Source organism: Pinus tabuliformis, chromosome 3_1 (assembly GCF_031772625.1).
Source record: "Pinus tabuliformis cultivar Carrire ecotype Pingquan chromosome 3_1, CPIR1, whole genome shotgun sequence".
Lineage (NCBI taxonomy): Eukaryota > Viridiplantae > Streptophyta > Pinopsida > Pinales > Pinaceae > Pinus > Pinus tabuliformis.
In genome coordinates, this window is record NC_142301.1 from 45,492,698 (window position 1) to 45,564,786 (window position 72,089).

The 72,089-nt window shown below is 38.3% G+C and overlaps 1 protein-coding gene across 1 annotated transcript; it reads left to right on the forward strand.

Moving 5' to 3' along the window:
- Positions 1-4,434: 4,434 nt before the first annotated feature.
- Positions 4,435-41,529, forward strand: LOC149185689 (uncharacterized). Its single transcript, XM_089409106.1, has 5 exons — positions 4,435-4,638; positions 6,827-8,497; positions 38,869-38,944; positions 39,315-39,439; positions 41,227-41,529. Exons 1-5 carry the CDS (start codon positions 4,435-4,437, stop codon positions 41,527-41,529), a joined length of 2,379 nt encoding a protein of 792 aa, XP_089265232.1.
- Positions 41,530-72,089: the final 30,560 nt, after the last annotated feature.

Genomic DNA, 72,089 nt, shown 5'->3' on the forward strand with positions numbered 1-72,089 from the left:
TTGTAGGTGTCCTGTTTGCCTGCTGCTGCGACATCTGAATGCGGTGTTTTCATAGTCAAGGGGCTGAAGCCACTGTGTGCTGTTAAAATTTAGTGAGATATGATCAGGCAGCCCCTGACTCATATCCACTTCAACGCAAATTCTGGCGAAGGAGAAGATTCCTCTGCAAACTCTGTCCTCATCCATTTTTATGAATTTCCCTAAGGTATTCCCAATGGCGGCTAGAACTGAATGATGCCAGAAATGTAATGGGAGATTATGAAGCCTGACCCAAACAGGCATTGTTGTGATTTTCATAGTGTTTGCATCAAAATCAGCGAACCAAGGGGTAACAAAAAGACCAGCATTACCCCAAAACCAGGGCCCCTCAGTAATGATACTGTCCCTTTCTTCTTCTGTATGGAAGCTAACAATGAAGAAGCCTTTTGAACATAGATGTATATCGCAGTCTGGAGTCCAATTGGAATATATCCACTGATGTAACGCATCAGATTTAGGCCAGAAGCCATTGAATCTACATATTATAGCAGTTTTGGTGAGGACAGAGTGTAGATCTGTGACCTCTGGCATTGTAACTTGGAGCATTGGGGATTCCAGCTTTTGATCTACTATATATGGGCTTGGTAGCTCTGTTAGTATCACTGGTTTGTTCTGCAATTTTTCTTTTCCCTTGACTGCATCACGAAATGAAGCTGGCGTCTTTGAACCGGATCCTTTGCATCCACCGCGCAGCCTTAGATTAAGAACTATGGTTGTATCTTGAGAGATCCCATATTCCTGTATAGAATGATGGTCCTGTAGGCTACGACCGGCACAAATCAGGTTTTGATGATTTGATGGTATTCCAAATTGATGTTGTATTTCTTTTTTAATCTCTTGTATGTTTGAGCCCATACGGAGTCTCATGCAACGGTGTCCGCCCCCAGTAGATTTTATGAAGATTTGAATCCTGTTTTCATCTTGGTAATGTGGATCTGGCTCTTTGTGGGGGAGCTTCTGTGGTTTGCATGTGTTCTGTGTAATATCCATTGCTCCCCTGTTTTTATGCAGCTCATTTGTGGTATTCCCCGTCTCAACTCCCCGCTCAGGAGAATCCTCTGTGATCTGTCCCCTAACTATTTTACTGGGTTTTCCCTGTCCAGATGATAGCCAGGATGTCAATGCAGAGCACCGCTCTATTTCGGTACCATGATCTGCCAGGTTCCTGGTGCCTTCCTCTCGCTTGTAACCTCCAGGGCGCGCGACATTGAAAAGGGCAAATGCCACCGAGGGCCGCTCTGAGCATATGTTGGCATACAAAGGATTTTGTGTCCACGCCTCCATTGCCAAAATCAATGAGCAGGTCTGAGTTTCATGGTAATCCTGCAAAGGATCTGTGTCCACCCCCGGGCCCGATATACCTCCGGGAAGTCCCAGCGTTACCCCCTTCTGCATACCTTGGGCAGGCAAAAGCCCCTTCTCAGACCCGGAGTCACTACTGGGCGTAAAATCCGCTTGTGCCGCTACCTGTACGTAAAACAAAATGTGGAGGGGAACCCATTGCAGCCGTCGAGCCCCCATACCCGTTTGATTCGACAAAATACAGGGCGACCATAGCATTTCAGTTGGCCTGTAAGGGCATACCGCCGAGAGCCCATGTGCTAGAAATAAGCCTGAGAGTCCAGGCATGTACGATGCATTCGAATAATAAAAACGCCACCATTGCCGCCCTGCATCGTGGCCGCCATGACTGCCCTTCAAGCCGGCGTCAGGATGGGGCACAACGGCCGCACCCAGGAATGCCTTCTTGCTCAGAGTGAACCCTAGCTCCATTGTTTCTTCGTTTTCAACAGACTTCGCACTTATTCCCATTCTGCAACGTATTGTTCTGACAACTTCAGACGGTTATTGCTTCTGTTAGGCGATTGTTGTTCCAGATGTTTCAACCATTGCAAAATGAGGATTTACCTGCTTTAGTCAGTTGCTGTTTCTGGTGGCAGCAACTGAACAGTTGCTGTTTCTGGTGTTCCAGCAACTATGAGTTATAATTCTGCAGACTTTAAACAGTTTCATCAATTGTTAGCGACTTAGTCAACTTCCAAAGATTAATTATAAAGATAACATGAATATGTGTTGAATAATTAAACTTATAGTAATGAGGAGAGTTACTTCATACCTTTGGAATAATTAGGTCAAAATGTTATCAAGGCTTTCAACTTATGGGCTAAAGAGAGTAATATAATAACAAAATACAAGGTCAAAAGTAGACAATATGGAGTCCTAACATCCCCCCCAGCTGAAATGGTTGCATGTCCTCATGCAACGTTTATTCTGAATCGGAGTCGGAATACTGGGATGAAGAGTGTAAGTTGCTGATACAGTAGCTAAAGAAGGTGTTGTCCATCTTATTTCTGAACCCACAAACATTCTGTATTTGTTGCCATACTGCCACCTCCTCCTTTTTGGTCAGCTTGTAATGAGCCTTATATTGCTGACCAGGTATCCACAAGAGCGGAAAATGAAAACAATACCCAATCCACTTTTCAGCACACTGTTCCATACATCTGACATAATGGGGTATTCGTGACATTGCTACTGGAAGATTGAGGGGATTGTAAGGATGATATTCCTGTCTCTCTTTCGGACAATGCTCCCAAAATAAATTGTTTGCTTTGATGGCCAGATCTCCCTTTGTTTTCACATAATGCTGGCAGTCCTGTAAGACTGCTGTTTGTAGTTGCCTCATATGATCAAGCATGCCAGGTTTAGTCAGATTCTGTTGATGTTGTGCAATAAAGAGGGCTGCATTCCGTGGTTCACTTCGAATCCAGAGGAGGAAATTCTGCTCATTATGTGTTGCAGACATAAAATCATTTTTCCAGGTGAGTTGGTTGGCAAGGAAAGAGATGAAAGCCCTTATTTGGATATCACCAGCGATGGGGAGTATATTCATCACTCTATCTTCAGGCATAGCCTCATTGTGAAGATAGAGTTCACAGAGAAAATTTTGATCATTATTTGGTGCTTCTGTGAATGTTTCAATAAATTGATCAGGTCTAGCAACTTGATAAGGTCTTCCATCTTTGATTGCCTTTATTTGTAAGAACGCTAAGCGTTCTCTCAAAAATGCTGCATAGTTAAAAGAGGGTTTTCTTGTAGCCAGTACCCTCTGGACCAAGTCAAAGATATTGGACAGCCTTTCTTTTAATTTCCTGTTTTCTTTGCGTTGAGCTCGGAACTGTTCAAGTGCATCCCAGTTTTTGTATGCATAGCTGAACCAGGTTGACTTTTGCTGTTGGAATGCTTTCCCTTGTGAAAGCTCATATTCTGTTCTCCATGTATCCTTTAGTTCTTGAAAACTAAAGGTCTCAGTATGAGCATTGCTGACACTGGGAGATTCAGTCTGTGTAAAGGCATCAGTAAAGGATTTCTGTTTTGTAATGGTTGGGGTAGGCCGGGGTGGTTTTATATCCTCCTCTACGATTCTTGAGAGGCCTGCTGGTTCTTGTGTAGCAGCAGGTTGTTCTGTTTCTTCTTTTTCCATTCTTAGAGGGCCTGCTGGTTCTTGTGTAACAGCAGGTTTTTCTGTTTTGACTACAACAGGGGGAGTTTGTGAGCTGGTTCCAGTCATCGGAGCTTCAACTATCTTGTATCCCGCCTGAGTATAAAGCTCACCACACTCACTGCACATATATTCATTGTATTGGCTCTTTTCGGCTGCAGAGGCTACCCGTGCTAAGGTGTGCAGATTGAATTCATTTTGATAAGATTCCTTAACCATTATTATCTCCTGCTGATAATCCTTAATTTGAGACTTTAAAAACTCAATTTCTTCCTGCAGGGAGGCTAAAGTGGCCGGGGCTTGTGTATCTGCAGATTCAAGTGGAGGCAGGGGTTGTTGTTCATCATCAATTTGGTCATTGGCATCCCCAACAGGTGGTTCTTGTGTATCACCTGGGTCAGTGGCTGGTTCTTGTGTAACAACCACTTGCCCAATATCATCTTGGGTGTCTATTTTAGATTTTTCGGCAGCTGGTTCTTGTGTAATAGCTGCCTCTTTTGAAGAAAATAATGTCACAAAACTGTCAATGCTCTGCATTTCAGCCGCAGAGGGTGAGGGAGATGAATGCTCAGGGCTTGTTAGGATGCGGGATTTTAGGATGATGGGTGGGGAACTAGGGGTAATGGTTTCAGTTGCTACAGACGATCCTGTTCGTCGTCTTGGTAAGGAGACAGGAAAATCAGTGATTTTTCTCTTGCCACTACTTTCTTTTAAAATAGGAGAACTATCGGCAATAGCAGCTTCTTTAAGTGAAGCCCTGGTTCTTCTTCTTTTTGGTGGGGTTACAATTTCCTGCTGCTTTTTCCTTTTGCGAAAGATGATAGGTTTATTATCATCAGAATCATCAGTGGAGATATGGAGTACAGGGGTGGATGGTTGAGCTTCATTGGGGGATGGGGTCCTCTGCAAGGGTGTTTCTGCTGCTGATTGTTGATTTTCAGCCGCCTGTTGGGAAATTTCTTGGGACATTTGCTCTGATTGTTGGGGAATTTCCTGGGGTATTTGCTCTGGTTGTTGGGGAATTTCCTGGGGTATTTGCTCTGGTTGTTGGGGAATTTCCTGGGGTATTTGCTCTGGTTGTTGGGGAATTTCCTGGGGTATTTGCTCTGGAGGATTAATGGGGGGGGGGGGGGGGGTGGTTTAGAGCAAAGCCTCTATTTATCAAAAGTTGGGCTAAGCGATGGTGTTTCAGGGAAAGGAGCTGATGCTTTGCATTTACAGTATAACGTGACATATTTTTTAGACAACCCAATAGATAATAAGGCATATTTATTAACTGACCATGCCTCAAATGATTTAACAAAACGAAGTCGTGTTGGTAAATTACCTGATAACGACCTTCGCATGTCAAATATTGCTTAATGAACTCTGCAACCTTTGGCCATGGTGAAGGCAGTGACCGAAGTGCGACCCCTCTGCCTTTGGCTTCAACATGTTCGCCTGGTAGGAGAAAGTCTTGCTACGCATTCAGAATAAGATGTTTTCTACTAAACCAGCGCGTACCATTGGTTGGTAACCCGGAGACTTGGGCTATAACTTCTTCTGTCACCGGAATTTGCACTCCCTGGACGATGGAAAATCCTTCTCTTAAGTTGCATGCGAACTCTAGAACTTGCTGTGAGTTAAAATCCGACAGTCTTCTGAAATATTCTACCCATCCTGCTTGAAGAAAAATCTGATAGGCTTCCGGGTAGAGTTCCAGCAATGCTGTTGAACCAGGTTCATACGTAATTAGATTTCCTCCCATATTTGCTAATTCAGACACAAACAAAGTGTTATCACTGAAAATGCTGTTGTCAAAATTTTTTTAGTCTAGCTTAAAGTCAGGGTATTTTCGCAGCGCCAGAATTCTTTTTAGCAGTTTCGCAGCGCTACCTGTTTGAGTGGTTTCGTAGCGTGCTACGAAACTGGGGATTTGTTTGAGTTTTCAGTGAAGGTCCAAATCCTAGCATGCTTATTGTACAGAGTTCTACTTCCCTCCAGGAATGTTGATGAGAGCAGTGGCAGTATGTTCAAGGAGACACCTTATGATGATGTAGCTATTGTAGGATTGCCATCAAATACATTAAGGGAGTTATCTCTGAATTCTGGCTCATGGGTGATTGTGAAAGATGTACATACTAATGTGGGAGACTTGCAGGAGATTTTGTGTTGAATTCTCTAGACAAAGAATCTATTAAATTTTATAAGTCATAGAGTGTTTGACATTTGGGATTGTCTTTTCACAATCTGTAACTTCTTTCACAAAGCAGGGCGCCACAATGGATTGAAAGATTTGAAAAATATTTATGATAAAGTTCATGTTCACACCTTGTTCATGCTGCGGAGTACTTGGTAATTGCTTTGACAGACCTTGGGACCAGTTTCAAACTTGTAGAAATTGTCCATGAAGGAATTCAGAAATACTCTGAAGCTCTAAAAGCAGATAGCTGCTATGTTGTTGCTTAGTATAATTTGGGGTGGTTTATTAAGAAATGAGCATATCGAGCCTAAATCTGGCTGAGGCATTGACAATGGATGGAAGAAAGAAGCCTTTGATATTGGCTAGCACCAATGGAGTTATTAATTCCGCCTTGCTTTCTGGAGAACATGATGGCACCATGGATGGATCTAAGAAATACAGGGGTTTTTAAAATGACTGATATAAATGAAAATGTCTTGAGTATTATCGAGCACGTTGGTTCATTATTAATGCATATATTGAAGACATGAAAGTGCTCTTTTCAAATGCGGTGATTAATGCCAAGTGTCGAGTAGTTTTATATGCTACAAGGCCGCCATTATTAGTGGCACAAGAGCTGGTTTTAGGTTAACTGGTGTCGTTAAAAGGGTGAGTGCGCATTAAATAGAAATAAAAGAAGGATGGTGCAAATGGCAGAGTTCGAAATAGATGAATTTCCTTTGTCAAGGTGGATGGTATTATTTAGATATTGTCTTCTACAAACGTGGTAACGTGCCGGTTACATGCTCCAGCTGGCGACCAAGAAACTTCTCAAGCTGTAAGCAAGGCTTCATCAGAATTTGAGCTCAAAGTTTACATGCTAGGTGATGCCATGTCCTTTTTGAAGAACATTTCCTTGGATAATATCGCTGAAGATGTTGGTGATTTCCAGCCACAGAAGTTTTGGAGTTTAAAGAATTACCAAAGCACAAGTTAAATTCAGAGGGAGATTGTAAATATTCCAAGAACCATGGCTCTCAGAAGACTTGCGCTACATTAGATTACATTTATCACACTTTTGATAAGTATGCTATTAGTTCTGCACTCTGTAGCGGAAGTGTTAGGGGGGCGATGTGTATTTTGTGGATCAGGGTGCTCACATTGCATTAGATAATGGAATTGTGCGAGTCACCATATCAAAACTAGTGGGGATAATTACAGGCATACGTTATGGAGGGCTTGACAATTTGCTCGAAATTCTCAACAAAGAAACGAACAGAGGATACTGGGATCTCAATTGGAACGAGCCAGGAGGGAAGGATACGTTTGATGTGCCAAGTGCGATATTTTTTAAAGTGGTCAAGGCTAACAAGGATAAGGTTGAAGTCTCTTTCCTCAGGCCATACAATTCTTCAAGCAGTTGGAAGATGGTGCCATTAAATATAGACAAAAGGTTTGTTTTGCTTCGAGGGAGCAGTGGGTTTTACACCTATGCGATATATGAGCGTCCAACGGGGTGGCCAGATTTCAATCTCAATCAAACTCGTGTTACATACAAATTGAGGAAAGACAGATTTCACTACATGGCAATTGCTGATAACGAGCAAAGATTGATGCCATCCCCGGATGATCGGATGCCAAACAGATGCAACATACTTACATATCCTGAAGCAGTTTTTCTCTCAAATCCTGGGAACCCTAGCCTTCAAGGCGAGGTAGATGATAAGTACCAGTACTCATGTGACAATAGGGAGAACAGAGTCCATGGATGGATCAACTTTGATCCCATGGTTGGGTTCTGGGTCATCACTCCTAACGATGAATTTCGTAATGGAGGTCCAATAAAACAAAACTTGACATCCCATGTTGGGCCAACATCGCTTGCAATGTTTAATAGTGCTCATTATGCGGGTGAAGAGCTATGTCCTAAGTTTCGTTCTGGAGAAGCGTGGAAAAAGGTTTTTGGCCCAGTCTTCATTTATCTTAATTCTTCACCAAGAGATGGCCCTACTATATGGGAGATAGGTTTACCAGATCGCACTGCTGCAGAATTTTTCATTCCAGATCCCAAGCCTTGCCACATCAACAAACTATTTCTCAATCATCCTGAAAGGTTCCGGCAATATGGCCTTTGGGAAAGATATTCTGAAATCTTCAAAGACAACGATTTGATATATACAGTTGGGACTAGTGACTGGAGAAGAGATTGGTGCTTTGCACACACATGCAGGTTTGAAAATGATGGAAGCTTTCGTCCCGCAACATGGCAAATAAAATTCCAGCTAAGAGGTGTGGAACAAAACAGTCTTTATAAGCTTCGATTAGCAATTGCATCATCAACCAATGCAGCCATTCAGGTTCGATTCAATGATGCAAATATATATAAACCACATTTTGATACCATGCAATTTGGGAAAGATAATGCCATTGCTCGTCATGGCAACCATGGTTTGTACCATCTGTTTAACATTGATGTTTCTGGAAACTGGATCTGTCAACTTATTTGTCTTGTACCCATCCAAATAGCCCGGGCTGAAAACAATGGATTACATCCTTTGCTTGATGGGTTTCAGATACCTCCCCATCACACTTATGCAGATAGCATATCTCTAGCAAACTTGATCTGTTTTGGCTTATATGACGCTGTGTTGAGTCAGTGGGATGGTAAAATCATGGTGGTCTCATCAATTGTAGTTGGTTCATCTATTGGAGGTTCATGTTATAGGGAATGTGATTCTGAATCTCAGCATAGCATAGGTGAAACTGAAGATTGGCAACATCAGCTATTCAATTTTGTGAGAAGTTTAAAGGAAGACTGTGGTTTATTTAAATCACACAGCAGTTTCGTAGCGCGCTACGAAACTGCTGTAGGTGATGATTTTAAAGTGCAGAGCAGCTAGTGTGATACTGTGAGCGGGAGTTGAGGAAGAGAAGCACCTGTCTATTAATATCACTTACAGCACATCTGAAACATGGCAGCATTCCATGTCTGGGGTTATTAAAAGATTTGGGAACAGGCTGCTATACTTTGGGAGAATGTGGGAAACAAAGACCGTGAAAACAGAGCATTCTTCTTGATCAATTAATAAGCATACACGTAACTAGAATCCAAAGCTAGTTCGTTCTGTGTACTCTCCTTCAAAGATACTTCAACCTAAACAGCTAAAGGACATGTGTCAAGAGCTAGAAAAGCATCATGCGACAAGGAGCAAAGATTTAGGATTTTGATTAAATGAAAACCATTTGTGATTTCAGTTTAGATATGTTGTAATTAATAAATTAGTTAGGCACTAGATAGGGATAGTGAATAGCCACCTTCGAGGCTCCCCTCATGCTGGAGGAGGAAGCTCGAGGTGGATAAGTTTGTTTGCCTATAAAGGGATCAGAGGAGAATGTAGAAGGGGTTGTTGGATATTATATACAAGAAAGAGAGTTTTATTGGAGCCAAGGTAAGACTTGTTACAGCAATAGTAAACAGTGGTTGTTTCTTCTCAAGATTCTCAATGGATCATTTTGTTCAAATGTGATGTTGGTGTATTCTCTTAATGTTCTTTTACAGCTTTGTTATAACACAATCACTCAGAATTCATATTATATGCTCTGACTTCCTGTGTGTTTGGCAAGCTGTGGTGTTGGTGAAGCATGTTTGAACATCTGATGCAAAGAGCCTTGACTTCCATGAGATGACTGTGATTTTGTTTATTAAATGTGAGAGACTCCATAGCCCAATGAAGACCAATTTGATGTGTGTCCAACCAGCTATATTTTCATAAGTGTGTGAAGAGTTAGCCCTCTGTTGTTGTGATTAATTCTCTATCAAAAAGCCTGTGAGAGAGCCCTCTCTGATTAGGAAGGCTAATTCCTAATCTAAAGTCTGGTCTGAAACAGTTACATGAAATCTTGCTTGGTTGCAGCCCTCAGTAGTGATTTTGTGATAACACAAAGTACAGAGCCGAGTAGCCGAGATCGAGACAGAGTAAACCGTTGCAAATGAGGTTATGACACGGTACAGTACAATCGAGGTGAGTTAGATACTACCGGGAGAATTAGGGGCGGCGGTGGTTGACGTGTTATGTTATCATAACAATATTTTGGTAATCCCCCCAAATCTACGGCCGAATGATCTGATTGGTAGTACAATGATTCCGGTAGTCGTATCAACGTCTCCACATTAACTATAATTTAATACCCACACTTAAACATGCGTACCTTTATATTTACCTTTAGTTGCTTGCGCCATAAAGTCTTATCTTGTCTTTTGCTGGATCAATAATAATTAAAAAGGGTCTAAACTTATAAAAAATACGGGCGGTTTTTATTATTGGCAGGAAGTAGTAATGGAGAAATGTAATTATCGGGGTGCATGGCTGGTTCCTTTGATGATGAATGATATGTTCCATTAGAATAATGGTTCATTTTTCGGGAACACAAATGAGGAGGTTGGTAAAAGAATGAAAAAGATTGGTGTTAAGCATTAGAATATAGTGTTTCGGCAACGGGGAATGGTGTTGCAACGGAAAGTGGTGTTGCAGCAACGGGAAAATGGTGTTGCAACGGAAAGTGGTGTTGCAGCAACGGGAAAATGGTGTTGCAACGGGAAGTGGTGTTGCAGCAACGGGAAGTGGTGTTGCAACGGGAAGTGGTGTTGCAGCAACGGGAAGTGGTGTTGCAGCAACAGGAAAATGGTGTTGCAGCAACGGGAAGTGGTGTTGCAGCAACAGGAAAATGGTGTTGCAGCAACGAGAAGTGGTGTTGCAGCAACGGGAAAATGGGAGAGAAACGATTTATGATCTGAAAGATGTTCCCAGGCTGCAAAGTGATTCTTTCGGAATTTTTGTCTTCAGCCATCCTCCGAAACTAAAATCTGCAAAAGAATTAATTGTAACATGGAAACACTTGACAAAGATTATTAGTTCAAACAAGAATCTATTCTAAAAATAAATACATAAACAGGAAATTAAGTGCATTGAGGGGTAGCAGATTCCCGCAAAAAGGTATAGTGTATCTCTGTCATGCAAGTGGCTTTGAAATCCTCCTTAGAAACAGGCCGTTGATATAAACGGAGTCGATACCCATTCACTAATAATGGTGTTCTGCTATCATCAATCGTTAGGAGTCTAACTGTTCCATTTGGAAAAACAACATCTACTTCATAAGGTCCTAGCCACCTTGTTCTTAATTTCCCTTGAAAGTTTTCAAAACGGGAGTCGTATAGTAAGGCCCAATTACCTTTTTGGAACTGCTTGTGCTTAATAATTTTGTCATGCCACCTAGTTCTTTGCTGTTGTATCATGCTTGTCTGATGGATGGAATCCAATCTTTTTTCATCCAATTCCTGCAGCTGCTGCAACCTGGCTGTTTGTGCATCTGTCAAATCAAGGTTAACAGCTAAAGCAGTCCTTAAGGTTTTAATCTCAAATTCCACAGGAAAAACAACATTTTTACCATAGACCAATTCATAGGGTGAAAAACCAGTAGTATTTCTCCAAGTGGTTCTATAAGCCCATAATGCCTCAGGCAACCTTTGAAACCAATCCCTCCTATTCTCCTTGACTGTCTTTGTTAAAATGGATTCTATGACTTTGTTTGTACTTTCTACTTGCCCATTTTCTTGGGGGTGATAAGGTGTGGTCATCTTATGCTTAATGTGATATTTCTAGAGCATATCTTTGAAGCCATGAGAATTAAAAGGAGGTCCTCCATCTGTGACTAGCTCTCTAGGCAAACCAAACCTAACAAAGATTTCTTCAAATAAAAAATTTAACGCAGATTCTTCATTAGCTTTGATAAGTGCCTTAGCTTCTACCCACTTAGTCATATAATCTGTGCAAACCAGTATATAAACTCTTTGATTGGATGGAGGATTGATGGGACCTATAAAATCTAGCGCCCATCTTTCAAAAGGTTCAAGTATTACCTGGGGATTAAGAGGCATTTCATCCCTATGATTAGGCTGGCCCATTTTCTGACAGCTATCACAAGCCTTGACATATTTCCTTGCATCCTTAAAAAGTGAGGGCCAATAGTAAGCCATTCTGAGAACTTTATGTGCTGTCCTTTTGTCTGCAAAATGCCCTCCACAAGGGCCATCGTGGCAAGCCTTTAGTATATCATAAACTTCATCTTCTCTGATGCATCTTCGAATTTCCTGATCAAGTCCTGTATGAAAGAGACACCCACTTATCCAGCTGTACCTAGCACTTTGTTGAACGATCTTCCTTTTCTCTCTGTGCGATAGATGTGATGGTAGTTTTCCTACAACTAAATAATTGGAAATGTCTGCATACCAAGGTGAGTGAGCAGATACTGCAAATAAATATTCATCAGGAAAAGAATCATCTACTGGAATGTTTTCATCAGTCTTTAATCGAGAAAGAAAATCAGCAACTACATTTTCTTTACCTGGCTGATCTACAATTGTGATATCAAATTCTTGTAATAATAATAACCATCTGGTAACTCGAGCATTTGTAACTGATTTGTTCATTAAATATTTAATGGCCGAGTGATCAGTGTGCACAAAAGTAGTATAGCCGGTAATGTAATGTCGAAACTTGTTAATAGCATAAATGACTGCTAAGAATTCTTTCTCGGTGACTGTATAATTAAGTTCAGCAGGGGTCATATTTTTACTAATAAAATAGATTGCATAGGGAAGATTGTTCTCTTCTTGACCCAAGACAGCTCCTATTGCAGTGTCTGAGGCATCAGAGGATATATGAAAGGGGAGTGCCCAATCAGGTCCTCTTAAAATGGGAGCTGTAGACAATTGATGTTTGAGTTCATTAAATGCTTTTTGACAATCATCAGTCCACTTAAATTCATCATTTTTCATAAGTAACACAAACAAGGGAGAAGCTATTTTAGAAAAATCTTTGATAAATCTTCTATAATATCCAGCATGTCCTAAAAAACTTCTTACATCAGTTTGTGTTTTTGGGATAGGCAAAGTCTGAATTACTTGCACCTTAGCTGGATCAACTTGAATTCCTAGGAATGAAATGAAGTGTCCTAAAACAATACCTTGATTCATCATCATATGACATTTTTCAGTACTTAAGGCAAGATGTGCTTCTATACACCTTTTAAGTACTTTTTCAAGATTTTGTAAGGCATCTTCAAAAGTCACACCATAAGGAGTAAAGTCATCCATAAATATCTCTAAGGAATCATTAAGCATATCAGAAAAAATTCCTATCACTGCCCTTTGAAATGTTGCTGGGGCATTACATAGTCCAAATGGAAGAACTTTATAGGCAAAAGTTCCCCAGGGGCTAGTAAAAGTGGTCTTGTCTTGATCTTGGGGTGCAATCTTGATCTGATTATAACCACTAAACCCATCCAAAAAGGAAAAGAATCTCTTACCTGCCAAATTATCTAGCACCTGATCAATAAATGGTAAGGGAAAATGATCTTTCTGAGTAGCCTTATTCAGAGCTCTATAATCCACACATACTCTCCATTTTCCATTTTTCTTAGGTACTATCACTAATGGTGAAACCCATTCACTATCAGATATAGGATATATGAATCCTGCATTCAACAGTTTTTGAAGTTCCTCTTTCACAATTTCCCTTAGATTGGGATTCATTCGTCGTTGGGGTTGGCAGACTGGGCGGGATCCTTCTTTAATATAAATTCGGTGAGTACATAACTCAGAAGAAATTCCCTTCATATCTGTGTAATCCCATGCAAATGCTTGTTTATTTTCGTGGAGTAACTTCATTAACTGTTGTGTTTCAGCATCTGTTAAGTTAGGGTTTATATTTAATGTTTTGCCAGGCTCGATTTCGACTGCTATACTTTTGGAGGGAGTGTCAGCTAATGTGCGAGACAAGTTTTCAGTTTTAAGATTCTGCTGTGATTCAGATTCCAAGATTGCAGTCAAGTGGTCATGTAATTCAGAGTTAACCGAAGAAGGTTCAGAAATAAAACTACTAATTAATTCATCTTCGGTCGAATTTTTAAAAGTTAGGGCTTGTCCGACAGTCAAAATGGGTTGAATTTCATCATCCTCATAATCTAACCATACTGAATTATCATTGTTAATCATAGGTGTGGCATGAGGGTACAAAGTAAGCTGCTTGGTTTCAGATCCATTAGAGATTGTCATTGATCCTGACCTACAGCTGATGAAGGCATCTGCTGTAGCCAGCCAAGGCCTTCCTAAAATCAATGGATGACCCCCCAACTTATTTTTGGTCTGTAATACGACAAAATCAACTGGGTAGTTCCAAGATTCTACTGAAATTATCAGGTCTTCAATGACTCCTTCTGGTTTAATTGTGGAGCGGTCAGCCAGCTCTAGAATGGTTGGGGTTTCCCTAATAAATTTTTTTAACTGCAATAACTGTGCTGTTTCAAGTGTCATGATGTTTATTGCAGCACCGAGGTCTACCAGAACTCTAGAGACAAAGGTTTTACCAACCTGGACTGTAACTGTAGGGTGACCAGGGTCACCATATTTTACAGGGGGGTTTTTTTCTGACATGAGAGCAGCTAGATCACCCATCACATGAACTGTGAGGGGGTCTTTAGCTTTTCTTCCAGGTTTCTTAATACAAATATCTTTAACAGTTCTAGCATAAATCGGTACATCTCTTAATGCTTGTAAAAGTGGAATTTTAACATACAAATTCTGCAATTCTCCTAACAAATTAAAAGCAGGTGGCTCAAGAGTTTTGGTAAGAGCCAAACGTTCAGGGAATGGTGGCTCTGCTGCTTCAGCAGTCTTTTTAGAAGATGTTTCAACTGTTTCGGCATTATTATTAGAGGATGATCCAACTGTTTCAGCATTAGATGATTTTTCTTTTCTGATTTCTTCTTTATCTGAATCAGAAGTGATGTCATCAATAATGGGTTCAAGTATTCTTCCTGAGCGTAAATGAATGTCATTGCATTGCAGAGGGGAAACTAGTTGGTTTTGAACATCAATTACTTGCAGAGCTTTATTATTATTCAGGTTGGGGTTAGGTTGTACAGGCAGCTGAGGTCTTATTGTCTGATTATTAGGTGGGGCATTTGATGGTAAGGAGAGAGTTTGCTGATATTGAGGTAATTGGTTTGGAAATGGGATCTGTGGAGCTGTCCAACTTGGGTTCCATTGATAGGGTTGCTGAAAAGCCCAGGGATTCCACATTGTGGGATCAACAAAAGGAGGATTCGGTTGCTGCATGGGTGGGAAATTCATCTGATTGAAGGGTGGGTACTGCATTTGATTGAAGGTTGAGTAATTTAGTTGAAAAGGAGGATGATTATTCCAACGATTAAATGGCATGTTAGAATTCATACCTTGTCCTCGTGGTTGCCATTGTCTTCTTTGTGTGAGGAGGTACACTGCTTCGGCTTCCTCTTCAGTTGGTTGCAGTGCTGCTTTTATTCCTGGCAGAGAAGGGCATTGTTGGGTCTCATGGTCCTTTTCACAGATAGTGCAAATTGGTACCTTGTCCAGGGGACATTCCCTTAGTGGGTGTTTCTCCCTGCATTTAGAGCAGAAAATAGCCAGAGCGGCTTCTGCTTCTGCCTGCTTCTTTTTAACCTGCAAGGTATCAATTTGTGAAGCAAAAGAGCTTAACATTTCAGTTTTAAATTCTTCAAGTAAGTTACCTATTTCGGCCCGTGTTGCTCCTCCACTTGCTGATTTCTGGACTCTTGAATACGTACTGTCCTTGCTCCTTGGTCTGCTTGCTGCTCCTCTTGAACATCTTTTACAGAGATCAATAATCTCATCATAGGATTCCTTAGATATGTCTCCTTTCCCAAGCATGTTTAACATATCTAAACAATCATCTCGTACCCCTCTTAGCAGTATTGATTTGAGAATATCCTTACTCATCTCAGGATGATCAGATCGCTGTAAGTTATATTGTAATCTTTCCACGAAGTCTTCTAGACTTTCGTCCTCTTTCTGAGTCATCTTGAATAATTCCTCCTTTCTTTCTCTTGTTCGACAATAGTCTTGGTATTTAGCCAAAAATTTCTCCTTCATCTGATCCCATGTTGTAATCACATGAGCTCCTAGGCTCATGAACCATCTTAATGCATTCCCTTTTAATGTAGCTGGAAACAATTTTAATTTCTGAGCAGAATTAATATAGTCATAGCTTCTACACAGTATATCAAATTCAAAGAGAAATTCATCAGGATCTTCTATGGATAACCCATGGAAGTTGGGTAATGCTGAAAGAGGGATATTCTTCATAGGAGTTGCACCTCTGGGGAGGTCTCCAATGGGGAATTCCAAAGTGGAGAGAGAATTTTCTCCCCTTCCCTCTATTCTGCGTCCTCCACCGAAAATTCCTTCATTGTTATCCTCCATTGGTTGTTTCCCTGATGCGCTTGCTCGGTCTTCAGAGTTTTCTGTTGGGATTTCAATGTCTTACACTGGTTCCTCCACCTTAACTTCCTCTATTGGTTCTTCTCTTGGTTGTTCGTCTTCTTCCACCAGTTCCTCAGTGTATTCTGATGGTTCTAGAACCCTCTCTGGCCCCACTACTTCCTCTGTCTGAAAATCTGTCTGAGAAGAGTGTTGGATCTGTGGCCTCCGAGAGCTTAGCCTCTGGGATGTCTCAGCTTTTGAAATAATATCGTCAATAAAAGTTTTTCTTCCTCCTCCTTTGCCTTTACCACCTGAATGGTTAACCTTCTTGCGTCCTCTCATGCATCCTACCTTTCTAAAAGAAAGAAAAACATGTTAATACCTTTAAAATTTTCAGTCGCCTTCCCCGGCAACGGCGCCAAAATGTTGGCTGCTCGAATTGTTTATTTATTAAACAGTCGAGTACCACATTAAATTGTCAACCCGGGAAAGTCCTTTTGTTTCAAAGGTGACCTCGTACTGTATGCACTTAATTCTAAAAGTATTAAAAGCTGTAGTATAAATAAATCTACTTTTTATCAAACCCTTACTCTGTGTTACAACAGTTATGATCTATTGCAGAAATGAAATGAAAACAATGAACTAAAGGTAACAAATCTGCTGAAAGAAATGATGGCTGTCTTGTAACAGAGGATCAGGACCCTATCCTCAGGGTAAGGATGTTCAACACCTGCCCCTGTGATCAATTTGCCAATGCACACTGCAATTTCTAATCACTGGTGACACACTCTTTTACAGTGCCAATTGATTAAGAAAACAGAGTATCAGCAAAGGGAAATATCAGAAGCAATGCCACACAGAAGTCACACACACACTCAACAGAAAAGAAATGGGTGAATCTTGTGAAGAAGGTGGGCCCTGTACCCTTCACAAGATTCCCCAGGACCCAGATACTAAGTAAAAATGCTCAGAACAATGCTTTATTCATCTGCCAAAATGTCAGGTTACAATAAAGGTTTAGACTTGCTCTGTAATACAGTACCCTTGTTACTACTCTCTCCCCCCCTAATGTAGATGTCTCCTCTTTATAGAGGAGACATCTATTATAATAGATTGTCGTTACCCGTCTAGTTGACCCTTTTGTACGAAAATAAGAAATGATGTTACAACAGTATGTAATTTTATCATATCGGATCCTTTTGCTGTTGCACAGCTGATAGATTTCGACCGTCCCTTTGAGATCCTCGTACAATCCTTGGCTGTTCCACCATTGTTGCTGATCTGGTAAATCTTAACTGTTCCCGTAAAGCTCTCGTGCTGCTCCTGGTGTTCCAATATCTGCGACTATGTTTTGCCAATTTTGGACAGTGGCTGATCATGCTATATCAGCCTCTGCAACGTATTGTTCTGACAGCTTCAGACGGTTACTGCTTCTGCTAGGCGATTGCTGTTCCAGATGTTTCAGCCATTGCAAAATGAGGATTTACCTGCTTTAGTCAGTTGCTGTTTCTGGTGGCAGCAACTGCACAGTTGCTGTTTCTGGTGTTCCAGCAACTGTGAGTTATAATTCTGCAGACTTTAAACAGTTTCATCAATTGTCAGCGACTTAGTCAACTTCCAAAGATTAATTATAAAGATAACATGAATATGTGTTGAATAATTAAACTTATAGTAATGAGGAGAGTTACTTCATACCTTTGGAATAATTAGGTCAAAATGTTATCAAGGCTTTCAACTTATGGGCTAAAGAGAATAATATAATAACAAAATACAAGGTCAAAAGTAGACAATATGGAGTCCTAACATATACAATGGTCTGTACTACACTAGAAATTGTACATGCAATGGGAGTATTGAGCAGGTCTATGTCAAAACTAGGGAAGTAGCATTGGACGACAGTGAAGCAGGTTTTCAAGTATTTAAGCGACACTAGTTATTATATTTTGTCGTATTGAGGAAGACTAAGAATGGACATAGTGTTCGACATACATGGCTTTGTTGATGCATAGTAGGATGGATACCTGGATCATACAAGATCTACAAGTGGGTATGTGTTTAACCTATTTCGAGGAGCAGTCAATTGGATGAGCAAGAGACAGTCTATATTGGCACTTTCAACTACAGAGGATGAATACATGGCAACTACTCATGCAAGCAAGGAAGAATTTTGGTTGCAGAGATTGTGTTCAAGTATGGGGTTGGTACAACGAGATATAAGGATATAATTTGATAGCCAAAGTGAAATTTTCTTGGAAAAGACCTTTTCTTATCATTCGAAGACAAAGCACATTGATGTTCAGTATCACTTATTTAAGGGATATGGTTGAAGACAAAAGGGTGTTTCTTGTAAAGGTGGGCACTTTGAAGAATGTTGCAGATGCATTGACAAAGTATGTGAGCACTGAGAAGTTTTCTTGGTGTAGAGAAATAATGGGCGTTGTAGCTCGAGACTAGTGACTTGTGCACTCCTGTGACCCCTTGTGTGGAAATAAAACAACAAGTGGGAGAATGTTGGGTATGTGTTAGATTCCTTCCACGACTAACTACATGCATTTTCCGTTGTGTCCGACGTAGTGGGGAGGTTGTAGGGCTACCCCCTGCACAGGATCTGGGGAAGTGCCCTAATAATTTTTCTTTTATGTAGACCCAATAATAGTTGGGTGGACCCAAGGATGGGGGGAAGATCCAAGGTTGGTGGGCAGACCTACACATGCTTTTGTGCATAGTTTTCGTGCAGGGTTTTAGGCATGATGGATTTTCTCCCATGGTATTTTGTAGATTTGGTCAAGAGTACTACGAGTATGTTCTAATCCAGGGTTAATGGATTGGAGATTGTGAATGCGTCAACATGTATATAATATATTGTAACATTGAAAAGAATATAATGAAAAATCAATCTGGTTTTCTTGGTTTGGGTTCCAGGAGAAAATATTTGTGTACATTTTATGTTCTTGTCGTTGTATATTTTGTCTCGTTTAAGAATTTGTTTTTAGGTGACTTTTGTACAGGGTTAAAACCTACAGGCCAACCGCCAACCTTTTTGTTGTTGTTGTTTTATTTTGTTTTTGTTTTTTTATTTTTATTTTTTAATCATACAACTAGAGAGAGAGTTGTAAGATTTACAATTTCCTTTTTTTTAATCCTATCTATATATATATATATATATATATATATATATATATATATATTTCCCCTATAATATATTTTTCCTTTTTTTTAATTGTGTGTTTTTTTATTTTATTTTATTATATATATGATTTTGTTTTGGTTTTTCTATTCCATATATATATATATATATATATATATATATATATATAGATATAGATATATATCTATTCCTTTATTTATTTTTTAATGACCAAAGGCCTACCGATAAAATGGATAATCTCCAAAAAGTTATGTAGTGAAATGCTTCAATCACAATGTCAACGCAATGATAGCCAGAGGTTGGATTAGAATGACTCTATGCAGCGGTTGGGAGGCCAGAGGGTCAAACATATCTAATACTAATTTAATGAATGAGGTTCATATGCAACAAAATATTCAAAATATCTGGAATATAAGAATGTCCATCATGGGACGAATAATATATTTATATAAGACTATTGAATACAAGTGATATAAGATGAGATTCTTACAAATGAGGGTCTACTTATATACCTAGGAAGGTGACCCTTCACAAATGGTCATGTCCTTAGAGATATGCCTCTTCTATACTAATCATTATTTAATTAATCATTATTATGATTATATATTTATATTATATTTATATAAATTATATTCATAACATCATAACTCTTGTCCTTCATGTTGATGATATTGTTCTTTCAGCAAGGAACCATTACCATCTTGGTAAGCAACTCAAAATTTTGTGAGATTTCTCCTCCAAGATGGATATGAATGTAAATACTGACAAAATTAAAGTCATGATAAATCCAAAAATATCACCTATGATATTTTCATTTATGACAAGAAATCCTTGGAGTAAGTTCCTTCATACACAAATGAGGGTCTTCTTATATACCTAGGCAGGTGACCCTTCATGAATCGTCATGTCCTTAGAGATATGCCTCTTCTATACTAATCATTATTTAATTAATCATTATTATGATTATACACTTATATTATTTTTATATAAATTATATTCATAACGTCATCACTCTTGTCCTTCATGTTGATGATATTGTTCTTTTAGCAAGGAACCATTACCATCTTGGTAAGCAACTCAAAATTTTGTGAGATTTCCGCTCCAAGATGATAATGAATGTAAATACTCACAAAATTAAAGTCACGATAAATCCAAAAATATCACCTATGATACTTTCATTTATGACAACAAATCCTTGGAGTAAGTTCCTTCATGCACATATCTACGAATTAACATCCATCAAACTCTCAACTGGAATCATAGCATTGAAAAAAGGAGAAATGGAGGTTGGAAATCTTACTATGGGATTGAAAACAATTATAAGTCAACAAATATTTGGATTTGGGATAAAAGGAAGCTCCTCTTTGAGATGCTTGTCAATCCTATTATTATATATGTATATTGTGGGGTTTGGGGTTGAAGTGTATCCAAAGAGTAATGGAGGAACATTGAACAAATCCAAAAGTAGTTTATAACATACAACCGCAAGATTAAAGGAAATACTCCCTACCCTATCCTCCTGATTGAAGCAAGCATTTCCCCCATTGAAATCATGGCTATGAATAGGTATATTGTGTATAAGAAGAAGTTATACAACATGAATGCCAAGACGTATCATAAAATTTCTTATAGCTCTAGCCAAAATCCCCACCTTCGGCTCAAGTGAGGTGGCATAAGGATGCCCAGTCTTGGCTAGACCATTGGGGAAAAAAGGAGGAGACTATCTTGCAAAATTTAGATAATATTAAAAATATTATTACTTCCAAATATAAGGAGAAATTGTGAGAAAATAATGAGCTAGATGAAAAAGAATGAGACTATGATATTATAAGGAGGTGGTCAACCCCAATCTCGAAAACCAAAATTATTTCTTTGTCTTGACTAGTTTAAGAAGAAAATCAACATTGCCAAGATTAGAACTAATTCTCATGAGCTTCATAGTGAAATTGGGTGTTGATCAATTCCCAAAACACCATGGGATGAAAGAGTTTATCACTTGTGCAGTCCTAGGAGGGTTGAAGATGAAAAGAACTTTCTCTTAGATTGTCAATCTTATACTCACATTTGATCTAATTTTCCAAATATTCGTCGCACTATGAACCTTTTTGACCTTTTAACTCAACAAAACTATGGCGATCTCGGAGCACTTCTCTCACTTCTTTTTTAGTATAGAAATAAAATGTTAAAGAATTCTATTTAATCTCTCACCTTCTTAAGGTTAGGTCTTAGTGGATGTTAATCATCATACATACATCTGTGTTACTAAAAAATCATAAAACTAGCTAAATTATAAATTTAAATTATTATTCATTATTAATTATAAAAATAATTAATATGTTAGTTAAATATACAAACATTTGAAAAAGCATGGAACAAAATTCTTATCCATGGAGATTTACTCCCACTTTACCATGGAAATTCTTAATTTGTAAATAGGTTTTTTTACAATACCATGGGCCAATACTATGACTTATCAAAACCACAATTCACTTCACATGAGACTCATTCATATGACATTTTTTTAATTAATTGATTTAATTAAAAGAGGAAAAAATGATATAATTACTTTAGAGATAAATCTCAACCTTTGATCCATGTTAATTGCTAAACATATTTTAGAATATTTTGTAGAGATTAAATTTTTATCATCCACTTAATAACTATTAATAATTAAATTAAAATTTTAGAAATCTCATTAATGATTTTGAATATAAAAAATCATAAATTTATAAGTTGTAATTTAAGTAATAAAATATTGATTTGAAATGGCTTAGTTAAAAGAGTAAGCATGCTTTATTGGAATATCTTAGCTTAAGATTAAATCATAAGACTGATAAATGTGACTTAGAAAATTATATGCTTTATTGGAATATCTTAGCTTTAGATTAAATCATAAGACTGATAAATGCGACTTAGAAAATTATTGCATATATCGTAAGAATTATAATGACATCTAATCGATTTGATCACATCCCTAACATAGATTGCTTTATCCAATTATTAATCCGTTTAATCTCTCACACGCACATGAGACAAATAATCGATTTGATCACATCCCTAGTTTAGGTAGCTTTTTCCAATTACTAACGTATTTAATTTCATGTATATGTGAATGGGAAAGGATGTTTTCTTCACAAAATGTAAATTTTGGATGCAAATTTTAGGAAGTCATTAAGTTTATGGCTTTTTATGTTGAACAAAATAATAATATAACATTGTAAAGTAAAGGTATTTTGTATGTAATATCTTTTGACACTAAAAATAAGATATTTTGTATGCAATATCTTATAACTTTTATTTTATTCTTGATTTTTATAAGATATTGCATAAAAAATTGTTTTTATTTCATTTATTATGCTCATGTATATGAGGTTGGGATAAGGGAAATATGAGTTAAATATATTATGCTATATTATGTTTATTAGGGTAGGAATATTATAATATGTTTATTTAATATTGTTTTTTATTTTCATAGTATGTTTTATTTAATATTGTTTTTTATTTTCATAGTATGTTTTATCTATTATTTTTTCTTATTCTTATTCTAAAACATATTATGTTTTTCTCAATATTTCTTTTTATCCTCATTCTCATCTTTATATATATTATAATGTGTTTTCTTTTATATATAAAGTATAATAAATTAAATAAAAACATTTTTAATACAATATCTATGTTTTTCCTTTTCTAAAAAACTTTATAAAATATTGTATATAGAATAAATTTACTTTACAATGTTATATTATTATTATGTCTAACATTAAGAACCATAAACTTGATAACTTTGTAATATTGACATTCATATTCACATTTTGTAGAGAAAACAACTTGGCTCATTTACCTATTTTTTTGGCATTTGTACTTGCCTTCTTATCCACTTATCTTCTTATTGCACTTATTGTTGTTTCTTTAACATCCAATTATTCCTTTGCACATCATATTTTAGGATTGTAATTATCTTTTCACGATGTACTCGTTGTCACTTATTAATAACAACCAAATGTCATTCCTTGTTTTTTTTTCTTCTATAACATAGTGTATATGTTCTCAATAACAACCAAATCCCATCCATTGTTCTATTAATTTATAATGCATTATATTTAAACCTCTTTATATCACATTAATCTTATATATCTTCTAAAAATTCTCATCACATGTATCTTTAGTCTTCCATGTGAAATTGTGATTTTTATCACGAACCACCTCTTTCTCTATAAAAAATTATCTTATAGTCCCTGCCCAAAGGGAAACAATAACTATAGTAATCGGTTTGTATTTTTTCCAATATTTCTAAATGGAAATCAAAATACTTAATCTAAAGTTTCAGTTTCTTATTTCATCGATCAACTTTTGCTCCATATCATGTAACAACCCTAGTTAAAAAGTCATGTAAAAATATATAAGACCACGGTTGATGGGACATGTATTTCAAGCTGAATGATGGGCAATACATCCTAGTGGGTGTTCATTTCAGTTATTATGGCTAAAGGCAATGGCAAAGGCATTGGAAAGGCAAAATGACATTTTTGGCACATTTATTTATGAAAATAATGGAAATTAGAAGAAAAGGAAAGTGAAATGTCACAGGTTGCATGTGAGGAGGAAATTGAAAGAAAATAATGGAAATTGAAGAAAATAGAGGCCTCATTTGTAGAAAGGCTTCCGAGGAACGGTTGGAAAGATTTTGCTCAGTTTTGGAACTCTCTCATTATTCTCTCTCTCTCTCATACTCTTGGACACTTAGAGTTTTCTTGGACCACTTTGGCATTGGATCAAGAAAGGAAAAGAAGGCAAGAGGAAGGAAGGAGAAAGCAAGGAAGAGCAGGATCAAGTAGCTACAACAATATTCTTTGCAAGTATTGATTTGCATGTGTGATTTCCTTGCTATATTTGGTATGCAAGGTATTGCATGTGGTTCTTTTCTGTCATGGCATGGGTTTTTCCAAGTGTGATAGTGTTTTCAGCCTATCCTTGCCATTTTAGATAACCTTGATGAGATGGGTTCTCATACTTCAGTTGAGCAGTATTTCCAAATGGATTTGAAGCTGAGTGAGGTGGATCTCTGAAATGAAAAACACATGGCCTAGTGGTCCCTGAACCGGATTGTGGATTACAGTAAAGCCACTGGCCTAGTAACCCCTGAGCCAGACTGTGGGTTGTGGTAAAGCCAGGCTTGTGTACCTCGGTGGGTCTAGGAATACTTGTCGATGAATGGTGGGATATACGGCAAAGCTAAGAGGTGGATTGCTCTTAGTTGGGCCTTGTAGTCCCGGGATGATATGTACGGTAAATCTTGGAGAGTGGGTCTCGGTGTAGGGCCTAGTGATCCCTGGATCATACTGTGGATTACGGTAAAGCCTGAGAGACTAAGAGGCACTAAAATTCCTCACGGTGTAGTTGGAGAATTCCGGTAGCATCCACACATGTTTGGTTCTTTTTGGTTGGTTATGAGTCCCACATTTATGCTTGGAATTTGGCATAGGGGTGAATGGCAGAAGAGAGATTTGGCTTAGCCATTCTATGGTCGGGTGGAACATGGTAGTCCCATCCCGGGTTGGCTTTTTCATTCATTTGTAATAGGTTCCTTCCTTGATATCTTATGTGTGAATGCATTGGTTTATATGTGGATTTTATGGCTGATGTATCCTTGATATTTCTATTGCTATTATGTTGGTTATAAGCATGTATTATGACAGTGATGATGTACGGATCTCCTCATGTTTTGATTGGTAAATGAATGACAAATGTATCTATGACCTAATAGATGATAATGCAGCTAATAATATAAGGGATCAATGCTTCTTAATGATTCTCAAATAAGTATGAGACCCATATGCTTAAATTTGTTGTTTACACCTGTAGATTGCATTGATGTCAAATGTTTGATAGAATGTCAGTCCCTATTGGGGATGGTCAGGCCTAGCCCTGGAGTTAGTTTTTGGTTTATTAGTATTGTCATCATGTGTTTAATGGATTCCGGAAGTTATAGCAAGTTTTGGGCAGTGGTCGGAATTTTGGGCCCTAAAAGTGCCTTAAATCTCGCGAACTCTGGCACAGGTCTACTAGAAATAGTCCTTGGATGTAGGCATGCAAGCTTGTGGGAGCATCTAGAGCTATCTGGACGCTGGCATGCCCATAGCATGGGAGTGTCTAGAGGTTTAATAGCTTAAAAACTCAGTGGGACCCAAGGGCATGATACATGAGTGGTTGGGATGACTCCTAGGAATGTTGTTGTTGCTGTGGAAGGTATGTTTGATGTGTTTCTCTCGATTCCAATTCCTTAATGTCACCTAGGAGGTTGAATCACATCATATTAGCATCTCGTCACATGTTTACCCCAGTTGGCCAGTTACTTGGGTAGATGTGGGAGGAGGGTGTTACATAGTGGTATCAGAGCATGGTTCACCCCTCGGACTTGATGGGTTATGTGTTGGTCATGCATTCATGTCAGTTGCATATGTGTTTCTTATGTTGTAAGACCATGTGCCATGGTGTTGACCATGGTTGTAGTGATGTCGCCATGTGAATGTTGATGGTGTTTGTTGTGGGATGTGTTGTCATAAGTGTATGGTTGTATATGCATTTGTTATGCATCTCGGTGTCTATATGTTGTTATGCATGCATTGTCATGGTTATGGTTATGCATGTATGGTAGGTCAGAAATGCATTGTGAGGTCATTGTATGCAATTAGGTCATCATGATGCTATTGGTATGCTATGATGCTGATTTGATTGTTGAGAAAGAGCAAGAGATGTAGATCGTCAAAGATAGCTTGCAACACTAGACTTCGAGGTAAGAGCAGATCATCATATAGATTTGTATGTTGGGCACGTAGGTATGTGGTTAATGGTTGTTATAAGAATTAGGGTTACTTATATACTTATCATTTTATTGTTGTTATGGTTACATGTATTATAAATGCTAGTTGATTAGTGTAGTAATATGTACATGCGTCAGACAGTCATGAATGATAATAACTTGTGGTTGTATGCATTGCTATTGTTGTTTTAGGTCAGATAACTTGACGATTATGTTATATGTTGTTGATGAGTATGATATAGGTCAACTTGTTGTTTTTATATGCTAGTAACATAATGATTAGGGTTAATACATTAAGATCTTGATGTTATATGTATCATACTAACTTGGATTGGTCTATGCAAATGGTTAGGGTTATGACATTCAAGTAAGAGTTAATATGTTGTGATATTATGACATACTAATCTAGACTGATGGTGCATATGTTATTGCTATGCATGAATGAAAAATGTTTATGAGCTTATGATGCGAACATGTTAGTTATTTACTGTTATGGATATCATGATCTTATTTATGTTTGAGTTGATATGTTGTGAAGTTATATCGTGCTAATCTAGCTTGATTGTGCAGACAAGATAGCCTCCCTTGAGATACATTAAGGTATGAGTTTTCTTATTTCATCTATTTGGTGTTTGAATGTTTGACTATTTCGTTTATTTGGTCTTTGAGTGTTTGGTATATATTATGTCATCTATCTGTTGTCTGAATGTTTGATTTCTTTTAGGATATGAGTATTTGTCTATAATATTTCTTGTCGAAATGATCTTGTTTTAAGATGGTTGTACTAATACATATGTGTTGAGATAGCTGACATGTACTTGAGTGTACTAGGTGAGAATTGTAGAATTATGTTTGATGACTATGAGTTGACTATGGATGATGACATGATTGTTAGTCTTGGTAAAGGTTTATTTCAACTTAGTAAATATGATGCCTTGATTTGTGGAACATGTGACTGACATGTGTGAACAGTTGCAGGGAAACATGCTTGGTATTGGCGTGACAAGGTAACAATTGTTATGTTTATATAACTAACAGTTGGGTGATGTGACAATACATAGTAAGCCTTGATTGCAACAAGGTAAAATAGTAAAAGAAAGGAATTGGGAAAGAATTCCTTTGGCTATGTTTGGAAACCCTAATTCCAAATGAATGAGTGCTTTGCATACAAGAAGTATTCTTAACCTGGATTTCATCTGACATTATGTGGGTATGTGCTATATTCATGGACATGTATTTGATAGGTATAACAATTGGTTTCTAGTTATAGCTAGATCTGTCAAGGGAATTGGAGTCCCTTGAGACATGGCGTGGATGTGTTCAGTTGCAAGAAACGTGCTTGGCACAACAAGGTAAGGAAAATGATGTATTGTTATGTTTATTTATGCACAGACAGTTATATATTTATGGTAGTGTGATGCAGGGAGTTGCATGGAAAGAGAGGTTGCCATGAAACCTTGCAGAAGGCTCGAGTTGATCTTTCCTTGGGAACCATGGGATTGAGTCACAGTGTCTGTTGTTAGTCTTGTGATTTTGGTCCTTGGTGATTTGTTGAGCTTGATTGTGGTTTTGTTTATGATTGGTGCAAGGTCTTGCCACTTTGTTGTGGTGTCATGTTGTTATTGGTTTTCATGGTCTTCTTCTTGTTTGTTTCTTGCGATTTCCTTTTATGTTTTGAGTCTTGGGAATTGGTTTGGGAAAGAGGAAATTTAATGGAGCTCGGGAGAAGCTAAATGAAACCCATCAGGCAATGTAAGACTCAGATGAAGTCAGTGCATGTATAAGGGCAGTTGAAGGTAAGAGTATGACAACTAGTTGGACTGGTTGGGTCCATTGGTGTAAATGGACAGTGGCAGTACAGTCATGAGCAAGGTAATCAAGAAAGGTAAGGTGAATGGATTTGAGGTGTCATATGCCTTGGCTATGTTGGGAAGGATTGTTCTCAATGTTTCACGTGTGTTGCACGCATAAAGGGAGTTCTCTTAACCTTGACCTTATGATATCTAGTAATTATGTTGTGATAATGATTATGCTGATGTCTATATGTGTATACATGTATGTATGTATGTATGTATGTCATGTTTGATAGGGTCATCATGAATCATGATTATTAATGCTAATATTTATATGTATATATATCTATGTATGTATGTCGTTGTCTGACAGATTGTTTAATGTTAATATTTATATGTATATGTATGTATGTATGTATGTATGTTGTTTTCTGATAGGGTTGTTAGGAATCATTCTTGTGGAGGAATCAAGTGGAAGAGTAGTCATGACAAATATATGAGGTCAATATAATGTGGTTAGGAGTCGATATTATGTGATTATATTATGTTTATGTTATGGACGGGCTAATGATGAGGGATACATTAGTGGAATGAAAGAAGCATGATTTGTGGCATGCTAGGATAAGCATGGATGGCGAAGAGACATTGGAAGCAAGGTTTCTTGGTAGAGATAATGTGGTTTTGGATGTGTGGTATTACCGTTGTGCATATGTTGTACATGTTGCATATGTGATGTTGTGCGCATGCGGTGTTGTGTGTATATAGTGTGTGTGCATGTCGTTTATGCAATGTTATGTACATGGTGGTATAGATAGTGTTGTGTGAAAGTTGCATATGTAGTGCTGGGTATAGATGGTGCTATGTACATATTGGATATGCAGTGTTGTGTACATATTATACTGTGCGCATGATGGATATGTGGTTTTGTGTGCATATGGTGTTGTGCGCATGTTTGATATGCAGTGATTTATACATAGGGTGCTATGTACATGTTGTATATGTAGTGCTATGTACATATGGTGTTGTGTGCATGTTGTACATATGGTGCTATGTACATATGGTGTTGTGTGCATCATTATACAAGTGGTGTTGTGAGCATGTGGTGTCATGTACATCTTGTACATATGGTGTTGTGTGCAGGTGGGGCTGTGTACATGCCATGCATGTGATGTTGTGTACATGTGGTGTCATGTACATGTCATGCATGTGGTACTGTGTACATGTGGTATTGTGTACACATTGTATAGGCGGTATGGTGCACATGTGGCGTTGTGTACACGTTGTGCAGGTGGTGTCGTTTACATGTGATGTTGTACACATGTTGTGCAAGTGGTGTGGTCTATAGGTGGTACTCTATACATGTTGTACATATGGTACTGGTTTACATGTGGTATTGTATGCATGTCATACATGATGTGTTGCAGGCATGCGGTACCATGTATGTGCATTATGTAGTTGTGGTATCATGACATGTGTAGTCGTTGTGTTGTAATTTGTGTACGCATATGTATTGTGTTGTACATTGGGTGTAGGTGTATGTATTGTGTGGTGGTGTACATCAGATGTAGGTGTATGTATTATGTTATGTTTTACACTGGGTGTAGGTGTATGTGTTGTATGTCAGGTGTAGGTGCATGTATTACATGGTGTTGTATGTCGTGTGTGGTTGTATACGTGTGATGCACACTATGTGTATGTGCACATGGTTGAGGAGAAGGCGCTGGGTGTTTGTCGGGTGTGGCAATAGATCCGGTGTGCATATGGAATAAGAACAAAGGCAAAAGTAAGGATCGATGAAGGATAAGTATCGATATTTTATTTCAGTTTTATTATGCATGTGATTTATGATTTTGGTTTATGATGGTTACATGTGATTTATGATTTTGATCTATGATGGTTGTATTTTGAGCTAACTTGATGTGATATGTTTATACATGATGATTTGGTCAAAGATGCTAGTCTGACTTGCTGTGACAGGAAGTAAACAAGATTACAAGTGTACCTTATTGATGAGTTACCAATGAGGTATGATGTGAATTTATTTCAATTCATTTTAAATATAATGGAAGTTATGTGCTTGGTACAGGAAGCACGAAAATTCCTAGTTGGGTGGTTGAAATGGACTACAAGAATTAGTAGCAACAGTGAAAGGAATTCGAACAAGCAACAATATGCCAGTAAAGAATTCATGAGTAGGGCCATGGTGGGACACTAGTACCCAATAGTGTCCATTGATTTCAATGAGCATGCTATGACCAATATGATGGTTTTAAGGCAGGGATATGCCTTGTTTTTGTATCTTCCGATGTGAGGAATCCTTGCCAAGGGATGGACTTCCCAGGATGGGGGTGCCTGCTGAACTTGGAAGGTGTGTGACTACATGGAAGGGGGTGACAGATTGCCCGAGGGACTGTGTAGCAGAGAAGGGAAGGTCAGGGATGGAATTTTTTTGGTCATTAGCATTGCCATATGGAATCAAATGCACATTGGGAGTGTTCCCTAGAAAAATGAGTCGGTAACTATTCACTGAGAGGACAAGTGGTGCTGGATTGTAGTGCTGGACATTGGATGCAGGTTTGAACTTGCAGTGGATTCTGGACTTCATGGGAAGGAGGTGAATCCTGGTATTACTTTGAGGGTGAAGGTGTGAGCCTTTGGATTCCCTTGTTGCGGATGTAGGCATTGTATCCTTTTATTTTATGGTTGCGCAAATGTGTATATGTGTATATCATTGTAAATACTATATCGAGTTGGATTTATAAAGCTCCATAGACAATATGATTATTTTTTGGGTGAAGCAAATGTGTATATGTGTATATGTGGTTGTTATTATAAATACCGTAATGAGCTGTGTTATAAAGCTCTAGTAAATGGTATGTTTGTCATGTTTTAGAAGATGGTCATTGTAAATACTGTAACGAGCTATGTTATAAAGCTCCATGGGCAATATGTTTTGTTTTCAGCAGTCTTGTTGGTTATATGTGTCATTGAACACCGAGGACGGTGTTCCCCCAAGGGGGAAGGTTATGTAACAACCCTAGTTAAAAACTCATGTAAAAATATATAAGACCACGGTTGATGGGACACGTATTCCAAGCTGAATGGTGGGAAAGACATCCTAGTGGGTGTTCATTTTAGTTATTATGGCTAAAGGAAATTGGCAAAGGCAATGGAAAAGGCTTTGGAAAGGAAAAATTGCATTTTTGGCACATTTATTTATGAAAATAATGGAAATTAGGAGAAAAGGAAGGTGAAAGGTCACAAGTTTCATGTGAGGAGGAAATTGAAGGAAAATAATGGAAATTGAAGAAAATAGAGGCCTCATTGATAAAAAGGCTTTTGAGGATCAGTTGGCAAGCTTTTGATCAGTTTTGGAGCTCTCTCTCTCTCTCTCTCACACACATATTCTTGGACACTTAGATTTTTCTTGGAGCACTTTGGCATTGGATCAAGAAAGGAAAAGAAGGCAAGAAGAAGGAAGGAGCAAGCAAGGAAGAGTAGGATCAAACAGCTAGAGCAGGATCCTTTGTAGGTATTAATTTGCTTGTGTGATTCCCTTGCTAGATTTGGCATGCATGGTATTGCACGTGGTTATTTTCTATCATGGCATGGGTTTTTCCAGGTGTGACAGTGTTTTTAGCCTGGCCTTTCCATTTCTGGATAGCCTTGATGAAATGGGTTCTCATACTTCGGTTCAGCTGGATTACTGGATGGATTCAAAGCTGAGTGAGGTGGATCTCTGAAATGACAAACACATGTCCTAGTGGTCCTTGAACCAGATTATGGATCACGGTAAAGCCACTGGCCTAGTAATCGTTGAGCCAGACTGTGGGTTGCGGTAAATCCAGGATTGTGTGTGTCGGTGGGCCTATGAATCCTTGCCAGTGAATGATGAGATATACAATAAAGCCAAGAGGTGGATTGCCCTCCGTTGGGCCTCGTAGTCCAGGGATGGGATGTATGGTAAAGCCTAGAGAGTGGGTCTTAGTGTAGGGCCTAGTGATCCTTGGATCGAACAGTGGATTATGGTAAAGCCTGAGAAACTAGGAGGCACTAAAATTCCTCATGGTGTAGGTGGAGAACTCTGGTAGAATCCATGCTTGTTTGGTTCTTTTTGGTTGGTTATGAGTCCCACATTCATGCTTGGAATATGGCATGGAGGTGAACAACTAAAGAGAGATTTGGCTCAACCATTCTATGGTAAGGTGGAACGTGGTAGTCCCATCCTGGGTTGGCTTTTGCATTCATTAATAAGAGGTTCCTTCCTTGATATATTATGTGTAAATGTATTGGTTTATATGTGGATTTTATCGCTGATGTATCCTTGATATTTTTGTTGCTATTATGCTGGTTATAAGCATGTATTATGATAGTGATGATGTATGGATTTTCTCATGTTTTGATTGGTAAATGAATGAATAATATATCTGTGACTTAATAGATGATAATGCAGCTAATGATATAAGGGATCAATGGTTCTTAGCAATTCTCATATAAGTATGAGACCTGTATGCTTAAATTTGTTGTTTACACCTGTCGATTGCATTAATGCCAAGTGTTTGACAGAATGTCATTCCCGGTTGGGGATGGTCAAGCCTAGTCTTGGAGTTAGTTTTTGGTTTATTAGTCTTTTCATCATGTGTTTAATGGATTCCAGAAGTTACAACAAGTTCTAGGAAGTGACCAGAATTATGGGCTTGAAAAGTGCCTTAAATCCCGCGTACGTTGGCACAAGTTTGCTGGAAATAGTCCCTGGATGCATGCAGGCAGGCTTGTGGGAGCATCCAGAGCTCTTTGGATGTTGGCATGCCCATAGCATGGGAGCGTCCAGAGGTTTAATAGCTTAAAAACTCAGTGGGACCCAAGGGCATGATACCTGAGTGGTTGGGATGGCTCTTGGGAGTGTTGTTGTTGATGTGGAAGGTATGTTTGATGTGTTTCCGTCGATTCCACTTCCTTAAGGTCACCAAGAAGGTTGAATCACGTCATAGTAGCCTCTTGTCACATGTTTACCTCGGTTGGACGATTACTTGGGTATATGTGGGAGGAGGGTGTTACATATCACAAACTTACAACAAATTATTTTAACCAATAATAATTTTGGATGTCTTATTTGACCTCTTCCCAAGGCATATGCTACATCATACTTACTCATATCTGGGTTAATATATATATTTCATGAATCATTTTCACAAATTGAAGTAATGCTAGCATTACCTTAGCATAATCTTATAATATTAAATGTTTACTTAGACCTCATTCATAACATGTTGCCCATAACATGTTGTGGTGTCTAGAGGAGGTGGCTTGAGCTTCCACATATGCCCTCATGAAAATGTTTGTGTTGTGATTATCGTGTTGGCTTTGTGATCTTTAAAAGCAATCAACCCTGCTTATATTCATTCAAATTCATCCACTGGTTAGATTAAGCTTTGCTCCACCATTTTCCATTTGCATTTACTCAGTTGTGCTCCATCGTTTTCCATTTGCATTTATTTAGTTGTGTTGGTGTTGTGATCACAATGTTGGTTTTGTGATGTTTAAAAGCATCAACTCTGATTGCATTCATTCAACTTGATCCACCACTTGGATTAAGCTCTGATCCACCATTTTCCATTTGCATTTATTTAGTTGTGCTTTGTTTTCCATCCACCATTTTCCATTTGCATTTATTTAGTTTTGCTCCACAATTTTCCATTTACATTCACCAAATTAATATTCCTTCATACAGAGGCTCATTGCGAGCAACTCTATGGACTAAAGGAAGGTAGTCATCAATTCATTCATGCTCATTGCGAGCAGTTCTATGGACTAAAGGAAGGCAATCATCAATTAATTCATGTTAGTGAAGCACATTCCAATATAGTCTGAACCATCAAGCACACTGGATCTTTCCATGGCATAAAAATTGGTGGCTTATTGGCTTATCTTCAACTATTTTGCATATTATAGCTTTAACAAAAATCATGAAATCAATTGCAGGTATGTGTAGATAAAAGGCATGCAATTTTTTTAGTTATATTGCTAATTATATTGTTAATTGTAAGACCTATAGATTAAAATGAAATAGGAAGAAGGGCATTTTACCCTAGCCACCTTCCCTAATGCCCCTAAACCCAACTCCTAGGATGCCCTCCCCAAAGAACAACCTTAAGCTCTCTTTCTTATGTTTGAAGAAAAAAACTAGAGAGATCCATTGAATTAGGGGATGCATGTTCAACTTATTCAATCGTTGTAGTGCTCACTCATGTGCACAATTCATATAATTATGCTGCATTGTAAGAAATTATTCTCATGGTTAGGCTTCAAATCAAATTGAAATGAGGTTGCTCTAAAAACTAAGGAATATATCTAAGAACAAATTGAGATAATCTATCCTAACATATATATATGTTGTAAAAAAAATGTAAATCATATAATTATGTTGTATTGTATCAAATTATTATCATAGTTAATCTTCAAATAAAATTGAAATGATGGGCTTCTTTGAAAAGAAAGAAATATTTGAGAAAGCAAATTATTAATGAATATAAGAAAAGAGCATCGTGTGAAATGAAATTGAAATTGAAAACAAGAAAATATTCTCTTATTAGTTAATCTTCTCATAACTCATTATATTTGAAGTAGAATAGGATGACATGTAAACAAAAATGGTTACAAATGCACCATATTCACATGCCTAATTAGTTCACTATCACATTGGTTTAGGTTAAGTCGTGCTATTTTTATCCTACAACATGGGACAAATCATCCAGATTACATTGCTGGGAAAAGTGGCGCTTATATCCCCTAACATCCACAAGACAATTATATGAAAAGGTTTAGTCATGAAAAGGTTTCATAAACTCTTACCCTATAATAAAATTCCAAAATTTTATCTGTGAATATTGTTTGTCAAATTTAACGCTACTTAACTACCTTGGCTTAAACTATATAATGTATTTAAGCCTATTTAAGGTAATATATTCCTTAAAAGTGCGTCTTTGCCATCAAAATCGGAAACCCGCTTATTTATATAGTTCGATCAGTGGTTAAATTTTCTGGTAATTTTGTCTGAAGTAATACCACTCCCTGACTATAAATAACCCATTTTCCACTTGTGAAAAAGGTTGCCATCGACTATGTATTTAAGCAATAAGATTCCAATTTCATTAACTAATCAGAAATCAAAAGGTCAAAAAAATAAGAGCTAGAATTTATAATAACGGCTTTGCAAAAATATTTATTTATCAAACAATATTTTTCCACAAAGCTAGCAGGGACTTGATGCTCAACAACACCCCTCGTTATCTTTATATATTAATTTTTTTTCTTATTTTTATATATTATTTTTTTCTCTAAAATTTTAACACTAATTGATAGCTGAGTTGTTTTTAGTGTGATTTTTTGGAAGTTTTTTTGGTGGATTTTTCGGTTTAATTTCTCTAAAATCCAGATGGAATTCATTGAAATCTCAAGTTTGATGGGTAACCCCTGCACAATAGAAGTGCCTTAAGAGTTTTTCAAGGTGTTGAATCTATATATACACTAAAAAAACTAGTTTAAATAACACAAATCAAGATTTCACCACAAATTTTTCCGTTGGTGATTCTAACACCAGAAATTCCAAAAAATCAACACAAATCTTTCCACTGATTTCCAGCACCAGAGACTCTAAAAAATCACACTAAAAACAACTTTGGATCACTCAAATATCTTTGATCTCATTAATTCCTACTTTCTTCGTAATATAATATATATAATTCAAATATATTTTTATTCATTGTATAATATATAACTCAATATATTTTTATAGTACTTTTATATAATTTTCTTTTTTTATATAACTTCTCAATGTATATTCATACCCTTTACTTAGTGTTCAAGTACTTTTGTGATTGTTTGAATAAAGTTTCATTTAATAAACGTGAAATGAATTTTTGAAAAACTATGTGGCCATTTTTTTTTTTTTTTTTTTTTAATTTTTCAAATTAAAAAAAAAATATTATTTTAAATAAATTTACTTATATGTTAATATTTGCCAACCAATTTAAATATTATTATTATTTTTAAATTTATTGTTATTCCCCGGAGTTGAGTGCTCTCTTATATTATGATGTTTATTAGGATTCCCATGTGAACGAAATCTAGTGTATTGGCTAGATGGTGATTCTTCTTTGTTAGCTTCACAAATGACATTCACTGTCGAGGATAAGGTGGTGGGAAGACAAGGACTTGACCTTCATACCCTGCCTGGGACATGGATTTAGACGTTATTCCTCAAAGGGACATTCATTCTTGCATTCAAACTATGCTAAAAGTGGTTGGCCTTTGTTGCATTTGCAAAGCAACAAAGGTTGAGGAGCTTGGCACTAAGGGAATATATTTTTTGACTTGATAGTTATGGTTTGTGAACGAGGACGTGCCAGGAGAGGAGGGTGAGGAGGAGGCTGCCAACCCCCCCACCCTTCCATGGCATGGAAAAGGGGTGCAACAATTCGATGAATATTTGCCACAACATATTAGACACTTGGTCGCAACTATGGAAGCACAGGGGCTCAGGAACAGTGGGAATGGTCACTGGGAAGTTAGGAACTTGCTTAGTCATCATTTGAGGGATCAAGAAGAGGTCGTGCATGTTGTGGAGAACATAAATGCAGACACATATATCCATCTTGTCCAGGTTGAATTGGCTCTGAGGGTCCTATCACGCACCCTAGGAATTCATTCCCTCCTCCACCTCCTCAGGCTTCCTCCAACTCACCAGAAAATTTAACCAATGCAGATTCGATCCATCAAGGTACCAAGCCTCCTATCCCTGAACATAAAGGGTCTTAGAAAAAGATGGAAAAGAAACCAGGAAGTCCCATCTCTTCCCTTCATGTGGAGAAGGAGCAAACCTCTGCTAACAAGCCAACTATTGCAAATAATCTAAAATGCAAAACCTCGTAGAAGGATGCCAACACCAACATAGGGGGAATGTTTGTTGAGTGGGAACAACCTCCATGGTCACCAGAAGGCTATGATGATCCCTTCCAGTATCTCACTCAATGTGTCTGGGCTCGCTAACATTCTCCAAGAAAGATTTTCTTAGCCTCTGTTACTTTAATATTTTTCTCGTGGTCTTTTGTTGTCACTACTACTCTTGTTTCTGCTATGGTTCTATGTTGTCAAAAATTAGTCTCAAGACTCTCAGGGAGTTATATGGTTATGGTTGAATTATTGTGATCTGTAGCTTGTGGTAAAGAAAAGGCTCTGCAACTGAGTGCGCAAAGGCCTAAGTCCAGAACTGGGTGCATGGACTACCTGCAACTGAGTGCACAGAGGCCTAAGTCTGCAACTGAGTGCGCAGACTGCCTGTAGTTGAGTGCGTGGGCCAAGAACTATTTGTTGTACAAATTCTCTATTATAAGCAACAGTTCTTGTGGACGTAGTCCCACATTGGGATGAACCATAGTAAAATCTGTGTCTTCATGTGTTTATTTGCTTATTATCTATTGTAGCATAGCAGTTGCACTTTATTTCAGTATAGTGAAGTTTTATGGATGTATATGATATGTTTTAAGTGATGAATGTAATGTGGCGAAGTAATGTATGAATGCGAAGTAACTTATGAATGTTAAGTATAAGAAAACACAAAAATACCACATCACATCATCCCTCAAGGCTGCAGAAACCTGGTTCTGCATCCTCCCATAGTCACTTCGGGTGAGATTGCGATCTGCTTGCAGGTCGTTGCCAAAAGGGCCAGTGATTGAGGGTTTTGTTGGTGCATAGTAAAGAATTGAACCTAGTTCAGCCCAACCTAAAGCCAACAAATGGTTTCATTGCTAGGACCGGGATCTATTTGAGGGATATGTTTATGTGGCATCCATCGAAGAAAGAAATTCAATATTGGGTAGAACAGAAGGAACGAGAATTTTTAGATCAAGAGAATAGAAGCCCTCGTTTGTCATATAAAAGGTGGTTACAGAAGTATATTTTCGAATATCGATATGAAATTTTCTTCAGTTTGTTTCATGTTGAGTTGTACGAGTAGATATCAATGTTGATCGAAAGAAAGGACTATTTTGAAGGAGACGAACCTAAGGAGTGGAATCCTAAACTGATACAACAACTCAAGGACACTGACAATAGGATTTCAAGAGTTGTTGACTTCTGTATTGATAGCATCTTGGGAGGATTCATTACTGAGTTTGTGGTAGACTTGATTGTATCCTACAGTGAAGTAGAATGACAATTTTTCAAAGGACCCTGAGGTAAGTACTTGAGATCTTTGAAACTCTGGCTTAAGATGCTTTTGTGTGAAAATGGAGTTTTACGAATGCAGTCAAATTATTAGTTTACTGATGTTTGGGAGAAGATTGGAAAAAGAGACTGGAACAACGTGAAGTGGAAAAAGATATAGAATAGACACTAGAAAGAGATCTCGTGGCCAGGATCTGAAGACTTTCATAGAAACTGATTATAGGCCTCTTTTGAGTGAATCTGAAAGTGAAGAAAGCATCCCTGAAAACCCCGAAGTAACTTTGCAGTATTCACCCTTCTAGCCTGAAAATTCGCTAAAGGCAGAATCTAGTAATAGTAGGTTAATTTTTGTTTTCCCCGTCCCCCCATCCCCCACCCCCTACCCCTTACGAATCCCCTGCCCTCCCCCTCCCCCTCTGAGAACAATTATGTTTGATGATATTAAGCTACCTATTTTTAAAGGAATTGGATCGGAAGATCCAGAACGAATCTGGTTTTTATGCGATGCAGTATGGATAGCGAAGTAGGTCAATGATGAAAATATAAATAAGGTGCAGCTTGTGACGACATTATGAGATCGAGCATTAACATGGTACTTAATTTATTCAAGCAATTAGATCAGATCATTTGCAAATATTAAAACAACACTGGTAAAATAATTCAAGAAACCGAAGTCTAAATCGCAGTGTATCACAAAGTTAAAAGAAATCAAACAAAGGCCTACTGAGTCTGTTTGGGAATTTGACCAGAGATTCAAGGTATTATTGGATCAGGTGAGCTTCGACATAGCTCCGCAACAACATAAGGAATGGTTCATAGTTACACTGCTACCACATATCATATTTCCTTTGACGCAACAGAAGATAGAAACTCAAGCCAAAGCTCTAGAGCTGGCGATGAAATTAGAAGCTTCGCCTATAGGAGATACCAATGCAGGTATGCAATAGATTCAGAGTCAGCTGGAAAATTTGACTCTACAGTTACAAGATATGAAGAAAAGTAAAGAAGTCAGAGAAGAAGTGTGGTGTACGAAGTGAAAATCAGAAGGCCACTCTAAAGAACAATGCCCTCTCTTTAGAAATTACATGGCTAATGGAGCATCGAATCCTTTAAATGTCAGATCCAGCCTATGGTACGAGATATGAAAAACTAGAGGTGAACATAGATCAAAAGATTGTTATTTGTTGCAAAAATATGTGCAAACTCCCAGGAACTTGTATTGCAAGTTCTGTAAATCAGTAGGACATGATGAGAACCATTGTCAAGCTTATGAGCTAATGATGGAGTGTGGTGCTGACACTTATAGAATGCAAGCAGAAGAACATGGACATGAAAATAATGGACAATGAAGTAGTCAAGGTAGTTATCAAGGAAGAGGTCGATGGGGCAGATCTGGTTGAGGACGTGGACAAATTATTTGCTATAATTGTGGTCAGCCAAGACACTTTGTGAGAGACTGTCAGAATCCCACTACGACATGTAAGTATTGTAAAGATTTTGATCATGTAATTGAAGAATGTTTGATACTTATGGAAAAAATGCAAGAAAAGAGAAACTAGTAGCTGACACAGAATATCTAAATGATGACGGCTGAAAAAAGAACCGATGATCCCTGAATCAATATTGTTACTAGAAGTGGAGTTGCGACTAGTGATGACAAAGTAAATGAAAAGAAGGAATCCTTCACTGCATGGGTGAGAAATGCTGCTGAAAAAGCTCTTGCATTTGATATTCAGAAGGAAAAAGAAGTGTTAATGGAAGCCAAGTGAAGCTTTATGGATGTTGGAGCTTCGACATATTGTGCATAACTGAAGCAGAAAAATCACTGCGACATAGCATCAACTTCGACATAGAAACAAGCTTTGACACAAGATCAGGAGTCAACGAACCAAGAAGGTATTTTAAATTCTTTTATGCAAACTTGTATGAAGTTATTAAGAGATCAAAAAGTTGTAGAAGGACTTCAGGAATTGATAGATTCATGTGCATCTAAATAAATACTGTGAAGTAAGTTGTGCATTTTTCATCAGCAGAAGAGAACATGAAGAGAAATGAGGCTTAGTGCACAAATAGGAGACTATGAGATGGATCACGTTATTTTAGATCTGGGATCTGAGGCTAATGTTGTGATGAAGCAAACATGGGAGTTAATGGGTAAGTCGAAGCTACAGTGGTCACCTATTCAGCTAAGGATGGAAAATTAGCAGAATATCTTCCCCTTAGGAAGACTATCAAGTGTGACAATGGATATTGAAGGAGTTTACACTACTGTTGACTTTGAAGTAATAGAAATTGTGGATGACAGTAACCCCTATCCTGCATTGCTTGGACTTGATTGGGCATTCGATAACATGGCTATAATTAATCTAAAGAAGAGACAAATGATATTTGAAGGGAATAATATGAGGGTAATTGTTCCCTTGGATCCATCAGAAGGAGCAAGGTATACAAAGCCAGTTAGATAAGAGTACTACGTAGTTGATATAGATAATATTTATCAATTGACAAAAAATGAACATGATTTTGTTAACCCTACTATAGAGGGAAAGCTAACTTGGGAGCATGAAAGTTCTTGAGCATCAGAGTCAGAAGAAGAATTGGAAAATTAGCAGAATAGGCTACATGAAGTATCTACAAGGCGATGTGCAAGAATTTCTAAATCAGTTCACTACATGACATCTGAGGTATGTAACATGCTTTCATATGATGGCTTGGGTGATGTGAATATTTTTCTTGATAATTATGAGGAACAGGTTCCAGAAAGTCAAAGACTGTTAGTTTTGGATATAGCCATAAAAGTTACTCCTGCTAGATGGTGGGGTACACATAAGAAGAATATAAGAGATTGGCAGGAATGTTGAAGGTTGATGTGGATAAGATTTGGTCAGATAAACACATAAATGGAGTTGAAAAATGATTGTGAAACTAGTCCTAGGGAGCATATACGGTTATGTGTTATAGCATGGAAGGAGATTCCACAACAAGAATGGGTACATGGGTTCATTCATACATTGGAGACAATTCCTCAAAATTGGTACCTGGAAATAGAGCTTCGACATGGTACTGCAAGCTGGGAAGATATGGTTGATGGGTTTATATTGACATTTAGCTTTGAAGATGATTGTCCATATATAGATTCAGCCCTTCAGACAGTTAAGAAGAAGATCTTTGAGAATTTAACTCCAAGGACATGGCAGCAACCTGATTGGGTTGTGTAGATAGAACATGCACTAGAATGCTACAACCTTATTGCAGAAGAAGAAGAAGATCCTCGCAACATTGACATAACAGAATCAGAAGGACACCGCGAAGTAAATGGACCTGAGCTAGAGATACTAGATATAACAAAGCCAGTAAAGACAAAGAAGGTAAATATAGGATCAGAAGAGGAACCGAAGTTTGCAACTATAGGATATTATTGGGATGAAGAAACATTAAGCAAAGTGACAGAATTACTTCATGAGTATCAGGAGTTTTTTCCCACTAAGTTTTTAGAAATGAAGGCTATAGTAGGAGATTAAGGAGTTATGAAGATCCCCCTTAAGCTTGTTGTGAAGCCAGTCAAGAAAAGACCTTACATATTGAATCCGAAGTATAAGGAGAAAGTAAAAGTTGAGTTGGATAAGATGATAACATCAAGAGTTATTGAACTTGTGGAAGAATTTAATAATATTTTGGAGAATGCACTGACTAAGATATGCAATGTAAATCGATATGATTGGGACCTTAGGATTCCAATAGTATTATGGGCTTATATAACTCCATGTAAGAACTTGACAGGTCAGAGACCCTTCAGGTTGGTTTATGGCTAAGAAGTTGTGATGCCCATGGAATACATTGTCCCTAGCTTAAGGATTGCAGCCTTTACAAATATGGAAGACCCTGACATAATGAAGGAAATAATTTCGCAGTTGATTTCTTTAGAAGAAGACATATTTATAAAAGGATTCCATCAGCAAGTACAAAAAGCAAGAGAAAAGGCCTGGCATGATCGACATATTAAGAAAAAGAAGTTCCAGGTAGGAGACCTTGTTCTCCTCTATGATAGTAAGCTTGTAAAGTTCCCAGGAAAATTCAAAATGCATTGGTTAGGCCCATATGTTATCAAGTATATTATTGATGGAGGCATAGTTCAGTTAGCGAAGTTAAATGGAGAGTAAGGAAGAGTAAATGGTATTAGATTGAAGTTGTACAGGGACAACTCTGCCCCTACACCTTCACCTTGAGGAAGAAAGAAGAAAATTCTTAGTGCCACCTGCAGTTTAAAGTGGGCACTAGACTATAAACTATGTTGTAGAGAGCTACGACATAGGAAGTTACTTCGCTACAGTGTGGATTATGTCGGAATTCGTAGGAGCTTCCATGTAAGATGGGATGTGCATGACAGTGTGGAATGTGTCGAAGTTCGTAGGAGCCACCCAGTGGAAAATATAAGGAGCAGGATGAACATGAGTTAGAGGAGGAAGAGCAACATGATGAGGGTCAGCAGGATCCTCCTGGGGGAGATGAGCAAACCAAGGAGACAGAAAAGGCATAAACATAAAAAAATTGCCACGGAGAAAAGGAAGGCAGAGGGCAAAGTTGCCTCAAAGAAAAAGAAGAAGAAAAAGTCCGATAAGATGAAGGATCTCATGGTCCTTACTGAAGGGGACTTAGATCAAATCGGGGATAGGATACAGGAAGCAAAAACGAAATCTTGCAATAGAGTAGAAGATTACTATGATGCACTTTTGATTAGTGTTGCACAACGAATCACAGAACTTAAGATATTGGCACAGACGATCAGACAACCCTCGCAGATACAGGGAAGGGCTGGAGAAGAAATACATATAGAGCCTACGTTTGAAATGAGGCTAGCACAGATACCTGTAGGATCCCTATAGTTTGAATCTATTGAGCTACAACAACAGGCTAAAGAATGGAAGCACGTCAACATGAATATCGCAGCAGTGCCGCTACCAAGACTACGCAAACTACACTTAGAAATTATAGAGGAACTAAAGTTGAGGGAACAACATACATCACAACTTAATATATAGGTGGAAAAACAACAAGTCGCGTTGTGGCAGAAGCTTGAACAAGTGATGCAAGAAAAGGATCAAATGGCAGAGGAATGCCAGAAGATCAAGGAGGTGGTCGAAGCCACATGTAAAGATATTCTGGACCTTAATGTCCGAGAGGAAGAGCCAATAGAAGCAAAGGTCGCAAAGCTTGACCTTGCAGTAAAGGGGCATAAGAACAAAATTGCCAAAGTGAAATTCAAGTATGAAATAGAGATTAGTGAGTTGCAAATGAATCTGTAGCCAACTACGCCACAGGAAGTAAGGGATCAGAGGGAGACTAAACTAAATACTGTAATAGCCAGCATCTCTGCAACATTGGTAGACTATGGGAAATTGTTAGATGAAATTTTGAAAATTTGGACTTCACTACAGGAAGATCCAAATGTATAGAAATTGCTGGAAGAAATGCAACAGAAGCAACAACAGTTAGAATACATTCGGGCATCTGCAAAGATCTTACCCATCTCGCAGAGGCTCGTGAAAATCAATGAGAGTAAGGCCTTCTAGGACAACAATGAGGAACTAAAGAAGTAGGAGCCGATTTTGATAGAGAGGACTCAGCCTTGGCAGGATGAGGCCCTCCAGTTATCATAGGTAGTGGATGAGAAGCTTCAAGAGCTTCAACAAAGGGGAAAAATGTTGGTGCAGAAGGTTGCAGAACATGTGACATATGCATTATTGGAAGAAGCACGTAGCGAGGACAAGAAGGTGACAAAAACACTGCAGCAGTTCAACTCGGCCTACAACAGCATGGCAACAAAATTCAGAGCCAAAGATGTTGAGTGACTTGGGACGAGTTACATGTGAGTGTTGGGGGCTTGTTGGGTGCAACCCAACTTGGCTTAGATTTTGATGAAGACTCCGCATTTTGGGGAGCGGAGTGCGAAGTAAAGGATGCAGTAGAGTGCGAAGTGGACTGCACAGTGGAGCAACAGAGCGCTGAAGTGGACCACGCAATAGATATACCACACGGTGTATGGGATTTGGAGCGGGTCGAAGCCCCTCCCTTTTTGTAAAAGAATACTATTTGTAAAAGATCAATGGATTTTGGACCATAGTAGCTTGTATTAGGGGAGTCCATAACATATGGACCATGGTATTGCGATGATATTATATGGATGAATAATAAAGAAGAGGACAACCTAGTCTTGAAGAATCACATCATGTATTGAATGGTTGTATCTTTGTGAATTGTGGTTTTGGGCAAGAAGGCAAGGCTCTGCAGCTGAGTGCACAAAGGCCTAAGTCCGCAGCTGAGTGCGCAGGCCAAGAACTGTTTGTTGTACAACTTCTCTATTATAAGAAATAGTTATTGTGGACGTAGTCCCACATTGGGATGAACCATGGTAAAATTTGTGTCATAATATGTTTATTTTCTTATTATATGTTGTAGCATAGTAGTTTCACTTTATTCCAGTACAATGAAGTTTTATGTATGTATATGGTATCTTTTAAGTGATGAATGTAATGTGGCAAAGTAATGTATGAATGTGAAGTAACTTATGAATGTTAAAGATAAAAGAATAGAAAAATACCACATCGCATCATCCCTCAAGGTTGATTCAGGTTGAGTCACATCTGAGTGTTGGGGGCCTATTAGGCGCAACCCAAATTGGCCTAGATTTTGATGAAGACTCTGCATTTTGGGGAGCATAGTGCGAAGTAAAGGATACAATAGAGTGCAAAGTGGATGATGCAGTAGTGTAGTGGAGCGCCAAAGTGGACCACGCAGTAGAAATACCGTAGTATATGGGCTTCAGAGTGGGTCAAAGTCCCTCCCTTTTTGTTAAAAGAATACTATTTTGTAAAATTTAATGGTTTTAGCTACTTGTTTTGTGGAGACCATGGTATTGTAAGGATGGACCCTCGATGTAATATTATATAATAGGGTCAAATAATAAAAGGAAGAATCATCTTATGATCTAGATCTATGCTTATGGTTGAATTATTGTGATATGTAGCTTGTGGCAAAGAAAAGGCTCTATAGCTGAGTGCGCAGAGGACTAATTCCACAGCTGAGTGCGTGGACTGCCTGCAGCTAAGTGTGTAGGCCAAGAATTGTTTGTTGTACAAATTTTCTATTATAAGAAACAGTTCTTGTGGACGTAGTCCCACATTGGGATGAACCATGGTAAAATATGTGTCTTCATGTGTTTATTCACTTATGTTGTACCGGCTACAACCACCCTCCAAAATTTTTCCTTAGCTTCATTTTGGAGCCTCCCTACCAACCATCCCTAGCAGCATGTCTTGCACTGCCAAGTACATAGGCTTCATTTGTTTTTCAGTGGCTCGCCAGCCTGTGCATGTTAGTTTACTTCACTCCCTTCACAGACTGCCATCCCGGACTTAGGTTATTTTCTGGTTGACAGGCTCCCCCAGAAAATTGCGTAATTCTGGAGGGGAACTAGCCTTCCCTCCAGAAATTGTGCAAATATGCTAGGCAGCCTGCTGGGCTCCAAAATTGTGTAGAACAGACAGACAAACTTCCTAGAGAAAACTGTGAAATCTGGCCCGACACTGGGCCTTAGCCCAGAAATTGTGCAATTTTGGGAGACAATCACTTGCTAACCCTAGAAATTGTGCAATCCTTTGGGGACAGCCAACCAGCTCAACTCAGAAACTACGCAAATTTTCATCCGAGGCTTGCAGGCTGTTGCATGTGCCTTCAGGTTGACAGGTTCCCTTTAGGACCCAACAAACCTTATTTGCATGCATGGGCTGCTTTTACTGAAAAAAAGCAACATGAAAATAGCATCCCTAGATTTTAGGGATCTATTTTTAGCAGCTGGAGGTTACATGCAAAGATCATTTTAGAAACTTCCCTCCAAGTGTCGCTTTTTCCTAGATTTGTGGCATACGTGTCATGAGCCTCAAACTTATTTATTCAATGCTGCAGAGCTCATTATTCACATCGATCTTGAGCTCTGACATCCCACATCACATCTAGGAGTCATCGACATGTTCATCTTATCTTTTTTCCGGGTAAGTCCGCTTTACATGTCTTTTGTAGCATTTATGTCGCTTTTTGTGTTTTGGCTTGTGTGAGTGCTGACTACTTGATTCCTATGAACACTTGTTGTAGTTTGCATGCATGTTAGTCTATACAAACACCGTTTCAATTTTCATTTGCATCTCACTGTTATCGCATGCATGACACTAGTTTTTCACAGACGGTCGCCGTTGCGGCGACCCATTTCACATGCATGCATGTTTTCTCATTTTCTTAATCTTGCATTCATTGTTTGCATGCATGATCATTCAGTCTTGCTTATAGTCAGTTTCTCCATGCATTCGAAGCTTCACATGTTTTCAGTCACTCATCGACAAGTCTTGGCAACCTTGGCCCAGGCCTTGCCTTGCCCGGACATCATTGTGCATTTCTGAGAGGGAAGGCTCTGCCTTCCTCCCAGAAAATGCACAAATCTAGCCAGAAAATGTCCTCCAGGCTTACTCTGCACAATTCTGAGAGGCAGTGCTCTGCTGGCTCAGAAAATTGCACAATGCAATCCCTGGGCCTACATGCCTTGCTGACTAAAATTGCACAATCTCAGCCCCCAACAGGTCAACCTATGTTTTTCATTACACAATTCCAGCAGCCAAACAAGTCCAGACTGTCTTTTGCGCAGTTCTGGCAGTCAGTCTCTTGGCCTCTCAGTGAAAATTGCACAATCCTTGTTCATCCATCTCTCAGTAGTTCAGGTTCAATGGCCTCCAAAAGAGTAGGGTCAAAGGACACCGACAAAAGCGCAACTGGAGATGTAGTTGAGCAAGTTTCTGTGAGTTTGTTGATTTACGAAGACACCAAGCTACTCGTGGAAAAATATATCAAGCTGAAATGGTAGGAAATCAATGATACATTCTCAGGTACATTTGGGGAAGATCTAGAAGACTGTAGGGTCTATGTGAATATTCACAAGTCTGGCTTGTACCAGATTGCATGCAAGTATCCTGTGTTTCCATGCGTGAACATGATACATTGGATTTTCTCGCACACTGATCCCGAGACGATGGTGTTAAGCATTGTTAGCAGGACAAAGATTTCTACCTTCAGGGCACAAGACTATCAGCAGATGTACCACTTGACACAACTAGTGATCATAATGGAGACACCCTTTAGCAGTGCAAACTATTGGGATATCTTGAAGAGTTGGGTGAAAGAGCTAGCCAAGTTCAAGATGACACCCAACCAGGTTTACAAGACGAAGATATTATGGAAGGCATATCAGTACTTGGTCATATTTTCATGCCACTTGTATGACCAAGAGAGCACGGAGACCTTCCCGCAAAGTTGAGTGATTGCGTTGGACCAACAGGCCAATGAAGGCAAACCATGCAACTGGTTTGACATGTTGGCTCACAAGTTGAAGGAACATGTGATAGGAGCCCGAAAGTCACCCAAAGGTCATCAAGTAGAGATATACATGCCTGCATACATTATGGATGCGATTTGTGCCTATTAGAAGTTCCCAAGATTGAGTTGGGCATGGAAATCAGCAGAAACCTCTATACACACTTACTGCAGATTGTTTTCCGAATGTAGTTTCCGCGGAGTCATCACACAATTGTTAGACCATTTTTTCACCCTGGTATACAAGATGATATTTGATTGAGCAAGATCCACCTTGCATGTCGTAGGCAATAATGCAGGCATTGATCGACATAGCGGATTGGTATGCCTCACCTCTTGGCACCTTCATACGAATTTATAGCGCGAAGAATCCTCCGCATGCTTTACCGAATTTTTCCATGGACAATCTCGTCATGTAAGAATTTTCATACCACATCTCGACAAGACTGTGAGCTAGATTGCATTGGAAGAAGAAGGTAGCCTGGCCCACTCTTCCATTGCAGATCGGGTTATACAAGATATAGAATCTCAAGCATGCTGATGCTAAGACAGAATAGTTCAAAAGATTTACTTTCGACACCAAAAGTTTCAATCTGTATGATCTACATTGCTTTGTAAAGGATCACTATACGAGAGTGAAATTTCCTTCGATCCACGGGGCATGTCGTTGGGCTGAGGAAGAACCATGGAGATATTTTCACAGCTTCTCCAAGCTCAATGAACCGGTCGGCATAGTTGTGGAATGGTTAGCGAAGCAGCATCTAGGAGAGAACCATCATCAACAACAGTAGTGGGTAACATACCTACGCATGGCAAAGGCAAGATAAAGATTGTTCACAACACAAAATCAGAACAAAGCTGCAAGTTCAAAGCAGACCCACTTGTGGAGAAAGCAACTTTGGAGATAGAGATTAAGAGGTGACAGTGCGACAGGAGGAACGCACAAAGGTAGAGAGATAAATAGAGGATGGAGGAAATAGTGAAGGAGTTGCAAAGTTGAAGCAACAACTCTGGGAAGAAGAAGAGCTGTGCAGATGAGAGGAGGAAGCGCAGCAGGGAAAAACACAACAGGAGGTGCAACATGCACAGATTGATGAAACTACGCCCATACAGTTTGTAGACTCATCCGAGTAGCTAACATAAAGTAAACAGGGTGAGAAGTCGCGGGAGTAGGACTTCGCTCAAGAGATTGAACAGATATTTGAGCAGATGGATACATAGATGGAGCAGCCAGAGTCAGAACATGATATTGACCTCATGGCTTACAACCAAGAGGTCGACCCACTGGTTTCACCAGATCCGAAAGCAAAGCAAGTCCTGAGTGATCAAGGAGATACTGAGATCCTTGAAGATAATCCAGAAGCAGAGATGCACAACATATCATTTGACGAGTCACAACATAGAGATGTGCAATCGTGTAGAGTGACTACTCCGAATGTCCACGCATCTCCTGCGTAGTTTGAAGAAAAAATGATCACATATGACGTGCACAAGCATCCAGCAACATTGGCCGATGATACCAGCGCATATGTCGAAGCCACTAGCTTGAGTGTTTGCTTCTTGATAGCAGAGAATGAGTGAATGGCTAAGGAGTTACAGACGGTCAAGAAGGGAGGAGAACAAGTTACAACATCCGCCAAAGCAGAGTTGAAGAGAGAAATATTGAATGAGGAATCATCTCTCGAAACAGTCATGCGAATGTTGTATTCCAAATTTGGCACCGTGCATAATTCAGTTGTCCATCTCAATGGTTGGCAACAGCGCTATGTTAGGAGAGCATGCATCTTGTCATATTTGCACACTGCTGTCAACCGCATGCAAACATGGAAAATGAGATACAAGGGAGCCCCGTTACACTTTCCCAAATTGATGAAGCCTAAGGTGGTAGAGTTGAAGGCACACATCCAGAGTCAGATATGGAACTATGAGGAACTCCCGCAGCTCATCACCAGTTTGTAGGCTTCACATTCATGGGTGTTCAGAAGAATGGATGTTGTTGTGTGCGTGCATGCAATCCCATCCATTGGGACACTCGTCGAGGCAAAGACAAAGAATCAAGTCCGACTGGAGCTAGACATGTACTTTGACAAGTTGATGTGAATAGCCACCAGCACAAATTTGGTGATCAACACAGACACTATGCATCGGTATTTCGTTGCTCTAGCTGCACTCAAGACGATGATGTGCATGTCATTAGACGAGTTGGATAAAGGAGCCAAATCAGTGTACCCAGATGCAACAAAGGCAAGAGTTTATTTCCAAAAATATGTCACTACAGAGTACATGAACACCATCACTGGCTACCAGGTTTGGCATCAGTTCACCACCGTCGACCATCACGAGGATGTCGAAGAGTTGGTCTTCCCACAGTTGTCCAATTCTTAGTGATGTCTTGCATGGCTTGCTCAAGCCTATTTTGTCTCACATGGGTACATGTGCAGATTGTATGTAACATCTTGTAAAGTGAAAGTCCAAGTGTCGATAGTTGAATGTAACAGCCATAGAGTAGTTGAAGAGTCATGAGGGTAGGTGAACAGTCACAAAGGGGAATGTCAAGGGTCACCCCACCCTTTTCTATTTATAGAACCTCATAACTCATTGTAGAGGCTTTTGGGCAACCAAGCTTCCGATAGGAGTATCTTAGAGAAAGCTTGGAGTGTATTGTAACGAGCCTTGACTTCTCCACAGTGCAGAGCTAGTACATCTCTTTGGAGGAGAAGGTGGAAGTGACTGTAACGTTCCGTTATCGGGACTAGTGGTTGGTCATGGTTGTACTATATGATTGGAACTTTCACTTCTTAATATAACAGAGCCATCACGTTTCATGCATATGTTGTTATTGTATTTCAGTTATCTTGGTTACTCTAATGATATATGCAGTTGTTTGCTTACTCTTTTTGTATATGTATGTATGAATCTTAGTGAGATGTGTTGTTAGTTTAACCATCACTTTGGATTGTTGGTTCACCTACCTTCTAGTTTGTGATGCATCTTTTCTCATGTGTTCCCTTCCAAGCCACATGTTTCCATAGGTTTCCAAGGGGCGCACTCACCCCACCTTCCGTGTGTTAGAACCATTTATGCACCTTCCTTGGCTTGCTACGCATGTCACACCCTTGCTACCAACAAGGAAATCCTACTTACCTCTACGCACAACTGCAGTCAAGGCGATATCATATGACCCACTGCTGGGACTCCTACACCAAATGGTTTGAGGTCTAGTTGGGAATTCTTACTGGGGAGATCCCGTGACATGCTGGCGGGTCTAGCACTGTCAACAACTTATTATATGTTGTAGCGTAGTAGTATCACTTTATTTCAATACAATGAATTTTTATGGATGTATATGATATGTTTTAAGTGATGAATGTAATGTGGCGAAGTAATGTATGAATGTGAAGTAACTTATGAATGTTAAGTATAAGAAAACACAAAAATACCACATCACATCATCTCTGAAGGCTGAAAAAACCTGGTTTTGTACCCTCCCATAGTCACTTCAGGTGAGATTGCGATCTCCTTGCAAGTTGTTGCCGAAAGAGCCAGTGATTGAGGGTTTTGTTAGTGCGCAATAAAGAATTGAACCTTGGTCAGCCCAACCTGAAGCCAACAAAAACATGTCTGGTCCAATCAACCCTGTTAACTGGATCACTCTAATTGATGGAAGTATTACAACTCTGCCCATACAATGACTCAAACGAACTCATCCTCAGTGACTCCTAGTACCCATTGTTGTAAGCGAACTCTACCAGTCGAAGGTACTCTTCCCACTTCCACTGTTGATGCATCACATACATCCTCAACATGTCCTCCAATATCATGTTGACCCTCTTTGTCTGTCCATCTGTATGTGGATGCTAAGTTGTACTAAAGGCCTGTTAGAAAATTATATATTACAGATTAATGGAACACATAAAATATTGTAGAAATATAAACACAGAAAATGCATAAAACAAGAGAGACACAAATGTGGTTCCCCCAATTTGGGCTACGTCCATGGAGAAACAGTTAGTCCTTCCTTTATATTATCCAGCAAAATGAAGAGATACAACCTAGAATCGATCCGTTGTAATTTCCTCTTCACTCTCACACAATCTTCTCTCTCTTTCTCACTCAAAATACACATCTACACAACCACAATAAAATTCCCTCATATATAGCAAGGGGTTGCCTTCTAGGGAAAAAACCCTAAATTAAACATAACTTCTACCGTAATGAACGGTCCAGATTGACTACGAAATTACAATATTTTACAAGGGAATTTTACATCTATTTTTTAGTTTTGGGGGCCCACTAGCCCCTGGACCCCCCAGTCGGGGGGGACAAGTCCGCCCCGCATGGAGGGGTGTATAGTCTTCCTAGGGTATACATCAAGTTGAAACAAAGACCTATGAATAAAGAAGATAATCAGGCTCCACGCCCAACAATATCCCACTTGGAGCCTGATGATAGAAACTCCACCGCTACTTCATTTGTTGGAAAATGACTCCACTTTGGACCTGGATGTTTCCCATCTTCATCATCATACTTGAAGACCAATTGAAACTGAGAAGAATCTTAGTTTCTCCCTGGTTACAACTTTTGTTAACGTATCTGCAGGATTCTGGGTAGGTGTATCTTTTCCAGCTTCAACTGTCCATCTTCCAACACTAACTGTATGAAATGGTACTTGAGCTGTATATGTTTAGTCTTGGAATGAAATGCAGATATCTTTGCAAGATGAATGGCACTCTGGTTATCACTACATAACCTACCCAACTCCTGCTTCCTACACAATTCATCCAGAAAACTTTGTGACCAAATCATTTCTTTAGTAGCCTCTATAGTAGCATCATACTCTGCTTCCGTCATTGAGAGTGAAACAACACTCTACAATTTTGAAACCCAACTGATAGTTGTTCCACCTACAATAAACACATACCCAGTGGTGCTCCTCCTGTTATCTCTGTCACTTGTCATATCTGCATCAACATATCCCTGTAGAGCAATGTTTGAACCACCAAAGCATAATTCTTGATATTTGGTACCTCTCAAATACTTGAGAATCCACTTCATTGCCATCCAATGTTCTTTTTGTGGATTTTTCATGTACTTGCTTACAACTCCCACTACATGTCCAATATTAGGCCTTGTATAGACCATTGCATACATTAAGCTTCCAACTATTGATGCATATGGAACTTTAGATATGTTGGGCCTATATTTTGACTAATTTTTTACAGTGTTTCTAAGGCTTTGTCCCCCTTTAAGACTCTTTTTTCCTTTCTAGTCACCATCATTTCGTTATACAGTGCTTCATTTTGACCAAAAAGGGTGATTTGGACTCTAAGGTATGCAAATAAATCAAACATGTCATTTTTCTTTATTCTTAAGCAATTTGATGTTGAATGCTACCTAATTAACTAATCTACGACTTTGAAAGGTACTAATCGAATTTCCTGTAGATCAACTATCTTTGGGAAGATCCGCGATTTCTTGTAGAAGACCAGGGATTTCCTACAGCAACGTTGATTTCCTGCAGAACACCGATTTCCTGCAGCAGCTTCCTTACAGCGGGCGGTTTTCCTATAGAAGCCATGAAGGTTAGAGATGTTCTGATCATCCTCAGGAGAAATGGGAACATGGATTTTGTTTGAAAACCCATCCACATGGATTCTATCCTATCGTCTATTCCAAATTTGGTTTTTCTAACTGCTTAGGTTTTATTTTAATCATTTCGGCTGAATTGGGGAAAGTGGTTCACGATCAATAGAGTTGGTTTTGGTCCATGCTTCTAGTCATGGATTAAACCAACTATCTCAATAAGCTATATTTCCTTATTTTTACCAACAATTGTAATGTTTACTTAGTTGGACAAAGGCACTGCCCTGCGACTTGTATAAAAATAATTTATTCGATTTATATGGGAGGCAAAGAGAGACATATATTAGACTTCTGTATTGCTGTGTAATCATCTTTATTTTCATATTAATACAAGTAATTTTCTGTTAACAATGTAAACTTTGAAACGAGAACTGATACTGTTACCCATTTTGTAAAGATAGCAAAAAAGTGACCCAATTTTGAAAAGGGGTGATGCAGAACACACATGTTTTTTTTAGAGCATAGTTTTTGGCACTTTAATTTTTTTTTTGTACTTTGCGTTTTAGAATAGTAATGAATGGTAGTGATTTTCATGCTGATTTAAAAAAGTGGTTATTCTGCATCACACCCTTTTTTTAAAAGACCTATTTTTTGACTTTAAATTTTTTTATTGTATGAAATGTAAATAATTATTTTTTAAATTTAATAATTTTGGAAGCGGTCATCTTCTTCATATTATCTTGTTTATATATATATATATATATATATATATTTTGTAGTGAGGTTTTTATTGTTTTGATATTTAAAGAAGAAGGTCAATATTTTGCATTTTCGATATTCTACATATTTATACATTGTTAATTAAATTTTCAATCCAAATGAAATAATTGTCTCTAAAAAACAAATATAAAAAAATATATAAAAAGACAAAAAAAAAAAAATGTTAAATTTTTTTTATCTCAAAAACCCTAAAAGGATTTGGAAAAAAACAAAAATTAAAAATATATATATATATATATATATATATATATATATATATAAAATTAAGTAAGTGAAAATAGAGAAATTAAGAAAAAACATTAGCAAAAACTAGGAAAAAAAATAAAAAAAATTAAAAACAAACTAGTTTAAAAAAATAAATAGAAAATTAACGAAAAAAATTAAAAAACTAGTAAAATTAATATTAAAAAAATAAAAAATCAAATCAAATTATAAAAAAAAAACCCAAAAAAATATGAATATGGCAGAAAATATATGTCTTTTCAAATGAGAAAATAAATAAAAATAAATAAAAAAACATTTACAATTTATAAAAAAAATACCTATTTTTGATTTTTTTTTTTTTTTTTTTTATAAAATCAAATTATAAAAAAAAAAAACCATAAAACAAATTAAAATTATAGGAAAAAAAAACCCCAAAAATGCATATTTTTTATTTTTATTTTTTTTAAAGTTAATAATAATTATTTCTTTTGAACCTAAAAATTTTATTTAAAAGAAATTAAAATTAAATTTTTTTTTTTTTAAAATAAACCCTTTTTCTTTTATTTAAAAGAATTATAATTTTTTTTAACACTTTTTTTTTTTTAAATTAAAAAAAAAAAAAAAAAAAATTTTAATTTCAAATTTAAAAATTTATTAAAAAAAAAAAAAACTAACGCATTTTTTAAATTTCATATTTAAAAATTTATTAATGTATTTTTTTTGTTTTTTATTAAAAAAAAAAGGGTTTCGGGCCCCCGCCCCGCGACCGCCCGTGGTGGCGCGGCCGTGGGCGGTGGGCCTGCGCGCGGCCCCTCTGCCCACGGCCGTGCCACCACGGGCGGCTGGGGGGCGGGGGCTCGATTCCGGCTCGATTCCCGGAATCGAGCCCCCGCCCCCCTTCCGCCCGTGGTGGCGCGGCCGTGGGCGGAGGGGCCTGCGCGGCCGCGCCACCACGGGCGGCCGAGGGGCGGGGGCCCGAAACCCATTTTTTTTTTTTAATAAAAAACAAAAAAAAAAACGTTAAAAAATACGTTAATAAATTTTTAAATATGAAATTTAAAAAATGCGTTAATTTTTTTTTTTTTAATTTTAAATTTTTTTTTTTAATAAATTTTTAAATTTGAAATTAAAAATTTAATTTTTTTTGAAATTTTTTTTTTTTTTAATTATTTGTATTTATAAATTTAAAAAAAAAAGTGTTAAAATTTTTTTATAATTCTTTTAAATAAAAAAAAAAGGTTTTTAAAAAAAAAATTAATTTTAATTTTAATTTCTTTTAAATAAAATTTTTAGGTTCAATAAAAATAATTATTATTAACTTTAAAAAAAATAAAAATAAAAAATATGCATTTTTGGGTTTTTTTTTTTTTTTTTTCCTATAATTTTAATTTGTTTTATGGTTTTTTTTTTTTTTAATTTGAATTTAAAAAAAAAAAAAAAAAACAAATCAAAAATAGGTATTTTTTTTATAAATTGTAAATGTTTTTTTATTTTATTTATTTATTTTCTCATTTGAAAAGACATATATTTTCGGCCATATTCATTTTTTTTGGGTTTTTTTTTTATAATTTGATTTGATTTTTTTAATATTAATTTTACTAGTTTTTTAATTTTTTTCGTTAATTTTCTATTTATTTTTTTAAACTAGTTTGTTTTTAATTTTTTTTATTAGTTTTTGCTAATGTTTTTTATTTTTTATTTTTTTTATTTTTTTATTTTTTTTATTTTTTTTATTTCTCTATTTTTACTTACTTATATATATATATATATATATATAGATATATATATATAATTTTTAAATTTTTTTTTTTCCAAATTTTTTTTTGATCTGTGAGATAATTTTTTTTTTTTTTTTTTTTAAACTTTTTTTATTTTTCTATTTTTTTAAAATCTAGTTTGTTTTTATTTTTTAATATTTTTCTATTTTTACCTACTTAATTTTTAGTTTTTTTTAAATGTTTTTTTTTTTTTTTTCTTTTCAGTATTTTTTTTTTTTTTTTTTTGCCAATTTTTTGATGGTTTACAAGATAATTTTTATTTTTTTATTTTTATTTTCACTATTTATTTGTTTATAATTTATTTTTTTTTTAGTTTTTTAATTTTTACCATTAATTTTTTTTTTACATTTTTATGATTGATATATATATTTTTTTTATATTTGATTTTTTTTTAAGTTTTATATTTTTATTTTGTGTTTTGTTTTTATTATATATCTTAATTTATGTTTTGTTAATTTTTTAAACTTTTTTTTGTTTTGTGTTTTTCATTTTTTTTTTTTTTTTTTTTTTTTTTAATTTATTGTTTTTCGGGGTCATGATAAAATATTTTACGCCATTATTTCGAAATGTTGAAATTTTACTTTCGAAAAAAAAAAGTGTTCTTCCAGAATCAACACTATTCGTTTTGAGGGTGTTTTTTGGATAATTTTTCTGCAAAAAATTGGTTTTCACCGCCATTTTTAAAACATGTTGAAAATTTACCCAAGAAAAAAAAAGGTGTTATTCCAGCATCAACACTTTTCGTTTTTAGCACTGTTTTTGATGTTTTTTTGGGGTTTTTTTGCCAGAGTTCCCGTTTTGAGTTTATAGTTCTCGTTTCAAAGTTTACATTGTTTGTTGATCTTGTTGTAAAGTTATTTATTAATCAAGGGGTTGTGAGTGAAGGAGGGCCCCCTTTACTCACAACTCCAGTAGCTAGTGTTTGTTAATTTCTTTGCTTTTCTGTATTAGAAATAGATTTGTACACAGTTCCATTCCTATTCCTTGTTTTTACAACAACACATGCCTTTAATGGTTAATGGTTGAGTTTATTGCATGAATGATTTCAATTTGATTAAAGGATAGATCTAGGTATGCATCTTGTTCTCATATTTACATTATGAAATTGAGATTGAATGGTTGGGAATGGGTGTGATTTAATTGTTGTTATTTTATCTTCAATCTTTTCTTGATCTGCATCAACAATCTTAAGTGTTGTAGAGAGATGAATTATCTACTCCATAGCCTTTGCTACTAAGTGCTGAGAGAGAGAAGAAGGATTTAGGATTGTGTGTGGCTTTCATACACTGAAAGTGTCAACCTGCATATATTTTGCATTGCACCTCACAAGGTTATGATTACCCCTGGTTGATAATTTATGTTTGTCAAATTATAAGTCTATAATTTGCCTCAACATTTTGGCATCGTTGTCGGGGAGGTGCTAAGGGATGATACTGAAAGTGTTTTAATATGACTTCTTTTTGTCTAAGTTTTTCAGGACAAGGGGAGTTAAAGTGGTAAGATGCGGGGTAAGGCCTACGCACCTGCGGAGATCAGAATTCACCAAAGCCACGTCCTGATTGTTTGGTAAGTAGAAGTTCTGAATTTTTTCTATATAATGTATGAAAAGGGGCCAATATACTAGAACCATATTTTCAAATATTTCTAGTGGTAGTGTGAGCATCACTTCGTCCACTAATAAACTGGAAGGGAAATATAAGTCTGTAAAGAAAAAATCAAAGGAAATGGGGGAATATAAACCGAGGACTGACAATTCTGAACAAGGATCAACAATTGATCCTAAGCAGATCAATACCCTTACAACAGAGAAGTATCCTTCTGTTAGAAAATATTTTGTTGCTGCTCATCAAGAATCTCCTCTTACTCGGGGAACATCATCTTTTCTTAGTGGTCAACCTGAAGAGGAATTCCTCTTCAATCCTATTCAAGAACCAAAGTTCCAGACAGCTGACTTTGAAGGATTTGTAGTTCACTAGGGTCCCACTCCCTTTTGGTTCGATATGGCTCATCTAGAGGGTACTAGTACCACAGATGGGGACTATCATGAGAAGGAAGAGGAACTAGTTACATTCGAATTTCCTATCAAAGATTCTGTTGGAGCCAGTTAGATGAAAAACATTCATCCCTTTGCTTTGCCTAATTCCCGATGCCTTCTTATTCAAGTTTGATGTATTGTGTAGGAGCTACAATTATTCGTCAAATGCTCAAAAGTTGCAATTTTTTCCCGCCACATTAAAATATGCATCCCTCAGGTGGTTATGGGATTAAGGGCAAACTCCATTTCAACATGGGATGACATGAAGAAGGTATTCTTGAGAAAGTATTTGGATTGATGTAAAACCAGGAACATCAGAGAATAAATCTTTGGCATGACCTAGAAGGAGGAGGAAAGTCTAGAGGACTTCCTGGAAAGATTCCAATACAATTTGCAAAGATCCAAGATGAACCAGCTGAACAAAGAAACATTGAGAACAATTTTGCTAAGGGCCATAAGATCCGAACCTCTGGAGGTTTGAACTTGATGGGAGCATGTGATGTATCAAAATTGAGTTATGATGATGTGTGTGAATTGTGTCAACAATATTCGAGGAGAAATTATAAGGTTGGGAGAGGATCAAGAGATACTTCTTCCAGATTCACTAAATCAGTTGCAGGGGCTGGGGTAACCAGAGCTAAAATGGGTAATTTATTTGAAAATTTTAAAACTAACATTCTTAGCACTTTGTCTTCATAGTTGGATGTTTTGCAGGCTAAGAAGAAATAGGAGGAAGTGGAAAAGGCCCTGGTTGTGTTCTGCTCCAAATGTAGGAAGAAACATCCCTTGAGGGAGTGTCTTGCATCTAGTATAGAGGTATGTCAAATCTGTGAAGCTGATCATTCTACTGATAAATGTCCTTCTCTTCTAGAGATTAAAGAAACATACTTAGCAGATCAAGAAGTTGTCAATGCACTTTATGCAATGGCACCTCAAAAGCCATGGAAACCATGTCCTGCAGGTATGGCACAACAACATTTTCAATTTCCTTATACCCAGAATCAAATGTGGAATTTTCTGATGCCCTGGAAGCCCTAGCCTCCACCACAACCTTGGAAGGGAAACTTTCCTTACCCTGCTATACCAACTTATCCCCCTCAAAAATTTTATTCACCACAAACCATACCACAACAAGTGGTTCAACCACAACCACAACTTCAGTTTCCTACCCCACCAACTCCACCACGTCCCACACAACTTTCTGCCTAGCCAATATCCAATCCCAACAATGAAGTTGTCCAACCTACTCACAATGTTGGAGCAGCCACTTATCCCACTTATCATACCTATTTCATCACACCTTAGCCTCTGCAGGAAATTTCCGTACCTTTTCTGCAGGAATTTCTTGCGTCTTTGTAGGAAATTAAACTTAGGTCAGGAAAAGTGGTGACTCAACCAGGAAAAATTGAAGAGATTATAGAGGAAGAAACCCCTGATACACCTGAAACATAAAATATACAAGAAACAATAGAACAAAACATTCTAAGCTCAACAAAACCTTCCTCATCTCAAATTGTCCAACCTTCTTTTCCAAAGAGGTTGGAGGTGAAAGAAATAATGAAAAAGCCCGAGTTTGAGCTAGTATTCGAATTAATAAATGTATGCATCAAGATTCCCTTACTGCAAGAAATTAAGTACATCCTAATTTACGCTAAAACAGTTAGGGAAATATGCGCCAAAAATCTAGGTTTACAAAAGAAAGAACCCTCTACAATTCAAGTAGGTGGAAAACTTGTAAGCCTTATGTCTACCGATTTGCCACTGAAAAGTATGTAGACCCTGGAATCCATGTGGTTACCACGTTCATCAATGGATATCCAATAAGAAATACTTTAATTTATTTAGGTGAAGCCATTAATGTAATGACGATGGAAACATTGTCTCATATAGGATCCTTTGACTTACTTCCTACCCCTACCATGTTAGAATTAGCAAACATATCTAAGGTCAAGCCAGAAGGTGTATTGGAAGACATTTTCATTTCATTAGATTCCTAGGAATATCATGCATATTTTTATGTTCTTTAGCCTAAAACCAGTTTGGGAGGGAATCCTTTGATCTTGGGGAGACCTTGGTTGGCCACAGTAGATGCCTTCATAGGTGTAGGTCAAGAAACATGACCATCACCCATGGGGCTGAAACTAAACACATCAATCTATATCCCCCTGCTAAACCCCTCTTAAAATCAGAAGATACTCATTGGATTGATGAAGAACATAATTCATAAATTATCCATCCAGTTTTGACAATAGCCCAAGCTATGAGCCTTAAAGAGAACACTGAGGAAAATTTAATTAATTTCTATATTTCAAATCCTGATTTTTCTCAACATTCAGAGGGACATTCAAGTCATGAGACAGATGTCATTGTTGATTTGCTAGAGAAAAACTTCCAAGAGCATAATACAACAGCTAAATTAAATTCAGCCCTTCTATCTATATTTCCTACATGTTCAATGACTGAATGTGGAAGCAAGGTAATCGAAATATTTCCTGGAAAAACTTTAAATATAAATTATGCCTTAACTCATGAACAAGAAAATCAATTAAGTTAGACATTGAAAGAATTTTCAGATACATTTTCTTGGGAATATACGGATATGAGGGGAATTCACCCGGACACTTGCATTCATCATATTTATATAGAAGGAAATGCCAAGCCTATAAGGCAACCACAAAGGAGGATGAATCTTGCTTTACGATAAATTGTAAAAGATGAACTTCAAAAGATATTAAATTTAGGATTCATTTATCCTATTTCATATAGCTAGTGGGTATCTATATTGGTTATCGTCCCTAAGAAGAATGGGAAATGGAAAGTGTGTGTAGATTACAGGGAACTAAATAAAGCTACATTAAAAGACCATTTTCACTTACCTCTTATAGATCAAGTGTTAGAATCCTTAGCAGGAAAGAGGCACTTTTATTTCTTTGATGGGTTCAACGAGTATAACCAGATCAGGATAGCTCTAGAGGACCAGGATAAAACAACATTCACATTTCCATGGGGTACTTACACATATAAGGTATTACCATTTGGTCTATGCAATGCACCAGCCACATTTCAAAGGGTGATACTTGGTATTTTCTCTGGTCTTTTATATGGTTCCGTAGAAGTTTACATGGATGATTTTACGGTAATGGGTGACACTTTTGAAGAAGCTTTATTTAATCTTAGAAAAGTTTTGCAAATATGTAGAGAAACTAATCTTTCATTAAGTAATGAAAAATGTTTTATGATCATGACTAAAGGGATTGTTTTGGGTCATCATGTTTCTGCTGCAGGAATTAAAGTTGATCTAGAAAAGATTGAAGTGATTGTGAAGATGCCTCCACCAACTAGCCAAAAGGGAGTCAGAAGTTTCCTTGGACATGCAGGCTACTACATAAGGTTTATTGAAAATTTTACCAAGGTAGCCTCGCCATTGTTTAAATTATTGACAAAAGAATCTGAATTTCGTTGGAATGATGAATGTCAAACTGCATTTGACACACTCAAGGATAAGCTTTCTTCAGCACCTGTTTTGAGAGGACCAGATTGGAAATTGCCATTTCATATATCCATTGATGCCTCTAATTCAACTATATGTTATAGCTCCAAAACTCACTCTTTATGTTTTTGATGCTGCACTCATGGCCTAGGGAAACCCCTCCTTCCAGACCTGGTCCAAATATTCAAAAAACAGTGTTTTACTCCCTATACGCGACATTTCCCTGAGCTAAATGCATGTGTACGCGGGTCTGTGTATACCCAACCTACGTATATGTCTTAAAACACTTAAAAAAATTAAAACTCCTTAATTTCGGGCGGAGATCACGGGTTTTACCTGCTGATTACCTATTAGTGCCCGTGGCCCAACTGTTCCCAACGAATTCCCAACTAAAAAACTACCTTGGGAGAAGTATAAAAGGCTTCAATGGGAAGGCCTAAAGGAGGAGAGAAGATAGAGAAATATCACTCTGCTGAGATTATCCCTGACCAGGTCTGAAGATCCTTGTGCTTCCAGCACTTACCCCATTTACAAGAAACCCTTGTTTCCTTGTGTTATGATGTCTTTCTATTACTTGAAATATCTTGGAGTAAGTCATGGAAGGAGTTTGTTGAAGGCTTGAGACTGGACGAATCCGGAGGACGGTTCCACTTGGAGGCTACGAAAGGAAGACTCAGGTGAAATTATTCCTTTCTGTACTTTAGTTATTTATAATAAAAGAAGCACTTGTCTTGTTCCTGATATAAATCTTCTTCATGTTTATGGTATCAATGTTATGATTCACATATGAATGGTTTTTTTTAATTGCATAACTAACTACCTTTCAATATGCTATGAAGATGATTTGTTTATGATGCTTGGTCAATATATTGCTGCACTTTCTGGAATTGGTTGTTTTTCTGGTTGAAGGACTAAAAGGAACTCAAAGAGGGTTTGGACCCTAACTGGATCTTCTCAAACGAAGGACCCCCAGGTGCACCCCTCTTCACATAGTTTGTTTATATTAGCATCATGGTTGTGTGGAATGTGTGTTTCTCTGTGTAAATAACCTCCGATCTGCTAGGGTATCAACCCAAGACCCTAGGGGAATTTATCCCTTAACAGAATTGGCAACTCCACTGGGGACAACAGTATTGTTGTTCCTAGTTTGGGTTTGTTCAAGCCAATCAGGGCTCAGCTTTTTATTTGCTTGCTGTCACTGTGTAGTCTGTTCCTGTAGGAACTTGAATTGTAAGTTTGATCAGTTTCTTCAGACTGTTTTTTGTTTTTTCTTGAAGTCTGTTATATACGCTGTTTTTCTTGTTTACAGAAGCGTATGTACGCATCTTTCTTGAAGCTAACTCACGTATACGCGTGTTTCCTTCACCTTAATTGCGTATACACGCAGCTGTGCACTAACACAGTCACGTATATCCTAAAATTTTCAAGATTTTTCAAATGTTTTTGTTTCTGAAGATCTGTCTGCTGGTTTGAATATGTCCTGAACAGTTACTTTTCTGTGTCAGTCTTTATTTTTACAGCAAGTACGTGATTTCAAACTCTCTCCGGTTGTGAGAAGTGTTGGTCTTGTTTTTGTTCTTTTGCAAGCGTCATCGTTTTTGTTTAAGCACGCAAGATTTCTTGCTGGGAATCTTGGCTGCTCTGATCCTTCAGGGCAGGAAGATTGATCTCAATCTTTGTGTCAAATCTTGTTTTGGTGACCTTTTTGTTTGCTTGTCAAAACTACATTTTTGTGACCATCTACTTTTCTTGCTTTCCGAAAGTTGTTGATTGACACTTTCTTGAAAATTGTCTTTTTGATCTTTTGGTCTTTGTTGCCAAGCTCTTATTGCTGCTTTTGATTGTTAAGAGCATCTTGAAACACATTTTTTTTTGTTGAGTTTTCATCCATTTTGTGTTGTCAACTTGCAAAGTGTTTTGTTGCCTATTCTTCAATCATAAAGTTTTAGTCTTGTTGAGAGCACTTTTGAAAAGACGTTTTTGTTTTTGCTTTTGAAGAAAACTTCTTGAAAACTTGGTTTTGCTTTCTTGAACTTTGTTTTGATTTAGTTTCTTTTTTGTGAATGAAAGTGCATTTTTTGTTTGTCTTGAAACTTTCTTTTAGTGTAGAGACGAAAATGAGCATTAGCAACTCATATTCCATCTAAACATTTTAAGTGGCAAATTAATATTGATAAACAAGTTACTTTCATTTCTTGATTTAGAGTAGTCTTAAGTCTTGCATCAGCATGTACTCATTGCATTAGGATAAATTTGTGCATATTTTTAGGACATCCATAGTTTTGTTAACTTTTGTGAGTGTGAAGCTTGAGTAAAAGAAAAGAAAAGAAAATTTTGTTGCTTTCTTTGAAGTTCCTCTGAACCTAGTAGAAATTTCTTTCATCGAAGAACAAAACAAGTGCATTTGCATGTAGTTTGGTTTTTATTAATTTCTTTTGCGTCAAAACACCACAAGTTTCATTTTCGCATATCCCTTGACTTAAAGAATAGCCCATTTAAAAACAAGCGCTAATTAAAATACACTAAAACTTTTGTATGATTCTCAAGTTAGACACACCAACAAGTTTTAGGATATTTTAGGGCCTTGGATTAGGCAAGTGGAGAGAAAACTCTCCAAGGCCATTTAAACTGTCAAACATAGGAGTCTGAATAATGAGTGAAAATCCAATAGTGTTACGGAGACTAGGAAAGCTCCGGATCTGGGAGTTAAGCACGAGGGTTTTTGAAGATAAGGAAGAGAGATACCCCCTCTCCTACTTGTCGGATCTAACCTCAAGACTGTTCCGCCTGGCTTCTAATACGAGTTGGTAACCTTAGTTGCTACTCCTAGGGATCTACATAGGTGGCTGCAAAGGGGAATCCCATGGCACCTGAGGTTGACGTTGTATCACTCTCAACGATACTACTGGAGGGCACCCTTGCGAAGCTTGGGGGCTTGCACCGACGTAGGTTGTTCTTAGGAGGTCAGCGTAACTTCCTCTGTTACCTTTGCTGATAGGATTGGGCCGTCATTATCCCAAACTATCTTCGGAAGGCCCCTTACTTCACTTTCTTGTATTTTGGTGTCCGGTCCTCATCACCTGGAGCGGAAATACTCGAAAGTTGTTTGACTGGCTGATATCTTTTAGGGACTTTTTAGTGTGTGCTCTATGCTCTTAGTTGGCCTAGCTTTCATTTTTTCTTGAGTCTTTAGCTAGAACTTAATAAAAAATTCAAAGTGGCTGACCGATCACCTAGACGGTCTCGAAGACTTTGTGGTCTTTCACCACCAAGTTTAGAGCCTTCTCCTAGAAGGTGCAGAGGTAATACTACCGGTGGGTTTCAACCCAGGGCAGCTGACGCATCGGGGATTGATCCTCCTCATAGGGACATTAGTGTTCAAAACAGGCCTGGTACTTCTGCAGAACAAGAGAGGAACACTCCAGTTCTTTCTCGAGATCTCTTTCAATCGGAAGAATTTTCAGAGTCGTTAGCGGCTCCGAATTCTCCCCTACCTTCTAGTCATCCAGAAGTATTACAATATGTTGGATCTCCGACGTATAGACTGTCAAGTCCAGGTCATATTACGCACTTACCATCGATGGCCACTACTGGAAGCATGGCTTCTACCACAAGTGCTACAACTATGCAGACTCCAACATCAGTACAAGGGGGAGGAACTATTTCCATCCCCTCTGCATCTTTATTTGGGTCTTTTGCTAGCACATCTTTAGTTGGGTCTACCTCCATTCCTTCTACGAGTGGAAATTCCCAAGCCAATGTTTTTAGTACTGGATTCTTCCCTTTTGGCACCCATTCACAGGGTATTCCGTCAGTTCCATTTAGTGCCTCCACATCCATGATGGGTGGATCAGCTTCATTTCAAGGTTTTCCTTTTGGAAGTGGTCATATACCACATTCCAACCCGACGATAGGATCTATGCCTTTTTCCGCCATAGGACAAAGCAATAATCCCTTTCAAGGTTGGACTAACCCTGCGGTTAGTGGCATAGGAACTCGGAATCCATTTTTAAGCCAACAAGGGAATAGGCCGTACTCCACAGTTAGCGCGTTTCGAAGTATTCCTCCCTTAGCTTCTGCTTGGAATCCTTATCAGGGGTTATCAACTCCTTATAATCCTTTAGGAGGGAGCTTTGCCGATTATGGAGGTTTTTCGGTCGGAGTTGGTCAAACTCCAAGTTTTGCTAGATCACAAGGTCTGCCTTTTGGTTCAGCCGGTTCTGCGGGTTACTTCGGGCAGCCTGGTGCCTTCCAAAATCCAGGCCAATCTTTTCAGAACTTTGGGAACTCCGCCCAGTCTGGGTGGAATTCCCAAGGTCCTCCTAGGCTTCCTTTTTTGGCAACGTTGAACTTGCCAGATCTCATGAAATTAACAAACGATCCAATAAAATACAATCCGGCCTGGCCTCTCCCTTCAGACATTCCAAAGTTCGAGGGAAAGGGCGGTGAAGACCTGGGCGACCACGTGACCACATTTCATTTGTGGTGCTCATCAAACTCCCTTATTGATGACTCGATTAGGTTGAGACTTTTTCAACACACCTTAACTGGTAATGTGGCCAAGTGGTATATAGAGTTGCCAGGGGGAAGCTTTACATCTTTCACCGACTTAGCTAATATTTTCTTAAATCATTTCCAGTTGCCCGTCCGTTATGATGCCGGAACTGAACTTCTGGCCAATTTCCGTCAGGATACGGCAACTCACATTTCTGATCACATTCAGGAATGGAGACGGAGAAAGAGGCTCATTAAAGCCGAAATTCCTCCAAAATACCGTCTCGAATGGTTTTTGAAATCTTTACAACCTGAAATCTCTAAGGATGTCTCCCTGTCCAGAGTCTATTCTGAGGAGCAAGCTATTTTTAGGGCCCAGCAATTAGAGTTGATTTATTCTCAGTCTGGGATTCTACAAAAAATCTTGCCTGATGCTCCCGGGACTAAGGTTGATATAGCCAAGTCGAAGCCAGGTCCCCATGTGGATGGTATCGTTGGATTGATAGACACAAATGCGGTGAACCTATTGAGTCAACTGCAGCAGTTGTCTTTACAAACTACTTCTAACAACCAGGTCACATCGTCTAACCCTTCGTCTTCCCAACCCTCTTTAGTTAATGCCGTCCAATCTACCAACCCCAAAGGAAATCAAAATTCTAATGGGAAGAAGAAAGGACGAGGTAAGAAAAAGAGTCAAGATGAGAAGATTGACGCAAATAAATCCGGCAATAATGTTGGTGGTGGTAGAAATGAGTCTAAAAAGAAAGTCAAGTTTCCATGCAAGTTATGTAGTGGAGACCATTTAACTCATCTCTGCCCAAAGATTCAAGACGCTCAGCACTTGTTAGGGCAGCAAGGGACTTCTAGCTCTCAAGCTATGTTAACCAACCCTTTTCCCCAAGGGCAACAACTTCTTGCTGGCGCGAATTCAAACCCTGGTACCTCCGCAGGGGGCAACCAGGAAGGGGAGAAATCATCAAATGTTTTCATGATGGGTTCTAATGTCCATGTGGCCACTTGGTCACGTGATTACGGTGAAGCTGAAACTTCCAAGGACAAAACTGCTCCCGGAAATACCGACCTTCATATTGAGCGACCCCCTGTCGAGACTATACCACGGATACCGAAAGGTTCCACTAAACGCGTGACTATTAATCCTAATGCTAGGGCCGCCCAGAATTACTCCATTGTTGAGGATCTAGCTTAGAGTCCATGCGCCATGTCCGCTTTAGAGGTTCTCCAGTCGTGTCCAGCTCAACGAAGTGCTTTGCTTTCGGCGATTGGGGCAGTTGATCCAACTAACTCTTTGGTGCTCACTTTCGACATGTTAAATGTCAAAAAGTGACTCCCTCATCATATGGATTTTCAAATAAAGTCTACATACCAGAAAATTAACATTTTTCGTACTGTTATTAATGAAGGAGCTTCCACGTGCATCATGTCGATGTCATGCTGGAAGGCTATTGGATCACCTTCGGCTGTTCCTTCACCTACCCTCCTGACTGCATTTGATGGACATTCTCATAAGCCACATGGGATTATCCCGGCCCTTCCCATATGTGTTGGGGGGAAGGTCGTTAATATTGAAGTAGAAGTCATTGATGCTAACCTAGACTACAATCTCCTCTTAGGAAGGAACTGGGTATACGAAATGGACGTCGTTGTTTCGACTCTGTTTCATGTTATTTGCTTTCCTCATGAGGGGAAAATTGTTAAGGTTGATCAATTGGATTATTCTCTAGTTGATCCTCGAGCAACTTCAGACTCTACTATTCCATTAGTGGATAACCCTTGTCCACCTACTGAGAATCTAGGAGTTGGGATGTATTCGTCATTGATGGATACCTTTGATCTTCCCTCTCCCATCGCTAGAATCAATGTTGTTTCATCAACCAAGGAGTCCTCACGAGAAGGGTTCTTTAGAACTCATTACTTTTTAGATCCTTGGACCTTGCCTTCACCTACGACCACATTAGCTGAAGGACAAGTTGGTGGAATGGCATTCCCTATGTCTGCAGCAGAGCTTAGATATCAGTCTATCGTCAACTCTGCAGACAACCACTCTACTCCTTTCTCTGAAGAGGAGCTAGATGGTGATGTGGCCCCGGCCTGGACCCTTGATTCTACCTCTGCCATGGATTGCTTAGATATGGTTTTACCTTCTGAAGAAGCAATCCTAGAAGTAATGATGGGTGTAGATCGACCTTGGGAAGACTTACACCATCGTTCATATTTTCTTCCTCCATTGTAGGAAGTAGAATCTAGGTTCTCCGAGCTCTTTACTAGTGATGTTTGTACGGTATCAAATCCTTTGGCTCCAGCACACTTTCGTGCTGAAGGTAATATGTTGGTGATTTCAAAAATGATATCTATAAACATCTCTAGGAACCCTAGTGTGATCGAGAATCTCTTCATCGGAGCCGAGTGTTCCCCTGAGGAAATTCAAATTTACACCGACCTGTTTAAAGAATTTCGAGATGTATTCGCTTGGTCTTATGAAGAAATGCCTGGCATTGATCCATCCATAGTTCAACATGAGATCAAGACGTATGAAAACACCAAGCCGGTTCGTCAAAGGCTTCGACCGGTTAATCCTAGGAAAGTAGCAACCATTAAAGCTGAAGTAGAGAAGCTGCTCAAGGCGGGTTTCATATACCCTGTTCCTCTTACCGATTGGGTTTCTAATCCAGTCCCTGTGGATAAAAAGCAAGGAACAATCCGAGTATGCATTGATTTTAGGGACCTAAATAAAGCTTGTCCCAAAGATAATTACCCCATGCCATTTATTGATCAGATTATTGACGAGTGTGCGGGTAATGAGATTTTCTCCTTCATGGACAGTTTCTCCGGTTATAATCAGATCTCTATCCGTCCTGAAGATCAGCATAAGACAACTTTTATATGTCCCTGGGGTACCTTTGCATACAGAAAGATGCCTTTTGGTCTTAAAAATGCTGGAGCTACTTTCCAGCGGGCCATGTCATATGCTTTCCATGACATTAAACATATCATCGAGGCATACTTGGATGATCTAGCTACTCGTTCTCGAAAGAGAACTGATCATCCTAGTCATCTTCGATTGGTTTTTGAGCGATGTCGTTTTTACAAGATCCGGTTGAATCCCAATAAGTGCGTTTTCGCGGTTACATTTGGATGGTTATTAGGGTTCATTGTGTCAAATGAAGGGATTCGGGTTGATCCCTTCAAGATTGAGGCAATAATTCAGTTGCCTCCCCCGTCCTCAATTCGATAACTTCAAAGTCTTGAAGGGAAAGCTAATTTCTTGAGAAGGTTTATAGCGAACTATGTCGAGATCACTAAAGGATTTATGCGTTTGCTACGTAAAGGAGTTCCATTTGTATGGGATGAATTTGCGCAGCGGTTGTTCGATGCCTTGAAAAAGGCATTAGTCTCTGCCCCGCTTTTGAGTCCACCAGATTATGGTAGGGACTTCCTTTTATATCTCGCTGTAGCAGAATCAACCATAGGTATGGTTCTCATTTAGGAAGACGATGCTCTCACGGAGCATGTGATTTATTATTTGAGCCAAGGCTTGATAGGTCTTGAACTTCGCTATTCCCCTGTTGAGAAGTTGGCTTTGGCAGCTGTCCATGCTGTCTAGCGGCTCCGTCATTATATCTTGCTACGCAAAAATTTTGTCTTAGCGGCGGTCAATCCATTTCAATTTGTCCTCAGTAGGCGAGTGATTGGGGGCAAATATAATCGATGGATAGTCATTTTACAAGAATTTGATCTCGAGTTCTTGTCTGCCAAGTCTAAGAAATCCATGGTTTTTGCTGAGTTAATTTCCGAGCTGCCTTGTGGAGAGGATACTATTTATGAGGAAAGTTTTTCCGATGAACATTTATTCCTCATCTCTTCACTCGACCCTTGGTACGGAGATATCATTGTCTATCTCCAGACTTCGAAGTTTCCCTCTACTTTCTCTAAGGATGAACGCCGGAAATTACATCACCTGGCCAAGAATTATGTTATCATCGGTGATACATTATACCGTTGAGGGGTTGATTCAATCCTTCGGTGTTGTTTAACCCTAGAGGAAGCAGAGTCAGTGCTCAATGACTGCCACAGTGGAGCTTGTGGTGGTCATCTTTCAGGGCTTGCTACGGCCTAGCGTATCTTACGTGCCGGCTATTTTTGGCCTTCGCTCTTCAAAGATTGTGTGGAAGCGGTCAAACGCTGTCACCCCTGTAAAATCTATACTCGGAAGATGCATGCACATTCAACTCCTCTTTTTCCCGTTGTCACTGTCGGTCCTTTTACTAAGTGGGGTATTGATTTTACAACTTGCAATCCACCTTCATCGGTGAATCACAAGTACATTATCGTGGCCGTAGACTACTTTACGAAGTGGGCCGATGTTGTGTGTGGAGCATGATTGTTCAAAGGTCTTTGTTTCAGCCAGATGTATACCCCAGGAAATCTTGTACACCCCTCCACGCGGGGGGGTGAGGGGGGGACTTGTCCCCTCCATGGGGGTCCGGCGGGGGTGATCCCCCCTGGCTGGGGGGTCCGGGGGCCAGCGGTCCCCCGGCGGGGGCTCGGGGGTAGCGCCCCCGAAGCTAAAAACAACTGTAAAATTGCCTTGTAAAAGTATAGTAATTTCTAGTCAATCTGGGCGCCACCAGTGTCTCTTCATTTTGCTGGATAATAGAAAGGAAGGACTGGCTGTTCGGGGTGGACGTAGCCCAAACTGGGTGAACCATGTATATCTGTGTCTCTCTTGTTTTGTGCGTTTTCTATGTTTATATTTCTGCAATATTTTATGTGTTCCATTGCTCCATAATATATAATTTTCTAACAACTGGTATTGGAGCCGAAGGTCTATTTGGCTGATAAACTCGCAGGAAAGAAGGGTTCCTGGTTCGAGTGGGAGCAATGGCGGAAGATGGTAAGTTTAGGGTCGAGAAATTTAACGGCCAAAACTTCTCGCTATGGAAGATGCAGATGGAAGATTATCTGTATCAGAAAGATCTATAGCTACCATTGGGCGGAAAAACAAAGATGCCGACGGGTATGAAAGACGAAGAATGGAACCTTCTCGATAGAAAGGCACTCGGAACAATACGGTTGTGCCTTGCTGCGTCAGTCGCCTTCAACATTTCGAAGGAAACCACGACAGAGGGTTTGATGCAGACGTTGTCGAAACTATATGAAAAACCCTCGGCCTCAAACAAGGTATTTCTTATGAAACGATTATTTAATATGAATATGTCGGAAGGTGGATCTGTTGCAAACCATTTAAATGATTTGAATACAGTTACAAGTCAGTTAAGTTTTGTAGGGGTAAACTTTGATGATGAAGTTAGAGCTCTGTTATTCTTGTGCTCATTACCAGAAAGTTGGAATGGTTTGGTAATGGCCATTAGTAACTCCATTTCTGGATCTAGTACTTTAAAGTTTGATGATGTTGTCGGTGCTATCCTTAGCGAGGAAATGCAACGGAAAAGCTCTGGTGAGACATCGGGAAATGCTTTGAGTGCAGAGTCTAGAGGAAGAAAAATGGAAAGAGGAAAGAGCTTAGGATATCGCAGTAAATCAAGGAAAGGCAGATCCAAGTCCAGATTGGGGATAGTGTGCTGGAAATGTGGAAAGAAAGGACACCTAAAGAAAGACTGTAGATCTCGGAAGGGAAAAGAAGGAGATGCACAGCAAGAAAACAATCATGAAGCAAATGTGACAGGTGAGGTGTTACAAGATGCTTTGATTCTTTCTTTTGAAAATATTACTGATTCCTGGGTGGTAGATTCAGGGGCTTCATTCCATGCCACACCTGATAAGAAATACTTTCATGACTATGTTCAAGGAGATTTTGGAAAAGTTCGTCTGGGTGATGATAAACCCTGTAAAATCGTTGGAATGCGTAAGGTTCTTGTATAACAGCTGAATGGAAACCAATGGCTATTAAAGGAGGTAAGGCATGTTCCAGATCTAAAGAAAAATCTGATTACAACAGGGTAGTTAGGCGGTGAAGGTTGCGTGACAACTTTCACAGATAAAGCTTGGAAGGTCACCAAAGGAGCCCTGGTAATAGCAAAAGGCAAAAAGGTTGGTACATTGTATTTATGCAATGGTATTTCTAACTCTGTTAATGCTTTAACTTCCAAAGGAGCAGATGCAGCATTATGGCATCATAGGCTCGGACACATGAGTGAAAAGGGGATGAAGATTCTTCACTCAAGGAATTTGTTGCCAAGTTTGAAGAATGTTGATTTGGACTTCTGTGCGAATTGCATTTATGGAAAACAGAAGAGAGTCAGATTTCTCAGATTTGGGAAAGAA

Bases quoted from the DNA above. Each gene is read 5' to 3' on its own strand.
- LOC149185689 (XM_089409106.1), top strand. From the start codon at position 4,435: ATGGGGTCCTCTGCAAGGGTGTTTCTGCTGCTGATTGTTGATTTTCAG. The intron at 8,498-38,868 runs GTGAGAAGTTTA...TTGACGCAACAG, and splicing joins AACATCAGCTATTCAATTTT to AAGATAGAAACTCAAGCCAA. The intron at 38,945-39,314 runs GTATGCAATAGA...TGACACTTATAG, and splicing joins TATAGGAGATACCAATGCAG to AATGCAAGCAGAAGAACATG.